At 42.3% G+C, this 72,089-nt stretch overlaps 2 protein-coding genes across 8 annotated transcripts; one reads left to right on the forward strand and one right to left on the reverse strand.

The window, feature by feature from the left end:
* The first annotated feature begins 3,037 nt into the window (after nucleotides 1-3,037).
* Nucleotides 3,038-12,657, forward strand: trib3 (tribbles pseudokinase 3). 2 transcript variants are annotated; one of them, XM_060910791.1, is made up of 4 exons: nucleotides 3,038-3,871; nucleotides 4,672-5,011; nucleotides 5,236-5,528; nucleotides 5,707-12,657. In XM_060910791.1, the coding sequence occupies exons 2-4, from the start codon at nucleotides 4,739-4,741 to the stop codon at nucleotides 6,170-6,172; spliced, it is 1,032 nt and encodes a 343-aa protein (XP_060766774.1). In that variant the 5' UTR covers nucleotides 3,038-3,871; nucleotides 4,672-4,738; the 3' UTR covers nucleotides 6,173-12,657. The 2 variants fall into 2 exon arrangements, with proteins under 2 accessions (XP_060766774.1, XP_060766773.1); XM_060910790.1 differs by having other exon boundaries at nucleotides 4,739-5,011.
* Nucleotides 12,658-16,697: 4,040 nt separating this feature from the next.
* Nucleotides 16,698-53,581, reverse strand: maf1a (MAF1 homolog, negative regulator of RNA polymerase III a). Of its 6 annotated transcripts, none has more exons than XM_060910348.1 (8): nucleotides 53,316-53,581; nucleotides 51,835-51,963; nucleotides 42,176-42,344; nucleotides 41,896-42,017; nucleotides 39,671-39,790; nucleotides 34,986-35,084; nucleotides 34,801-34,899; nucleotides 16,698-17,651 (listed from the first exon to the last, which is right to left on the reverse strand). In XM_060910348.1, the coding sequence occupies exons 2-8, from the start codon at nucleotides 51,939-51,941 to the stop codon at nucleotides 17,627-17,629; spliced, it is 741 nt and encodes a 246-aa protein (XP_060766331.1). In that variant the 5' UTR covers nucleotides 51,942-51,963; nucleotides 53,316-53,581; the 3' UTR covers nucleotides 16,698-17,626. The 6 variants fall into 6 exon arrangements, with proteins under 6 accessions (XP_060766331.1, XP_060766328.1, XP_060766330.1 ...); XM_060910345.1 differs by having other exon boundaries at nucleotides 52,909-53,581; XM_060910347.1 differs by lacking the exon at nucleotides 34,986-35,084 and having other exon boundaries at nucleotides 52,909-53,581.
* Nucleotides 53,582-72,089: the final 18,508 nt, after the last annotated feature.

The following is a 72,089-nucleotide window of genomic DNA, read 5'->3' on the forward strand; positions in this document are numbered from 1 at the left end:
GTAATGTTGCTAACAGACAAACCAACAAACAAACAAACCAACGCTACCGAAAACATAACCTCCTTGGTGGAGGTAATAAACCATATTTAAGACAGATTAAGCCTTGCTTTACAGGAAAGACGGTGTCTGTTTGTCCTCCAGGTGAAATTATCACGTGATGTGTGATGTTATGCACAAGGGGCCTAGCAAGCTGGTGGTGGATCAAGATTAGATGCAGGGAGCCTCATAAGACACAACTGATAGGCCAATTGGCCTACAGATGTCAGGGTGAGTGAGTGAGTGAGTGAGTGATCTATTGTACAGCCAAGTCCATAAGTATTTGGACAGTGACACAATTTTGACAACATAATCTTGCCTCTGTACCCTACTACAATGGATTTGGAAATGAAGCAATCAAGATAGGGTGGCATGGTGGTGTAGTGGTTAGCACTGTTGCCTCACAGCAAGAAGGTCCTGGGTTTGAGCCCAGTGGCCGACGGGGGCCTTTCTGTGTGGAGTTTGCATGTTCTCCCCATGTCTGTGTGGGTTTCCTCTGGGTGCTCTGGCTTCCCCCACAGTCCAAAGTCATGTAGGTTCGGTTAACTGGTGGCTCTAAATTGACCATGAGTGTGAATTGTTGTTTGTCTCTATGTGTCTGCCCTGCAATTATTTGGCGACTTATCCAGGGTGTACCCCGCCTCTTGCCCATAGTCAGCTGAGACAGAACCCTGCACAGGATAAGCGGTTATGGATGATGGATGGATGGCAATCAAGATATGATTCAAGTGTAAACTTTTAGCTTTAATTAAAGGGGTTTAACAAAAATATTGCATGAACCATTTTGGAAATACAGCCATTTTTTTTTTACATAGTCCCGCCATTTCCTCAGGCCCAAAAGTAATTGGACAAACCAACATCATTATAAATATAAGCATCATTTTTATTACTTGGAGGCACATCCTTTACTGTCAATGACCGCCTGAATTCTGGAACCCGTGGACATCACCAAATGCTGAGTTCCCTTCCTTGAGATGGTTTGCCAGGCCTTTACTGCAACAGCCTTTAGTTACTGATTATTTGCGGGGAAAAGCATGCTCAGTTGGGTTGACCAACTCAGCCATTTAAAAACATTCCATTTCTTTGCTCTTGGGTTGCTTTCACAGTATGTTTTCGGTCATTATCCTTCACTTGCATCAACACTTCTCATCTCATCTCATTATCTGTAGCCGCTTTATCCTGTTCTACAGGGTCGCAGGCAAGCTGGAGCCTATCCCAGCTGACTATGGGCGAAAGGCGGGGTACACCCTGGACAAGTCGCCAGGTCATCACAGGGCTGACACATAGACACAGACAACCATTCACGCTCATGGTCAATTTAGAGTCACCAGTTAACCTAACCTGCATGTCTTTGGAAACCCATGCGGACACGGGGAGAACATGCAAACTCCGCACAGAAAGGCCCTCGCCGGCCATGGGGCTCGAACCCGGACCTTCTTGCTGTGAGGCGACAGCGCTAACCACTACACCACCATGCCACCCTCAACACTTCTCTTGGCAGCATATTGAGAGTTCCCATGAACAGTTGCCAAATGCAAATTAAACACTTGGAATCAACCCCAGACCTTTCATTTCCTTAATTTGTCATGAAATCATGAGGAAACCGTCCACAAATGCTTATCAGTCAACTGTTCAATTACTTTTGAACCTGCGAAAACGGAGGGACAATGTACAAAAAAATGCCTGTAATTCCTAAATGGTTAATGTGATGTTTGTTAAATATATTGAATTTAAGCTGGAATTCCACACTTCAGTCACATTTTGATTGCTTCTTTTCAAATCAATTGTGATGGTGTGCAGAAACAAAATAACGGAAATTGTGTTGCTGTCCAGGTACGGTGGTGTAGTGGTTAGCACTGTTGCCTCACAGCAAGAAGGTCCTGGGTTCAAGCCCAGCGGCTGACAAGGGCCTTTCTGTGTGGAGTTTGCATGCTCTCCCCATGTCTGTGTGGGTTTCCTCCGGGTGCTCCAGTTTCCTCCAAAGGCATGCAGGTTAGGCTAATTGGTGACTCTAAATTGACCGTAGGTGTGAATCGGTGTCTGTGTCTATGTGTTAGCCCTGTGATGACTTGTCCAGGGTGTACCCTGCCTCTCGCCCATAGTCAGCTGGGATAGGCTCCAGCTTGCCTGTAGGACAGGATAAGCGGCTACAGATGATGGGTGTCGCTGTCCAAATACTTATGGACCCGACTTATATACTTTATTTTTACTTTAGGTCCTCCATTTTTGAAGAGCTAATTTATATTTACTGAGATTCACTATGTTGTGTTTTAAATGGCCCTACTATTGCCAGCCGACTTATGTGTGCAAATAAATAAAAACAAGCATAATTAAAAACAATAGTTATGAAATTCGGAATACGCGGATGCATTGTTTTCTTTTTTCTTTTCTTCCAAGACCTGACCATTTTCATACAAATATGCACAATAATATTTTATACAGCAGCAGTTTTTCCTCATCTTTAAAATTGCATATTTTAAAACCTTTGTAGGATAAGCATAATTTTCATCAGGATCACTTACTGCAGACTCGATGTCATGCAATTTACGTCTACTATAGTAAACACTACAAACATGGTGCAACACCTGCATTCGTATTGACTCAGAAAAAGGGGGCGTGGTATATTATTGCATCACTAGTCGGCCTATATACTATTATATAATACACTCTGCATGTAGATCAGTTTTTTTTAAGAATAATTTGCAAACTGGCAATGTTGTGTGAGTGGTTTGAGTAGTCCTTCATCTAACAAATTGCTTCCCCTGTCGCATGCGCTTTGGTCATTGCTTTCAAAAGCGCACAGAGCTACACACGTTTATATTTCGAGAATAACCCACTAGGTCGATTTCCGCTCTTTAAGCTGAGTATTTTGTTCAAATTCAGAAATAGTTGCTTTCATGGCGCATCTAATATTTACTTCTCGTGTCGCTATTTGTTTGCGCCCCCATTTGCCATTGCGGCAAAGCGCTACGGATGTCGTCAGACGCGAGAGGTGGAGCTCGAGATGTTGCAATCGTGCGAAGTACAGCATCATCGAGGCGAAGCTGGTGTCACGCAGAAAAGCATAATAGGAGTCACCGACCAAATAGAGAGCTTACAAGGCGGACGGTCAGGTGAAAGGGACGCGTCTGATTTCAGGAAGGAATCTTAAACCCCGATTGACAACAACAGCTTAAAGGCCTCTGGTGCTGGGACACGTTTCCTCTCATGCCTGCTAACTTTCTGCACAACTTTTTTTTTCTTCTTCTAACGGTTCGTTAGACACGTACAAGTAACTCGTACGCCAAACTTCTTATTTGGTGTATTCGTCGAATGGTTTTGCTTTATTTGGCGATTAAGCACTGTGGTACACAGGAAGATCGACGTTGTTCCTGTGATTATCAAATTTCATTCAGCGGAAGTAAGGAACAAAGACTTTAGTATTAACAAGAAGAAGCGCTGGATGGTTTTTCCACTTAAAGACTTGTCGTTATTTACCTAACAACTTACCAAAAGGAAAGTACAGACCTCCAAGTCCGAAGAGAATCCTGCGGCCCATTGATTCTCCTCTTATACCGTCTTGGATACTTTGTGGAATTGTAACACAGCCAACTACAGTTCAGGAACAGGCACCTCGTTCAGACAATAATTCGCCTGGAAGAGTTTTTACGTTAACTTCCATACTTGTTGTTATAAACCCATTACTTTAGTTTTCAGGGGTTTTTTTCCCCTCAAATTGGGGGATTAAAAAAAAAACGTATGGCGACAAATAGCTGAGTTGGCTACAACTGGCGCTTGGAGTTCCTAATTGCTATTGTTCTGCTGTTGAAGAGCGAGTCCTTTGTTCAGCAACAAGGTGAGTGGTATTCGTTTCGTTTTGCCTACATCTCCCTACTAAAGAAAACATTGTTGCCACGTATGTCCACCTTCAGTTAGGTGCGCTTTCTTTGCAACAGATAATTGTGAAATAGTCTGGGTTAAACTTTAGATGGAAAAGGCGATGGTGCAACTGTTTCGCAAACCAGCCCTCAGCCACGACAGGGTGTGTTTGATTTTTTCAAAGCAATTACATTTTCAGGCGTCTTTCTTAGATTTTCTGGTATTTAGATTTTTATATCTGTAAACAACTTTTATTTACAAATATATGAGTAGCCTACGTTATGTATAAACTATCACCTTGGGTCGTGGAAAAACGAGACTGTGCTGCGTCACATCATGACGCGCACATGATGTGTAATAGGTCGGTGTGTGACTCACTGGCAGCGCCTATATGTTTCGACAGAAACTTGAGTACAAGCCGGGTTGCATCAAGTAGCTGTGCTCATCGAGCATACATTCAAACATTTTAGTCAGTCTGATGGAACAGCGGATGTGATTCAGCGTTTCCTACTCCCGGATAGTTTTGCCACTTTCCCTCACTTATTTCTAATCGAGCCGACTCAGAGTTTATTATTCATGTAACTGTATGAGCCTAAAGTAACCTATTTACTTAACTTAACTGGTATGTGTGCGAGCACATTGTACAACTGTACTAATAGGCAGAAAATGCATAACACTTGGTTGTGCTGTCACTATGTATTGTCTATGTAGATCATAAGCCAACCATGTTCTATCAAAGGCCTTTGATCAAACTGATCATTTTTGTTTTGTCCTCAGATGACCCCTTGACTGACTTCTGCTAGATGTCTCTATTCATTCACAATTCTCCCTTCACCTTTTATAGATGAGTGTGAACCTTTCAGCACCTGCTCTCCCACTGCGAGTGAAGCGAGTAGACTGTGAAGACCCTCACAACACCCATGCTCTGAAATGCAAGCGCCGTAGGTTGAGCCAGCCCCCCTCCCCTGGTCTAGCCTCTTGCATTCGGCCTCAAACTCGCAGCCCAGAGAAGTTTTGTGTGTCTTCCATTGGGTCCTATTTTCTGCTGGAAGCCACAGAGGGCACGCAGACTTATCGTGCTGTCCATCGCATCACTGAGCAGGAGCATACTTGTAAGGTAAGTTCAATGTCCTTCACTGTGATCCTGTTTTCATAATGGATTGTTTGTCCTTGGTTACTAAAAGTGACTGGACAACTCTAAGTAACAAATGTGTCCTTGTATGGACTCTTAAATCTGGAACATGATGTGGTAGTTTGTTTCTGTTCTTTGTATGACTTGTAGATAAAGAAATGGTCCAGTTCTTTGTATTGGTTTATAATCAAATTTGTCCATTTTGCTAGGTGTTTTCGATGAGGAAGTACCATGAGCTTATTGCGCCGTACACGCGTCTGCTGCCCCATGATAACATCTGTAAGATATCGGAGGTAATCATGGGGGAGCAGAACGTGTATGTTTTCTTTGAGCGCAACTACGGTGACATGCACTCATATGTGCGCACCTGTAAAAGGCTCCAGGAGGATGAAGCTGTGTCTCTCTTCAGGCAGATGGCATTGGCAGTCATGCACTGTCATGAAAATGGTGTTGTACTGAGAGACCTCAAGTTGCGCAAGTTTGTCTTTACTGATGCACAAAGGTCAGTTATTATGAACCGTTTCCTATCAGAAAATAAATAAAACCAAGCTCATAGTAATAACTATATGAAGTATGTGATGTAAAGACATAATTGAGTTTGGATTCCTGCTTAGTAACTCAGGGACCAAATGTAGTGGTGGAAAGAGTGATTTTAAAATAACTTTCCTCTTTGCCCACAGAACAAAGCTGGTTTTGCAGAACCTAGAGGACTCCTGTCTCCTGAATGGAGATGATGACTCTCTCACAGACAAACATGGCTGCCCGGCCTATGTGGGACCAGAGATCTTGAACTCACGGCATTCATACTCTGGAAAGGCGGCAGACATTTGGAGCCTGGGAGTTGTGCTCTACACCATGCTGGTGGGTCGCTACCCCTTTCAAGATGTAGAGCCTGCTGCACTGTTCAGCAAAATTCGCAGGGGTGCCTTCACAATCCCAGAGGCTCTGTCACCCAGAGCCAAGTCTCTAGTATGCTGTATGCTCAGAAAGTCACCCTTGGAGAGGCTGGAGGCCCCAGATATTTTGTTGCACCCATGGCTACACTGTAGTACCAATGGCTTTGTCAGCTTGCACCCGAACTCTAGGCACTCAACTGACCAAGTGGTCCCAGGCTTTGAAAAATGTGATGAAAGAGACAGTTACTGAAATTGGTGAAGCACTGGAGTGAGTATTCATCTGCTTGCACGATCAAGGATTTCTGACTGTTTGCAGTGGTAGCATAATGGGGAAGGCTGAGCAGAATCAAGATTCCAACACAAAGTGAACTGGATTGCTGTTTGTATTTCTGGCTTCTCACCTTTTGTGGTCTGTGCAGATAGACCCAAGGACACTGGTTTGATTTGGTTCATTTTAAAGCCTGCCGAATACCTGTGGTGATGCATGCTGTTTAAGAGAAAAATAAAAAAGGGCTATAAAAGGATGAAGGGCTTGTGCTTTGGTGGCTTTAAAAGGATTTCTGGAGCAGATTTGCTATTCGAAGCACAGCTGGACCTATAGCCCATCACTCCTGAAGTCAGTTCAGCAGTGGTGTGTGTGTGTCCTTCATACAGTGTATATTAAGTTGTTGAAAGACTGAATCGCCTGATACCTCTGACTTTAATCCTGGAATACTTGATGCACAGTATGTGCCTTTTTAGTATATATTGTTTACATAATTTTCAGTGGGAAACAGTTAAGTAAATTGAAAGTGCCTTTTCCCAATGAAAATGAGTAAGTAGTGTGTTTTGTTTGTTTGTTTGTTTTATAAAGTAGCCTACCAAAGATTTAGTTTCATCACCAAACCTCATTTATTGTATGAATCTCTAAGTTTGCTTTCTTGTATATGAAGGGTTCTAAAAATAGTTTAGTGTTTCACAACACTTGGAGATGTGTCAGATATAGTCTTGTGACTCACCTTTGTCTTGATTCACTCAAATACAGGGTAGAACAGGGAGGATGAATGCAGTGCCATGTTCAGCTGTAGACAAGGAGTTGTATCCTGTCCTGCTACAATTTTGTATTTTCCTTCAGGATCAAGATTCCTCAGTGCCAGGTTTTTAAAAATGTTCTGAGGAACCTCCATCAGTGCTCACATGGTGTCTTCATTCATAGATAAAAACATGACCTAAGGCTTGAGTACTGGCTGATGTGTATGTGCTGTGAGGTGGACAGAGATCCTGAAGAACAGTGTGTTTGTTCACTTGCACCACATGTTTCCATGTGGAGTGTGAGTTGAGAAAAAGAAAAGCATTACAATTGTCAGTAATGATGTCTGCATAGAATGCTTTGACTGTCATTTGTTTGTCTATTTTGTGAATTTGTAAATGTTTTTGTAACCATGGCAAAAAAGGACACTACATTCTGTTCTCAAAAGAAGGGGTTATACTTGTTTTGTAAGTATTTGTTGCCCATACAAATAAACAAATGCACAAAGTTTTCATGAATATGAAATAATGCAATACTACTTTATTTTTAGTGGGCTTTGACTAGTTTCAAGCCATGGAGCCCAACAGAAGGTTATTTTTCCACATGAAATAATCCATTTATGAAATTAAAAACAAAACCCTTTTAAATCTCCCAAAATAATACTGGTTAAACATAGCATTTCAGAGCCCAACACGTATAAGGTCAGCAAAGTTGTTGGCCATCTTGTTTGGGTCATGCACATAAAGCGATCAATAGGCTTCATAACAAAAGAAGCACTCCTTTTAAAACACAGGTGTATAAATTCAATTACATCTTTGTTTCACATAGTTCTTTTCTGTGGGGTTGTTGTCTGCTTTCTGAATATCCTGCATATATAAATACTGGGGTGGCACGGTGGTGTAGTGGTTAGCGCTGTCGCCTCACAGCAAGAAGGTCTGGGTTTGAGCCTTGTGGCTGGTGAGGGCCTTTCTGTGTGGAGTTTGCATGTTCTCCCCGTGTCTGCATGGGTTTCCTCCACAGTCCAAAGACATACAGGTTAGGTTAACTGTGACTCTAAATTGACCGTAGGTGTGAATGGTTGTCTGTATCAGCCCTGTGATGACCTGGCGACTTGTCCAGGGTGTACCCCGCTTTTCACCCGTAGTCAGCCGGGATAGGCTCCAGCTTGCCTGTGACCCTGTAGAACAGGATAAAGTGGCTCGAGATAATGAGATGAGATATAAATACTGAGTGACATGCATTTTAAAACATTTAAAATCCAATAATGTGCCTGTATGCTGCATTTTGGAATGAATAAGCTATCACAAACTAGTGCTGTTCACTACCGAAGAAAAAGGGTCACAGTCCCCCCCCCAAAAAATGTTTATATATATATATATATATATATATATATATATATATAAATAAAAACACACATGGCAGAGACAAAAACCCTGCATATTCCCCATACATGTGGAATCAAAACACCAATAATTCATAATGTCTGTATGTATTCTAGACACCATATGCTACTCAGGGACTTTTTAATAGCTGCCATCACACAGAAAATTGAGCCAATTACTACTTATTGTTTTCAAGGGGACATTGGCAATATGACAAAAGGTTAACTGAATCTGAACTGAATCTCAGTATGGATTAGGCTAATAATGTTCAGCTAAGGAAATTCATGAAAGGGCGCAGCATATTCAGCCTCTGTTATTTAAACTGGTATGGGGGGGTGATTTAACGGTAAACAATTATGAACAGTTGAATATTCAACGGGTATTCTACTCAAGCAATCAATCACAGGCCAACATTAGCCTTGTTTTCTGGATGTGTATAAAGTGAGCTTTAGCCACAAATAATTCGAAACACGTTTAAATGTCATTTACCCATGACATTACATATAAACATCAGGAAAGTGTATCTTTAAGTTAATAGTTTGCAATAGAGTTATATGTTGGCTAGCCATACTTCAGATTTAAGTGCTCTTCCTTCAATGTGACTGTGCTCTTGCTGTACTTAAGGGCACAAGGTAAAATCCATTTCTCAAATCCACTAAGCCAGCATGATTATACTGAAAAGAAGAAACTCACTGGCCACCCTGGCATACCCCAAGAAAAAATTTCATGACAGTAGAAAACATTCAAACGCATGTAAACATCAAACACATCCTTTAATATAACAGCAAACTAGAGTGATCACTAGATGTATCAGAGACCATTCTTAAAGATTAAGGGGAACACACCACACACACATCTTTTGACATCAGTGACAAGAACATGGCAGAACACACCACCTAGTGGCAAAAGACCGTATTTTTGAAAATTGTACAAAGGCAGCATATTCCACACTTTATTCAAATGCTAATAAAATGTTAATTCAAAGATGTATTTGCAGTTGGATTTCCTGTGTGTGGGGGCATAATTTAAGGCATAATTAAAATCTATAACTGCATTTTCATGAACAACAATCCACAAATAGCTGCCAAAATTTAAAAAAGCAACTGTAAAGGCCATTTGACATTTCAGTGTCTAAGCTAGTATGATTCTGTCACGTTGAAAGCTACAACACACCTTACATTTGCAAATGCATTTCCTCATGCTCCAACCTGGCCAAAAATAAAGCACAAGTGTTAACAGATGTTACAAGGCTAAACTGACTTTGTAATTTCCTCCAAAACACCAAAAGGTTCCATCCACAGAATCTGACAGACATGTACCTTGTTTACAATGAAAATGCAAACACAAACAGGACTGCATACATGTTTTATTTTTGGCCGAGCTGGAGTGTGAGGATGAGAGAAAGTGTAACTACACGTATGAGGATTGGTGTAGCTCTTTCAATATGGCAGAATCATAACAGTACAGCAGTATAACCATTTAATTTTGGCACCCACTGTGCATTGTTTATGAAAATGCTATATACAACACAGACACATGAAAAAATAAGTACATCCCATGGAAATGTAGACTTTTCTCAACATAAACAAGCCAACATTTCACCTTTTTGATAGTGCCCACAGATAAAGGTGATGAAGAAAACAACAAGGAAAATGAGCCCTTTCAATAATTTATCCAACAAAAATATCAATAGATGTAATATTCTTCTGTGAAGAAAGTAAGTACACCCTTGGCTTCAAAAGCTAGTATTCTCCCCTTGAACATAACTTCTTGTATGCATTTTGCGCAATTGTCCACCAGTCCCTGACATCAGCTTGCTGAAATTTTTGACCACTTTTCCATACAAAATTCCTTCAGTTGCAAGATGTTTGAGGGTTTTCTTGCATGCACAGCCCTTTTCAAATCTCCCCACAACATTTCAATAGGGTTCAAATCTGGGCTTTGATTAGGCTATTCCATAACCCTTTATTTCTTCTTTTTGAGCCATTCCTTGGTGGATTTGCGAGTGTGCTTAGAATCGTGTTGAAAGGTTCACCTCTGGTTTAACTTCAACTTTTGAACAAATGGCTTCGTGCTATCTTCAAGCACATTTTAAATGATTCAGAATTCATAGTTGATTCAATGAATGCAAGCTTCCCAGTCCCTGAGGGAGTGAAGCGATCCCAAACCATAACGTTTCCACCACCATGCTTCACAGTTGGTATGAGATTCTTCTCCTGAAAAGCCATCTTTGGTCTGCGCCATACGTGTACTCTTACTGTGGCCAAACTACTCTACCTCTGATTTGTCTGTCCAGAGCACATTATTCCAAAAGGCCTGGTCTTTGCCTATATGTTCATTGGCAAACTGTAGTCTTGCTTTGGGCAGTGGTGAGCACTGTTGCCTCATAGCAAGAAGGTCCTGGGTTCGACAGCCAACAAGGGGTCTTTCTGTGTGGAGTTTGAATGTTCACGCTCTCTGCGTGGGTTTCCTCTGGGTGCTCCGGTTTCCCCCACAGTCCAAAGACATGCAGTTAGGCTAACTGGCAACTCTTAAATTGTCCATTGATCAAGCTTGGAGAGGGATGGGCTCTGCCAAGTTTAAAATGTCCTAGACACTTTAACAGTCCATCAGTGGTGCCTCTACGGCTCTTGCTGGCTATGAGAAGTCGTCTTGTTTTAACATTCCTTTTGAACAGCAAAGGATTTTTCCTGGCACACCTCCCATGCAAGTCAAATTTGTCCAGTCTCTTTCTGATTGTAGATGTATGCACTTTCACACCAACAGTTGCAAGAGTTACACATTTTGTGATGAAATTTTAGGGTTCTTAAAGATTTTTTTTTTTTTTGGCATCAAATGGTCTGCTCTTGGGCTAAATTTGCTGGGATGGCCAGTCTTGGAAAAATTGGCAGTTGTTTGAAATATATGCCACTTGCAGATGATTTTCCTTACAGTGGAATGATTTATTCTGAATAATTTAGAGATGTTTTTAAATCCCTTCCCAGATTCATAGGCATTCACAACCTTTTTCCTGAAGTCCTCAGAGAGCTATTTTGATCTTGCCATGATAATACCACACACTTCAATAATAAAGAGAACAGCAAACAGTAGATGTCAGGTTTAAATAAGGCAGAGTCCACCTGCACCTTAAAGGGCATATCACGGGTAAATTCAGGAGCAAGATCAATGTAATTCTTCTATTTTATATTAAACTTTGGTCAAATATCTGTAACATTCTGTATTCTCTGCAATTTTTTTTTACCTTGCGCAATACCAGAAAAATTCAGTTGAAATCAAGCCATTTGAGGCGAATTCGTCCGCCTCTGAAAAAACTTTGCATTTGAATTTCCCGGGAAACATTTAATTTTGTGACATCTGAATCAGCGCTGGTTTGTTTATGAGAAAACGACCTGGTGGTTTTCTGCAAATTTCTTCAACGTTATCACATAATTATTAAAACGGTTAACAGATGTATCGTAGGAGGGTGTAGCAACACCAATCTTGATGGGATTAGTACTCATCGTTTCCCAAAAGACCAGACAATGAGAGAGAAATGGGAGCGCTTGGTCTACACAGGCTGTGCACTGAAACTGCGCAAGCTCGTGCAGCCTGCTGGCGCTTCCGCAGATAACGTCACGATTCTGGCTCCAGACTCCCTTGGGATTTTTCCAGATGCATTTTGTTATTTTTTTCTGCTGTAGACAGATGGCCTTGTGCAAAATTACCCTTCTGGATGAGTGTGTAAAGGGACATACTTTCATATAGAAAAAAAACGAAATTGGTCCAGAATATGCCCTTTTACCTGCAGGAGGTTCTAATCAGTGGCACTCAATATGGAACACCTGATTCTAATTTTATGGACTTGAAAATGTGATAAATGTAAGGGTGTACTTATGTTTTCTGACTGATTTTTTTAAAATTTAAATTATGAAAATGACTACAAAATGTCAATTTTATGTGTCATTTGTTGGAGTATATCACCTTTATTTGTAGGCATTGTATCAAAGAGGGTGAAATGTTTGCTTGCTTAAATATGTTGAGAAAAGTTTACAGTTTCCATGGGATGTACTTATTGTTTCACGACTGTGCGTCTGTCCCTCTCTGTGTTTATTTATATTAATCAAATATACCATGCACTGAGAGGCTCCAGGTTGAAATTATGGATTCTCTGAGGTGACTGGCATAGTACTGTTTTGTGAGGGGCACAGCAAAAATCAGAAAGTTGTTAAAACTATTGATTTGTGTGGTTCTTTTAATGTGTTCAATTGAAAGTCCCCCTGGCTGAAATGTTAGTTTTTATTTAAATTGTATTAATTACTTCTATTTTTGTCTGTCTTTACTGTAATAAATAAATAAACAAACAAACTATTTGAGTCGGCTGTATAGCTTGAAATTGTGATAGTCAGTTCATGGTATATCCAGGACATACCATGACTAACGCACACCATATCCACCAACCATCACGAGATACGTTCCTTAATCAATAGTGGAACTATTTTGTCATGTGAGCCATCCTTGGTCAATCCCTGCACAGGAACTTTTTGATGATTTTATATTCATTTTTAATTTGATGTCAACAACACATTTCAGAAAAGTTGGGACGAGGCAACAAAAGACTGAAAAAGTTGTGTAATGCTTAAAAAAAATCTAATTTGGTGAATTGGCAACAGGTCAGTAACATGATCGGGTGTAAAAAGAGCATCCCAGAGAGGCTTTTGAGTCTCTCAAAAGTAAAGATAGGGAGGGTTTCACCACTCTGTGAAAGACTGTGGGCAAATGGTGCAATAGGGTGGTCCCAAAATTTTTTTTTTAGGATTTTGTTACGACCACCTTACCTTTTTTTTACATTGCCTAAAAGAAGTTATTGTGCGAAATTTGGTTAAGATTGAACAATGTTTAGAGGTGCCACAAAGCCATTAAAGTTTTCACTCAAGACACAATATAAAATAATGTGGCTTATTAACTGTTTCATATTAATACAAACAATACAGTAATATAACTTCCTGTGTTCAAAGTAACAATAGCTATTACTTGTCTTTGATTTTCTAAACCCTTCGGTATTATGGTATCTTGTGGAGATAAAAGAACACACTAAGGACTTCCCTAGCAGAAGGAAGCTTTCTCCCAGACAGTTCCTTGGAAGTGGGACCAATTAACCAAACATAATTGTCCTTTCTGGTGTTGTGCTTTGCATCACCGGTACTACTTGTATTACTGTTGCTAGCCATCTGAAAAACATAGAAAGAAAAACATTCACAACTTCATCAGCATATTACGATCAGTGCTCATTGTTTAAGAACCCCTTAGTGCATGAAAGTTAACCTTCTATCAGTCTATAAACTCTTCCTGCCTCTTCTTTTTCATAGAAGTGGCATATTCCCTCTAGAACTGTGACTTTTTGGGGGTTTGAGATCTTCTCTGCAACAGTCTACGCACCAACTAATGTTAATGGCTTAACCCGATTTGCAACCTCGTGTGGCACCTCTAAATATTAACCAATTTTTCTGAAATTTTGCTTATTGCCTTCTTTTAGCCTATGTAAAAAAAATGGTAGGGTGGTCGGAATGTTTTGGTAAAAAAATATTTTTCCCATACATTTCGGGACCACCCTAATGGTACAACAATTTAAGAATAACGTTCCTCAACGTAAAGCTGCAAAGAATTTGGGGATCACATCATCTATGGTACAAAATATCATTAAAAGATTCACAGCATCTGGAAAAATCTCTGTATGCAAGAGACAAGGCTGCAAACTGACATTGTATGCCTGTGACCTTCAGGCCCTCAGGCGACACTGCATTAAAAGCAGACACGTGTCTGTAATGGAAATCACTGTATGGGCTCAGGAACACTTCAGAAAACCATCATCAGTGAAAACCATTAATTAGTGCATCCACAAATGCAGGTTAAAACCATATGTGGCACGGTGGTGTAAGTGGTTAGCACTGTCGCCTCACAGCCAGAAGGTTCTGGGCTTGAGCTCAGCGGCTGATGGGGGCCTTTCTGTGTGGAATTTGCATGTTCTCCCTGTGTCTGCATAGGTGTGCTCCAATTTCCCCCACAGTCCAAAGACATGCATTTGGGTTAACGTGGGACGGCCTTGGACTGAAGTACCCAGGAGTGGCGGCACGCATGTATGCAGCGGCTTTGTTCTCCTATGATGAACTAAATTTTGTTGTACATTTGTGCAGTGACAAAGACATTCAATATATATAAACAATATATAAACAATATCCAGAAACACCGTCACCTTCTCTGGGCCTGAGCTCTTTTACGATGGACTGAGGCGAAGTGGAAAATTGTCCCAAGGTCTGACAAATCAAAAGTACAAATTCTTTTTAGAAATCATGGACACCATCCATGTCCTCCAGGCTAAAGAGTAGAGGGACCATCCGGCATGTTGCCAGTGCACAGTTCAAAAGCCAGCATCTGTGAAGGGATGAGGGTGCATTAGTGCACATGACGTGGGTAGCTTGTACATCTGGGAAAGCATCATTAATGCTGAATAATATATACACGTTTCAGAGCAATGTGCTGCCATCCAGACAAAATCTTTTTCAGGGAAAGCCTTCCTCCTTTCAGCAAGATAATGCCAAACCGCTTTCTGCACATATTAAAACTGCATGGCACCGTAGTAAAAGAGTCTGGGTGCTAAACTGGCCTGCCTGCAGTCCAGACCCATTTTCCATTGAAAACATTTGGTGCCTTATGAAGCACAAAATACGACAAAGGAGACCCCAAACTGCTGAACAACTGAACTTGTATATCAGGCAAAAATGGGACATTTCTCTTTCAAAACTACAGCAATTGTTGTCCTCAGTTCCCAAACATTTACAGAGTGTTGTAAAAAGTAGAGGTGATGCAACATAGTGTAAACATCCACCATCCCAACTTTTTTGAAACATGTTGCTGACATCAAATTAAAAAATATGAGCATATATTTTTCAAAACCAATAAAAATGTTCAGTTTCAACATTTGATATGTTGTCTTTGTACTATTTTCAATGAACTATAGGGTTTCCATGATTTGCAAATTGTTGCATTCTATTTTTATTTACAGTTTACAGTGTCCAAACATTTTTGGAATTGGGGTTATATTAAATGAGCACAGTGATGGTAATGAGTAACGTAAAAGCAAATGATCTGACAGTACAGATAATTAGTTTGATGATGGTCTGTTAGAATTATGTTTTGTTAAATTATTTGCTCACTAGCACGATCCTCGTAGCTAATGTTTTCAGCTGTGTTCCTAATACTTAACTATTACCATAGTTTTACATTTAAATGAAGCACTTCCAGTAAATCCCTGCTCCTGAATTGTTTCCATGTTTTGCAAATTATCGCATTCTGTTTATTTACAGTTCACATGGTGACCCAACTTTTTTGGAATTGGGGTTGTGTGTTTTATATATATATATATATATCCCCTTCTATAATTGCAGATACATTTCAAGTGTTGACACTGTTGTCAACTCTTATCATTAAACTGGGCAATTTTCTACCATTTTGTGTCTTAACTCCACATGCTAACTTCAAACTAGCTACCACATGGCATGTATAAAAAAAAAGATGGATTTTAATCACATTATTGTTTTTATACAAGAGTGATTCACTCCAATATCACAATAACAGTTTTGATGAATAAATCAATCTACTGTTGGTGTATCCGCAACATTTTGTTCAAATTAATGAGATAAACATGACATACCTCACTGCCTTTCTGAAGTTTCCCACCAGAGGAAGTGAAATCTCTCGGTGCAGGTGCCATGCAATATTATTTTTTGTGGATCTTATGCGGTTTTATAAGTGAACAGAGTTGACAAGAACATTGGGATGGATGATTTTTTTTTATTACTAAAATTTCACATAATACAGAAAATAGACATTCAATGCAATTGATTTTATAACAGTTAATAGAATAAGTCCCCAAAAACAGACTGATTGAATCACTTCATGTTTATTCAAGTTGAATGTTTATTCAAGTTGAAGACAGCCAATAATGTGGGGGGTGGGAGCCATTTAGTTAATGTTTTATGGATAATTTGGATATAAAATGTAGGTCAAGCATTGCTATTGGTGAAACTTTGTTATAATTTGCATTACTGTTCAAAACTGATTCAGTAAAGATTTCGTTTGTGGAAAATAACTAAAGGTTTATCTTGAAGATGTGAAATGTACCCTGAATTCTAGAATGACCCATATATATTACACACACACACACACACACACAGAGGGATATTATACAGTAACACAAATATATCAAGTTTATCTTCGAGTGGTGAACATTTGCTCACTTGTGAAATATTTTTCAACTCAGGGAGATAAGCTTCATATTTTTGTACCACTGTGTAATATTCTTTTTATTATATTGACACATCCACCAAAAAAGAAAAAAAATACACAGGTTAATTAAAAGAATTTTAATTTTGAACCAGTTTGCCATTTTGATAATGCGCATCAAGTCAGTGGGAAAAACATTGAAAGTGACACAATTGGCGTGAAGCTGTTGGAAAATATGTGACTCAGGTGTGGGATGCATTTGATATGAAAATGAAGAGTGTTTTTCCAACATGAGAAGATAAACTTCATATCTTCAAGCCAATGTATAATTTTATTATATAAAAACACATTTAAAAACTATGCAAGTTATACAAAACAATTAATCGATATTCTCATGAGTGAAGATATTGGAAAACATGTTAATCAATGTCCTGGCTGTAGTTTGTATGAAATACACAAGTGGCGTATTTCCCAGCAAAACACTCGTATCTATATAATAAATATATTTATGTTTTATACTTGAATTACGTCTCAAATTACGTAGACAGGAAATGTAATTGCAAAAAAAAAAAAACCCCACAAATTATTTTTTTTAATTAGCATGTAAATATGAATCATGTCTGGAAAATGCCATCACAAAGGGCTAGAAGGTATGAACAGTAAAGTGCTTCTTCTGTGATGTCTAAAATACAATTATGAAATTTATATAATGTAAATAGCAATATTTTATTAAATTCAAAGTCAACAGGAATTTTGACACTAGGAAAATCATGTCATCCTATGTCAGTGTGCAGAACTGACTTAAAAGGAAAATAAGTACATTAGGTCCCAGTCAAATACTGAGAAAAACACAAACACATGAGATTTTATATATAAGAACACACAAACAAACCCCACGTGCCTCGTGTTCCTGTTACTAAACACATTTATCCTATCATAGTTACAGCCAGAACAACCACTTGAAATAAAATAGAAAAATACATTAGTCTCCAACAGACACACAAATGTTTTTTTCAGAGGCATTCAGGAGCAAGGCAGCAGATTTAGGACATCTTCACTGGGCACATAATGGTCGAAACCTGCAATGGATATGACTGTTATAGAACACGGTCAGCTTGTGCTGGTACAAGTTAGTGTAAAAATTGATTCAAAATGTTTAATATCCAATGTTTGTCTCTCATTGAACCATGCATTTCCTAAAATGGTTTTCCAAAATGTTTAAATCACTTGATGTAAGGTGTTTCGTGTAACAGTATTTTAATAAATGTTAAATATTTTGAGATTGAGTTTTTATGTTCTTACTGCCCCCTTTGTGTATTGCTTTTTTGTTGTTGTTGTTGTTCTTATTGCACTTTGTCCTGTCAGCATGTGTGTGTAAGCATTATATCATGCATGTTCACTGCCCAGCCCAAAAAAAAAAAAGGTCGTTCAAGCTAGTATTTCATTGGACAGCTTTTAGCTTTGATGAAATTGTGCATTCATTGTGGCATTGTTTCAATAACTGTATGCAATGTCACAATATTTACTTCCATTCAGAGTTACATTTTTCGCAGAGAATTTGTCTTGACAAGAAAGTCGAACCATTCCATAAACTTTTCTTCAGCACATCCAAAAGACTTTCAATGGGGTGAAGGTCAGTGGTGGCCAATTCAAGTGTGAAAACGATTCCTCATGCTTCCTGAACCACTCTTTTACAATTTGAGCCCCAATTTTATGCCCATGCTATCAGGGTACAAAGAAATCCATTGACGGGAGATCCTGATCACTCAGTTCATTCAGGTAGTCAGCTGACATAATTTTATTGCCACATGATGCTGCTGAGCCTCAACCTGATCAACTGAAGAAACCCCAGATCATAACACTGCTTGCAGAGGCTTGCACAGTGGCCACTATGCATAATGAGCACATAGCTTCATGCACTTCCCTTCTTACCCTCACATGCCCATCACTCTGAAATAGGGTAAATGTGGACTCATCAGATCACATAACCTTTTACCATTGCTCCCGAGTTCAATCTTTATGCTCCCCATTAGAGTGAAGCCTTTTCTTCCAACTAGCCTCACTAACAAGTGGCTTTCTTATAGCCACACAACCGTTTAGGCCCAATCCTCTGAGTCCGCGTCACATTGTGAATGTGGAAATGCTCTTACCTTCACTATTAAAACATAGCCACGAGTGCTCCTGTCTTTTATTTTAAAAAAAAAAATTCAATATCACCAAGCATTTAAGTGCTCTCCAATCATGGTCAGTCAAGATTTTTTCTGACCACATTTCTTCTGCAAAGTTAAAACCAAACAAACAAAACCCAAAAATAAACTCCTTTATACTGACAGATAATATCCATCCATGTTTGAGTGTTCACTTGTTCATATTTCTCCCTGTACACCATGTACAGACGTTATTTTAAAAAAAAAACCAATGCCCCTGGGTGCTGACGTTTTACTCTCACTGAGGTTCAAATATTGCTCGCCAAGTACAAATTACGTGAAAAAATCCGAGATTGTGACGTCAGTTATTCACCACATGACTTACCAAGGTTGAGACCTAGTGGATACATTGCTTCTAAAATTGTTGTAAACAACCCTGAAGATACCCAAATATCAAGCATTTGGCTGTAAAAATAAGCCCGATCACTGAAGCAGTGAACATGCACACACTTTTATTTAAAAAAGTTTTTATTTAAAAGTAGATAAAGAGAACCCAGTTAAACAAAAGAGACAAAAATATTATAGCTGGTCATTTATTTATTGAGGAAAATGATCCAATGTTACATATCTATGAGTGGCAAAAGTATGTGAACCTCTAGGATTAGCAGTTAATTTGAAGGTGAAATTAGTCAGGTGTTTGTCATCCCATTGATGGAAATCAGGTGTGAGTGGGCACCCTGTTTTATTTAAAGAACAGGGATCTATCAAAGGGGGTGGCACGGTGGTGTAGTGGTTAGCACTGTCGCCTCACAGCAAGAAGGTCCTGGGTTCGAGCCCAGTGGCCGACGAGGGTAGCCTGGTAAGCCAGACTAAATGTGAATATTTAGTCTGGTCTCGGTTGTAGACATTTCCAAAGGGTGTAGGTAGGAACAACCTGTTGTCTTTCAAACTGTCTCTGTGCGTATAGGCCAACGCTCTGACCAATCAGCGCAACAGTGACTGTGACGTAGTCAGAGCGACAGAAAGCTGTGGGGGAGACTTTTGCCATAGCCGGTTGGCAAAACAGCGAAAACGTCCTTCTTGAAAAGGAATGAGCGGAGAGCCTCTTCCTGCTCATGTTTCAATGAAAACTCCAAGTCTAATCCTTCTAAAACTGATTCCAAAGCGGAGTCAAACGAGCGCTGTTCAATAGCCGTAGCCATCTTTCCTGTTGTGCTTTCTCCAGCATCGCGCAGCCTTGTCGTCACTGCTGCAAAAGCCCGCCCAAAGAATCCAAACAAAAACCTTGCGTTGTGATTGGTGGGCATGATTTGATGCCCGGGGTGTGTTGTTGATATGGCCCGAGGCTAGACCCACTCGTAGGCAAAAATATTTTTGGCCGCTAGGTGGGTGGGTCTAGTTTACTAGGCTACGATGAGGGCCTTTCTGTGTGGAGTTTGCATGTTCTCCCCGTGTCTGCGTGGGTTTCCTCCGGGTGCTCCAGTTTCCCCCCACAGTCCAAAGACATGCAGGTTAGGCTAATTGGTGGCTCTAAATTGACCGTAGGTATGAATGGTTGTTTGTCTCTGTGTCAGCCCTGCGATGACCTGGCGACTTGTCCAAGGTGTACCCCGCCTCTCGCCCATAGTCAGTTGGGATAGGCTCCAGCTTGCTCGCGACGCTGTACAGGATAAGCAGCTACAGATAATGTATGGATCTATCCAAGTCTGATCTTCACAACACATTCGTGGAAGCGTATCATGGCATGAACAAAGGAGAATTCTGAGGATCTCAGAAAAAGTGTTGTTGATGCTCATCAGGCTGGAAAAGGTTACAAAACCATCTCTAAAGAGCTTGGACTCCACCAAACCACAGTCAGACAGATTGTGTACAAATGGAGGAAATTCAAGACCATTGTTACCCTCCCCAGGTATGGTCGACCAACAAAGAATCACTCCAAGAGCAAGGCGTGTAATAATCGGTGAGGTCACAAAGGACCCCAGGGTAACTTGTAAGCAACTGAAGGCCTCTCTCACATTGGGTAAATGTTAAGGTCCCTGAGTCCACCATCAGGAGAACACGGAACAACAATGGTGTGCATGGCAGGATTGCAGGGAGAATGCCACTGCTCTCCAAAAAGAACATTGCTGCTCATCTACAGTTTGCTAAAGATCACGTGGGCAAGCCAGAATGCTATTGGAAAAATGTTTTGTGGACGGATGAGACCAAAATAGAATTTTTTAGTTTGAATGAGAAGCATTATGTTTGGAGAAAGGAAAACACTGCATTCCAGCATAAGAACCTTATCCCGTCTGTGAAACATGGTGGTGGTAGTAGCATCATGGTTTGGGCCTGTTTTGCTGCATCTGAGCCAGGACAGCTTGCCATCATTGATGGAACAATGAATTCTGAATTATACCAGCAAATTCTAAAGGAAAATGTCAGGACATCTGCCCATGAACTGAATCTCAAGAGAACCTAAGCACACAAGTAGTTCTACCAAAGAATGGTTAAAGAAGAATAAAGTTAATGCTTTGGAATGGCCAAGTCAAAGTCCTGACCTTAATCCAATCGAAATGTTGTGGAAGGACCTGAAGTGAGCAGTTCATGTGAGGAAACCCACCAACATCCCAGAGTTGAAGCTGTTCTGCATGGAGGAATGGGCTAAAATTCCTCCAAGCTGGTGTGCAAGACTGATCAACAGTTACCGGAAATGTTTAGTTGCAGTTATTGCTGCACAAGGGGGTCACACCAGATTCTGGAAGCAAAGGTTCAAATACTTTTGCCACTCACAGATATGTAATATTGGATCATTTTCCTCAATAAATAAACTACCAAGTATAATATTTTATATTATACTTGGTAGTATAAACACCATTTGCTGATCACAGGTGCCCTGATGGCCGGCGGGGGGCCATCAGGGCACCTGTGATCAGCAAATGGTGTTTATTTTGGGGTTTTGGGTGGCATACACAGTTCATCACTATTCTTCCAGGTTTTAATAATGTGATGCACAGTTCTGAACCCAAATTCCAGCAAATCTCCTCAGTTATTTTCTTTACTTGATGCAGGTCAATAACACAGCAACATCTTTTCAATGACCATGGGATATGTCTTCTGACATTGTTGTTTCAGATATGAGAACCTACTCACTGCATCAGTTGGAATTAAAAGAACTGGTGCCAATAGAAACATAGTTGATGCAGTAATTGTCCAATGAAATGGTTTTAAGTATTTGCTCATATAAATTCAAAAACGGGGATTTTTTTGGCCAGGTACGCGATGTTACACTGCGGATCCAAATGAAACGTCATCTCACTGTATACTGTACATCGCATACAGTTGAGCTGGAAAGGGCTGTGAATAAACTTTTTAAAAGGCATAGAATACTTAAAAGATCAGCTTCTGGAGCAATGGATAAAGGTCATGTAGTTTGAGGAGTTCAGATTTCCAGAGCGGTGGGCATCAAGGTAAGAAGAGAAGTGCATGAAGTGATGCACCCATCATGCATAATGGTCACTGTACAAGCCACTGGAGGCAGTGTTATCTGGGATTGCTTCAATTGTCCAGGTTCAGCAATATTATGTGGCAATAAAATGACAACCTTAAAATGTACTGAATGACCAGGTTATGCCATCAAAGAACGTTTTTCTTCCCAGATGACACAGGCATATTCCAGAAGCATTACCACAGGCATGTGTACACAGCATTGGATATACGATAGGTATCGCAAATAGCAGTAGAGAGAAAATAAAAGTGTTTTTGACCGGCATCTCGATGAGGCAATCAAGCAGTCTATCACATATTTAATATCAAAACAAATTACATTTATTTAGCTGCCCATTGGTATATTTGTGTACACATCAATTAAATGGTACATGTGTTACGGTAAGTCGAAATTCAAAAATTTATCGTCAGCAGAGACCTTGCAGTGCTACACTGCATGAATGAGCCATTGTCGCAGTGCTGCACTGCATGAATGAGCCATTGTCTACACAGTTCACTACTTAGACCTTGGCTTTCCAAGCATTACATGAGACACCTGGTATGATTAGGTGTAATGCTGAAAAAGCAGCCAACAGAGGAAATCATAAGGAAAGAATTTCACTGTGCTGTAATGTACATGTGAAATCCTGCGGAAATCAGAGGAAATCCTGAGTCCAATAATTACTTTATTGTTGGCAATCAGAGTGATGTACAACCCCAATTCCAAAAAAGTTGGGACACTGTGTAAACTGTTTAAAAAATAAAATAAAATGTGTGATCATTTGCAAATCATGGAAACCCTATATTTACTGAAAAAGGGGCATGTTTACCACTGTACTGCATCACCTATACTTTTAACAACACTCTGTAAACATTTGGGAACTGAGAAGACCAATTGCTGTAGTTTTGTAAGAGAAATGGTGTCCCGTTCTTGCCCGATATACAATTTCAGTTGCTCAACAGTTCGGGGTTTCCTTTATTGTATATTGTGCTTCATAATACACCAAACATTTTCAATGGGAAACAGGTCTGGACTGCAGGCAGGCCAGTTTTGCACCTGGACTCTTACTACGGAGCCATGCAGTTTTAATATGTGCAGAAAGCGGTTTGGCATTGTCTTGCTGAAAGAAAGAAAACCTTCCCTAAAAAAGATTTTATCGGGATGGCAGCACATTGCTCTGAAATGTGTATATATTATTCAGGATCAATGATGCCTTCCCAGACGTACAAGCTACCCATGTCATGTGCACTAACGTACCCTCATCCCATCGCAGATGCCGGTTTTTGAACTGTGCACTGATAAGCCGGATGGTCCCTCTCATCGTTAGCCTGGAGGATGTGGTATCCATGATTTCTAAAAAGAATTTGTACTTTTGATTTGTCAGACCTTGGGACAATTTCTCACTTAGCCTCAGTCCATCATAAAAGAGCTTGGGCCCAGAGAAGGTAGCAGTGTTTCTGGATAATGTTTATATACGGTTTTAACTTGCATTTGTGGATGCAGTAATGAACAGTTTTCACAGACACTGGTTTTCTGAAGTGTTCCTGAGCCCACATAGTGATTTCCACTACAGATACATGTCTGCTTTTAATGCAGTGTCACCTAAGGGCCTGAAGATCACGGGCATCCAGTGTCAGTTTTCTACCTCGTCTCTTGTATACAGAGATTTTTCCAGATTCTCTGAATCTTTTAATATGTGATATGTCCCATAGATAATGTGATCCCCAAATTCTTTGCAATTTTACATTGAGAAACTTTATTCTTAAATTGTTGCACCATTTGCCCACAGTCTTTCACAGAGCAGTGAACCCCTCCCCAGCTTCACTTCTGAAAGACTCAGTTTCTCTGGGATGCTCTTTTTATATCCAAATCATGTTACTGACCTGTTGCCAATTAAGCAAATTAGTTTTTTTTTTAAGCATTACACAACTTTTTCAGTCTTTTCGGTCCCAACTTTTCTGAAACGTAGTGCTGACATCAAATTCAAAACGAGCATATATTTCTCAAAAAACAAAATTTCACAGTTTCAACATTTAATGTTGTCTTTGTACAATTTTTAATTAAATATAGAGATTCTATGATTTGCAACTTATCACATTCTGTTTCTATTTACAGTTTACACAGCATCCCAGTTTTTTTGGAACTGGGGTTGTAATTCCCCAGTAAAGCCTCGGTCACAACCAGCCGTACGTGCTCCTACGGCCGGTCTACGTGCAAAAAACGCAAGAAACGCACGGAGGGCGCGCATGTGACGTGCTGATTTTCAAGCCATAGACTGGCCGCAGACCGACCGCAGAAGTTCTTTGTCATGTCAAACAAACTCTATGGGCGCTTACGTTTTTTTCAGGTTGCAAGACAAACTTACGGCCAACGTGCGTCTTTCTCCACGAACAAAAAAAAACGCAGCGATTTGGGAAACGCCAAAAATCGCACAGCCAAAAAATCGTACGTCCGGTTGTGACCTAGGCTTATGTTGAAGTTTATCCTCTTCAGCATTAAGGTAATATTTGTTATTACCTTACACTGTACAAGTTTTCGTAAGAGTTATAATATATTCTATAACTTTTCCTGATGCCAAGGATATATTACACATGAAAATCCATAAAAAATTTAACATCTGCAGAAACACGTTTTATACCTGTTTGTAGACTTGTGTGATATGGTAAACAAACAAGTGAGCGATAAATGGTGCAAATAAGGCTCTACTACACATCGCTCATTCATGCAGCACATTAATGCAGTCATAAATTTGAGCTCCATATGAAAATGCCTGATATCCAGGCTGGTTACGAATGTACAGGCAGGACAGGATCACAGTATGAAGTATGAGCTGGAATTTCTCCACCCCGCAAGTACACAGGGCACATTCCGAGTACCTTCACCTGTAGATATTGCCACAGTGGACACTATTTATCTTCACTGTCCTTAAAAGTCCACCAGTGTGTGGTGGCCGCTTATTCAAACTGGAAAATGTTAAACAATTGATGATAAATATCAGGCCTTCAGACATGATCAACAGTGGAAGTAATAGTGACCTTGCAATTCAGACCGCCCAAGTGACCTGCATCTGGTGGGTCAGACCCACAAAACGATATTCAAACCAGCTGACCCTCCAAGCCATGAAAAAAAGAACAAAAAAAAAAAAACTGGGATTGGATGGAGAGATGAACACAACCTGGATCCAAGAAATCATTCAGATCCTGCTGAATATAATGAAAGAAGAATTTAAAATCAGCAGTAAATACTCTAAATTGCAATGTTATGCATTTTAAAAACACCACAACCTGAAATGTCCATATGATTAATGCTAATTCCAGGACAGCAATGCCAGGATTCATTGGGCTCAAATTGTGAAAGAGTGGTTCAGGGAGCATGAGGAACCATTTTCACACAGGAATTGGCCACGAGAGTAACGTTAACTTCACTGAAAGTCTTTGGGATGTGCTGGAGAAGTGGTGCAAGTCTCCTGTCTTCAATTCAATATCTTGGCCAAAAAAAAAAAAAAAATCAATGCTTTTCTGGACAGATACAAACGTTGTGACATTGCATAAGGTTGTCAAAACAATGCCACAGCGAAGGCACACCATAATCAAAGCTAAAGGTGGTCTTAAAAAAAAAAAGGCGCGCCTGTGCATTTTTTTTTTTGTGTGTGTGTGGCCAGGCAGTGTATATAAAACAAAGTTTGTCGGGTTTTTTCCCCCCCTTTTATATTGTGGCAGTGGGGGCATGGTTGAATGCCAGTTTGTGAATAGAGGGCGAGGCCGGGGAAAGTGAGTGGCAAAACAATCACGCCTGTGTCAAATTAATGGTGCATATGTATGCGTGCATGCGCATGCACATATCTTGCAGTTACAGCTGGAAGCTTGTATCTTCCCTGTGCACCGTGTTCGTGCACATGCACGAGAACATATAAATAAAAGCTACACCAAAGTAACTACTCGACTGTCCTAGTCCTTCACCATTCCAACTCTCCTGACCGAGTGCTACACTGCTGCTGAAACCCAGGACTCTGAAGCAAACTGCTGACATGGAGTCCTCTCCTTTTAAAAAGAGCTCATCCATGCCCTCGCCACCACCCAAAAGAGCCAGCACCAGGCGCCGATCACACTGCACAACGAGCAGGAGCAGCACTTCGGAGTGCTGCTGCAGGCTCAACAAGAAGAGCACCAGGCGTTCCGTAACCTGCTCACTGCAGCTGGAGTATCCACCGACGTGGGCTTCCCCACATCACACTGATGAAGATGGGGCCCCAAAACAACCTGGAGGCCTTCTTCACCCTCTTCAAGCAAACCACAGAGTTGTGGGGGTGGCCAGTCACACAGCAAGCAGCGCAACTACTGCCATTCCTGACCAATGAAGCACAGCTCACTGCGTAGCAACTACCTCGGACAGCAGGCTGGAGTATCCAGCCCTGAAGCAAGCCATACTACAGCACATTTGCTGCACCCCTGATCAGCATAGTCAGTGCTTCCATTTACAGACTGGAGGAGCTCCGGGACATCTGCCGGCAGTGGCTGAGAATAAAGGATTGTGAAGCAGAGGACATCCCACTGGAGCAATTCATTGCTCAACTGTCAAGAGGAACAGCGGAGTTGGTCCAGTGCCATCGCCAGGCATCCTGCCTCTTTTCACACCCTCTCTTTCCTCCCCTTTCCCTGTACCATGGAAGCAGGGGTCGGGGCCCCCCCCCCAAGCCAGCTCACTGAGCCCGTGGTCCCTCCCCTTCCGGTTCTGTGTCTCCTCCCCCACAGGTGAGTGATCCCTATGCCACTAGTGCAGAAGTAAGGCCCGGACCGGTGTGCTGGCGCTGCAGGGAGCCTAGGCACTTCCAGGATCAGTGCCATGCGATGGGGGTGGGGGTTGGAGGGGTGCAGTAATGTGTCATGGTGGGATGCTATTGTAGCATTAGCTGGGAAGACTATCCCAGAGCCATCAACATCAGCTCAGAGTCATAGTGACATGGAGAGCGGGGAGCACTCTGGCTTTCCTGTCTTCCTCTCCCTCTCTCAGGGCTTCAAGAGGATTTCCCTCTTTGAGCAGGGGTTTGATGAGATCCCATCAGGTAATGGGAAATGTATGCACCATATGCACCATAATGGGGAACTGGCGACTTTTTGTTTATTGTTCCAGTCAAAGTTTGAGTTTTATTAAAAAATTATAACTCATTAAAAACAATCATAACTATACCTGCTTTGTGATAAACTTTGTTAACCACTTTCCTTTCACTGAACTAGTAAATACCTAGTCATAAAAAAAAAAAAAAAAGGTTATGGCCAGGACAAGTGAAAAATCTTGCTGCTTGTCTGACTGGACAAGTGGATTAAAAAGTTAAATGTTGAGCCCTGGGCGGCACGGTGGTGTAGTGGTTAGCGCTGTCGCCTCACAGCAAGAAGGTCCGGGTTCGAGCCCCATGGCCAGCGAGGGCCTTTCTGTGCGGAGTTTGCATGTTCTCCCCGTGTCCGCGTGGGTTTCCTCCGGGTGCTCCGGTTTCCCCCACAGTTCAAAGACATGCAGGTTAGGTTAACTGATGACTCTAAATTGACCGTAGGTGTGAATGTGAGTGTGAATGGTTGTCTGTGTCTATGTGTCAGCCCTGTGATGACCTGGCGACTTGTCCAGGGTGTACCCCGCCTTTCGCCCGTAGTCAGCTGGGATAGGCTCCAGCTTGCCTGTGACCCTGTAGAACAGGATAAAGCGGCTAGAGATAATGAGATGAGATGAGATGTTGAGCCCTGACATGATGTCTTATTTCATTTTGAGGTCTTTCAGTGGAGGTGATAGCATACATTTCCTCAACAACTTTCTCTCACTCTAAAGTTGAACCTGAAAGCCTATAAGTTGAAACTGAATTTAAAAAGATTGCTCAGCTTTTGTTTTTATGAATTTCAAAACTCAAACTGTATCATTGGTACATAGCAACTTTTTCCTCTCTATTACAAAAAAAAAAAAAAAAACACCCAGAAAAAAAATGGAATTGGCAAATTTTCGGAAACAGTAAGTCATCCTCCCTACAGCTGGTGAATCTAGCAGCCACCCCAAAAGCACCATTGCAACCTCTTCCCCTAATTGAGACCCCTTTAAACAAATTGGAATGGATCTCATTGGGCCATTAGCTCAGTCTGCACTTTTAGTCCTAGTGAATTATGCAACGCTATACCCAGAAGCAGTACCACTGCATAGCATTTCCACATGCAATGTCGCAGAGGCACGATTTAAAATTATCTCCTGAGTTGGGATTCCAAAAGAAATCTTGACTGGCCAGGTCACTACATGTGTCACGCACCCTTTGCAAACTCTACAAGTTACTGGGGTTTAAATCAGTCCACGTGTTGATCATCCACAGACAGACAGCTTACTCGAGTGATTTAACCGAACGCTTAAAAACCTAATTTGCAAGTTTGTGAGCGAAGACGCACATAACTGGGAGAAATGGCTTGAGCCCCTGTTATTCACAGTACGAGAGGTTCCACAAGTCTCCATGGGGTTTTCCCTGTTTGAATTATTCTATGGGCGTAAGCCACGTGATGTCTTAGACATCATACATGAAAATTGGGAGCAGGGACCCAATAGTAAAATTCAATATGTTCTCAACCTGCGTGCAAAACTCCACACACTCAGGTCACCTAACCCAGGAGAATTTGCAGCAGTCGCAAGAACGTCAACCCCAGCTGTACAACAGGGGTGCGTGCCTGCAGGAGTTCACACCGGGAGATAAAAGTACTCTTGTTATTACCCACACCAAGCACTAAATTACTCACCAAGTGGCAAGGGCACTTTGAGGTCACACAGCGAGTTGGGGACGTCGACTATGAGGTGAAGTGAATGGATAGGAGCAGGGCAGATATACCACCTCAAGCTGCTTAAACTATGGATTGAGGGGGCCTCCATAGCATTGGCAAAGGTAGTTCCGGAAAGGGAAGAGCTGGGGCTGGAGGTAAAAGAAATGTAGCCGCTCAAGCCACCTCAGTCCTCTGTGGATACCACCTCTCACCATCCCAACTCACGGAAGTAGCCAAGTTGCAAGCGGAGTTTTCTGACATGTTCTCACCCCTTCTCGGTTGCACCCACCTCACAGAACACCACATTGAGATGCCCCCAGGGATGGTGGGGCGGAGCTGCCCATACCACTTACCTGAACACAAGAAAACTGTAGTTTGGGACAAACTCAAGGCCATGCTCGAAATGGGAATAAGTCAAGGAGTCGCACAGCAATTGGAGCAGCCCAGTGGTCTTGGGTCCCCAACGCAGACAGGTCAGGCCAGTTCTACATGGTGTAGGGGGGGCTGCCATGCTGTAGCCATGGTACCCACAATTCCCTGCTTCACTTTATGGCCCATCTTCTCTCCTTCCACTGTTACAGCATTGAACAAAACAATCCCTGTACTCGATGCCATGTTCTATCTCTGCCCATTCTTCTGACTCCCTGTAATGGTATTGGATACAGAGACGATACCAGATACCAAATACAGTGACGTCACGACTGTGCTTTAAAACCCGCAGCGAAATCGAAATTCTCCCTCTCTGGCGGTGGATCCCCACACGTGAAAGAGACGTCGTTGCATCTGTGCTACAGAACAACAAAGGACAAAGAATGAGCTATTGATACTGGACCTTTAGCCAAAGTTCAATGTATTTGATCTTCGCATAGTTGCAACAGTAACTGAACCAGTTAGCTACTGCAGCCCACGCAGTATTTTAAAGAGAAAAGGCGACTGGATCCCTTTTCCCTTTCGCAACGTCGACGAACTACAAAACAAGATTCCTTCCAGATCATCGGATGACCGACGGGACACCGAAGATCTTCAGCTGACAAACTGTAAAAGCAAAAGGAACAGAACTGTTTTCTCCCTGGACCTGCACTCCGCGCTGTCTTCAGATAACAGATGGCGCACTTTCAGTTGCCAAGCAAGAGCGATCTCAAGTAAGGGTGGCATCTGGGCAATTGTTATTCTTAGTTTTGGCTAGTTAATGCGAAGTGTTGTTTATTTGAATTTATTCATGGTTTAAATGTACGCATTTTGATTCACATGAAAGCCGGTCTTAGACTGCGTGTTGTTTGATTTGCTTGTTTACTATTCATATTAGTTAGACTGTGCATGCTCTCTTTTTAACTTCCTCTGTTGCACTACACCCCTCAACATTGGGATTTCAGGAGTAGTTAAGGGTTGAGTAGAAGTTTGGGTTTAAGGCCTAGCTGGGACTAGTTTTTAAGCTACAGATCCTGTCTCTCTCCCTCGTGCGCTCTCCTTGTTGCCCATCCCCTTTTAGGCAGAGCCTAGTACAAAAGCTCGTGCACTACACCCACATACCACACCTATCTCACCCACGCACGCACACAGCCTCATTCCCTCGCTCCCCTCCTCCTTGTCGTGCACCTGCACACACTCTCTCCCTAGCTCCTCATCTCGTTAGTGCGCAGCTGCACACACACACGCATACACGCTCACATACAAACGTGATTTCCCGCTCTCATTTTAACATTCACTCACCCCTACACAGTAACACTTGCGTATAGTCCATTACTTCTGATCACCATTAGTGCCTTAGTTATCATCATATTCACTGCTGATTTCTCACTCTGTTTACTGCTGGTTATTATCCTACTTACTATTGCTTTATACACTACTGATTATTACTTGTATACACTGTATCACCATTTATATTGAATTATTCCTTGGCTGCTATTGTTGCTATATCTGCTCAGTATTAGTTTGCTAATTCATGTCAGCTATTTCAATACATGGTACCTTTGGAGTAAACTGTGTCCTGTCTATTGCTACAACATTCACTGAGTGCCAACCTCTGCCAAACAAGTATTCTAATTGCCTTCGCCCATTTGGTTGTTATATAAAATGTAATAGATCTAGAGTAAACATATTACATTAGAGCTACATTACTCACTAAAACTAAAGCAGCATCACCACCAAGTTATTCCATTGATTTGAATAGTTTAGCTATAAAACTATTAGACACTTGAATTAATGATTAATTAATTTGACACTGATCCCTTTTTACATGACACTGATTTGATAAGCCTGTTGCACCTACAGTGGACTACAGAAAGGTCAAGCCAATGTCCAAATTCAATGTGTACCCAATGCCTCACATGGAGTTGCTCGATCGGTTAGGCGCAGCTCATTTTTATTTAACACTGGATTTAACAAAGGGATATTGGCAGAGCCCCTTAACTCCCCTATCCCGTGGGAAAAAAAAAAAAGACCAAAAAAAACAAAAAAAACAATGGCCTTTTCCACCCTGTTCAGTTTACACCAGTCTGTCACCTTTCTGTTCGGATTATTTGGGGCCCCGACGATGTTCCAGCATCTCATGGATAGTCCCCTTTGCCCACATGCTGCCTATACTGCAGTCTCGATGACATCGTTAAATATAGTCAAGATTGGCCACAGCACGTAAAACATCTTAGGGCTGTTCTGGAGTCGTTGAGGTGCGCGAGGCTCATGGCTAAAGAAGTTTGCAATTGGATGGGTGCAAGTACAGTATCTGGGCTTCCACTTGGGTCACAGGCAGGTGTGTCCCCAAATTGACAAGACTACAGCCATTGTGACCTGTCTGAGGCCAAAGACCAAAAATGGGGTGAGACAGTTCCTGGGGCTAGCTGGCTATTATCACAGGTTTGTGCCTAACTCATTGGATAGCACCAGCCCACTGACTGATCTCACTGAAAAGGGGCACCAGATCCAGGTCTAGTGGATGGAGCCATGCCAACGGGCTTTCACCCAGGTCAAGGCTGCACTGTGTGGTGGGCCACTATTACACACCTCTGACTCCCCTCTCCCCTTTATTTTGCAGACACCAGATGGTGGAGAGACAGGAGCATGTGGTGCATCCCACAAGCAAAAGCTTGTGTCCCACCTCTCCTGACTGACATTAGCTGCAAACTCTCAGGGCGAGAGACTACGTATAGCACAATCGAGAAGGAGTGTCTGGCTAATCAAGGGGTGGTCCTCACCCTCCAGTACTACCTGATGAGGCACTCTTTCACCCTCTGTTCAGACCACACCCCATTCCAATGGCTCCACCGCATGAAGGATGCCAAAGTGTGGATCAGCCATTGGCATCTAGCTCAGCAACCCTTCAAGTTCAAGGTGGTCCACAGGCCAGGGGTGCAGGTGGCGGATTCCCTCTCTTGCTTGGGGGGGGGGGGGGGGGGGGGGGGGGGGCTGCAGGCTGGTTGGCTCCCTGCCCTTTGTCAGGCAGTGGCGATATGTGGCAGCAGGGGCATGGTCAAGCACCAGTTTGTGAATGGAGAGCAAGGCCAGGGAAGGGAGGGGCAAAACGACCACACCTGTGTCAAATTAACAGTGCATGCGTGTGTCTTGGAGTGACAGCTGGGGGCTTATGTGGAGAGAGGAAGTGCAGTGTGTGTGTGTGTGACTCAGTGCGTTTACATGCACATAGAGAGAATCGAATTTCTGCCGTTGCTCGACTGAAATCGAAGTTCAAAATGCCATGTATACACCTTAATTCAGCTGAAATTGAACCGAACTTGATTTCTCGGAATCAAGCTACACGACCTAGATTATGCGATTTCTGCCGAGCTACTTAGTGCATGTATACCCTATTGAGCTACGTATTCGAGCTACTTACTTCAGCACTGCCCCTTCCGGAAGTGACGAGTGACGAGACCACAAGCGGGAAACACAACAGCCTCGGTCGGCATGACAACAGCATGAATCTTTTCTTTTTGTGGCATTGTTTGCACTGTTAAAATTTAGCTCACTTACTGTATCACCAAATACATCTGTACAGCTGTTGCATAGCTGTGAATTGTGTACATAAACAAGTCATTGTATTTGTGTGTGTGTGTGTGTGTGTATATATATATATATATATATATATATATATATATATATATATATATATATATGAATGAGTGATTCCACGCTTATGGGTACTGAAATGGGGACATGAACTTATTTTTAAAAATTCACCTAAAACCATTTCTTTTTTTTACCATCCGGTCACAAAACATGTAATCTTTAATGAATGATATGTTAAAAGATAACTTTAATTTTCTGAGATGTAATAAAAACATATTTATATGCCAAAGTCAGAACGTAACAGAAGTGTTGTGGACATATATATTCTCAATTTTAACAATGCAGAATTACTTTTTGAAACATAGGAAGGTGATGTTTTAGCAAATATAATTAATAAACATCTCATCTCATCTCATTATCTCTAGCCGCTTTATCCTTCTACAGGGTCGCAGGCAAGCTGGAGCCTATCCCAGCTGACTACGGGCGAAAGGCGGGGTACACCCTGGACAAGTCGCCAGATCATCACAGGGCTGACACATAGACACAGACAACCATTCACACTCACATTCACACCTACGGTCAATTTAGAGTCACCAGTTAACCTAACCTGCATGTCTTTGGACTGTGGGGGAAACCGGAGCACCCGGAGGAAACCCACGCGGACACGGGGAGAACATGCAAACTCCACACAGAAAGGCCCTCGCCGGCCCCGGGGCTCGAACCCAGGACCTTCTTGCTGTGAGGCGACAGCGCTAACCACTACACCACCGTGCCGCCATTAATAAACATGTGTAGTAGAATAAACATACACATTCTTTCAATAAGATTAACATGGTATATAGCTAGATTGTAATTAATTTGTAACAGACGCGAGATGGACAATCGTAACAGAAGTAATGTAACGGACATCATTTTGGAACTCATAGGCTTGACTTTGGCATATAAATGTTTTTATTACATCTCAGAAAATTAAAGTTATCTTTTAACATATCATTCATTAAAGATTACATGTTTTGTGACCTGATGGTAAAAAAAGAAATGGCTTTAGGTGAATAAGTTCATGTCCCCATTTCAGTACCCATAAGCGTGGAATCACTCGTATATATGTCCAACATCTGAAGAATGTCAATAAAAACAAAACAATTGAACTTTTTTGTGTGTTTATTAAGACATAAGTTAAATTGTAAGCAAAAAAAAAATTTTTTGTAAGCAAAAAATGGACTTTAGAAAAATATACAATTGTGCAAAATAAGTTGTCTTACAAAACAGTGGCCTGCGCAGGACAGTTTGTAGCCATACAGTCTGTTAGAGCAAGCCTAACAGCTTGAGCACGGAACTTGTGAACACGGAATTGCCAGTGTTGCCAGATTGGGCGGTTTTAAGTGCATTTTGGCAGATTTGAACATGTTTTGGGCTGGAAAACGTCAGCAGTATCTGGCAACACTGCTGATAACTTTGTTTATACTCTTGAATAGCTCTTCTTCATGACGACAACCGGAAGTGTACCGACACGATGGGGCGTGTAGCGCCACCTGTGGCTCGGGTGCACAATGTACCTCACACAGCTCGATTTCCTTGTGTGCATGTAGGATTGGATTTCTCTGGCACCCCTGCTGGGACCCTTAGCTCGATTACCGACAGTATCTCGATTTGGATGTGCATGTAAACGTACTGAGTGAGAGAGAGAGAGAGAGACAGAAAACACGTGCGCACGAGAACAATACATTTTTAAGCTGAAAAAAAAAAGTTTCCCTAAAGCTTGTGTCCCACCTCTCCTGACTGAGTGCTACAGATATTTGATCTATTATCTTACTTTCTTCGAGTATGTTCTCACCTCTCCTCATCCATGTTCTCCTCCTCCACAAAGCTGCCTTCATCCAGATCCAAGTTCAGCTCTGTTCCAATGCCTGAGTTTCGTAGAGTCATAAAAAGACTAAAACCCAATATAAACAAGTATTATACAACTACAAACACAATTTAAGCCTATGTGAAATTTTTAAGGTTACAAGCTCATGGTACCTTTTAATCATGTACCAAATTGAGGTGTGATGTAGGGATGATGATTTTACGCAATCACGGAAAAAAGCGGAATCACTTGTCCGAAACAGAACAGCCATTCTGAAACGGAAAACGGGTTTTTGTCGGCATCCAGTTTCAAAACCAGAGACATTCAATTCATGCAGCTATGCAGCAAGGGGTTTTTGAGGGGTTTTTTTGGCAAAAAGAAAACGAATCTCTGTGTAAACCAGGTTGTTAATTTCCCCATGTCCCACTATGTTGTAAATGGTGTGAGGACTTCTGATCAGTGTACACGCTGACTGGATTTAAAAACAACCCCTTCCAAGGATTATAAGTGGGAACACCTCTCCCCGGAAAATACAAAACAGCTCACAATGCTGAGGCTTGGTTTGGGTGAATCCTGTTGAAGCAGTCTTCCGTCTATTTCTTCATCAGTTTTCAGTTCATGGGTGGGTTTCCTGATAACGTTGCACTTTAGGGCTAAAGAGCAAGTTTAAAGACACTCTTAACCCTCTGGGGTCTGAGGGTATTTTCTGGCACTCTAATGATTTTGGTATATTCTGATTTTGTCATCAATTTCAACAAATCTAAGCAGTATTTTCAAAGTCATATGACTTTGTATTCAACACAAGTTCAGCTACAATAATATCTATGTAGTATGTATGTCATGACTGTACTTTTAAAAAAATAGATAAATGACGTTGTAAAAAGCAGTTTTAGAACTCTTGGAATGTGTGTGAGGTAGAAGAAAAGAAAAAAAAAGTTACCTTCCCCATTGTGATGAACCGTTTTGATCATTTGAGGCGATTCTGTTCAGTCTTAAGGCCAATTTATGCTGACAACCCAGTCCTCGCAGACGGCGCCGCAGATAGCGTCTGCGTAGCCCCCCACCTTCGCAGACGCTCTGCGCGCACCTCCCAAAAATTGTGACCACCGCAGAAGCCTTGCAGACAGCGTCGCAGACAAGAGGGCTCTGATTGGTCCACTCTACATCCGCTGTACACGCACTTCCGCTTCCCTACTTTCCTGGTTTGGTTTGTTTTCACGACCGCCATTTTTAAAAACACGAGCGAAGATGGAGCAGCACGAAGAGCGGTTGATCGAGGAAGTGAGGAAGTACGGACATCTATACGACTCCAGTTCTAGTCATTATAAGTAACCGGAGGATAAACACTCCACTAACCACACCCACCAACTACTCCTAGCGATTTCGCGACTTCGCGCCCCCTTGCGTTGTGGCGGTGAATAACATCGCGCACGCCTATTACTCCCCGCTCAACGATAAATTACAACTGTCTGCGAAAAGCTATCTGCGAAAGCCTTGTCGCAAGAGCATGCAGAGGCCTTTAGGAATGCATCAAGCACAAAATCTTAAAGCTGCTCCATTGATTTGGACAATTAACTGGCCATCAAACAATTTATGTCCTATTGTTTTGGGATAAAGGATTGGCAGTGGGAGGGGTATTAAATGAGAAGGGTAAAAATTTCCATTCCATTCAATGAGAAGAATGAAAACCCCTCCCACTGCCAACTCTTAATCCCATCAGGTCAAGTTACAATGGGCAAGGTAATGTTTCTTCACACATTCCAACACAGTTCTAAAACTGCTTTTTACAACAGCTTCATTTATCTGGTATTTGAATCTTCAGTGTGTCTTGAAATTAACTCTTGTACTATTTTACTCAGTTCAGAGCCACAACCAACTCTGTTACACAATTACTCTAATTTTGCTCCCACTCCAAATTTTACTCTCTAAACACAAAGTAGAGCAAAATTAACTATTTTTGAGGAAAATACTTTTAACTCTGGAAAAATTGCTGTCATTTTTCCTGTGAGTGCACTACAGCACACAGCTATCAACCGATCTGCTCATAATAAATAGAAGAAATATTTACACTTACTCGAGTTGATCTTTGGCTGGACCGAGCTGAAGTTTTTTAAAATAAAAATAAATAAATAAAAAGCCGCTCATCATCAGTGTTGCAGTCCTCAAGATTGAATTGAATCGCTATCCTGAATCATCCAAAGCACATAAAATCCGCGTGCCATCTCACAAGATTTATCTCCAAATAGCCTAAACTATGGCCCTGTCCAGACGGCAACAGATTCAGGTGAATCTGATAAAATTGTTTATCGTTTCGGCCTGGCGTCCACACGGCACCGGCGTTTTGGGTGCCCCAAAACGAAATCTTTTGAGAATGAGTTCCAGAGTGGAAAAATCTGGCAACAGCACCACTGCGAAGTCGTCTGGATGAGTAGAACGGATTTGTTTACGATGACATCACAACCATATGACTGTCAGTGCTTCACACCGGGTAGAAGTGTAACGAACTCGATGCGAGTTGTCAACAAATCCTATAACTTGGTTCATGAAACGCGCTTACAAAATATTTTCACTGTGAATATTTATTGTGTAATGGTGCAAAGTGAGAGAGAGAGAGAGAGAGAGAGAGAGAGAGAGAGAGAGAGAGAGAGAATAGCCCTTAGGGCAGAGTCTTTAGTCCAAACACTGCGGAAGCAGTACCAAACCGCGCATCGCCCATGCGCTTTCCAAACCAAAAACAATCCCGCCAGCAAAAATAGGAAAAAAAAAAAAAAAAGGAGCGATCTCACCTCTTCAGATGTTGGTTTAAGTCCGACAATACATTCCTCAAAAAGGGCGTAGAAGAACAAAGTAATCCATCAACGTGTAGCATTCAATTTATTCCGGACCATTAAAGGATTCTGGAGGATATCAGAATGTTGGCGTACCGGCTTCCATCTACCTCCATTCATTCCTCTTTCCGCGTCTTTCGTTTTACGCTACTGATTAATAATCAAAACTTTATGTGGCTGATGCTACAGAAGAAGGGGTTTATGCGCATGCGTCTACTTCTTCTATTGTTCTGGTGTCTCTGATGGGACCGTCTTACAGCGCACGTAGAGGTGTGGCATGTGTATTGCATCGTTTTCAGCAAGCGTTGCCATGTGTACCTGGTATTTTACTGATCCGTTGCCCATGTGGACACGATATTTAAAAAAAAAAAAAAATCTCGTTGCCGTGTGGATGTAGCCCATGTCTGACAGATTTTATCCTGTTTTCGGTGGGTGTCCCCACCACAAAAGAGAAACCAATCGAAACTCAAAGACTGAAAGTGATCATCATGGCGTTACCATGTGAATAGTCTTGCGTAAGTGGGCTCTTAGCGCTCCAACTCCGGTGTGACTAAGCCCATGCTTACATTAGACCGTATCAGCGGATCATCAGATTAACGTTTTTAAAACGATTAGTGTGCACACAGCAACACCAATACACGATTTGCGTGCACACAGCAATACCAATTCACGGATACGCTCGGCTCCGCAGGCATCCTGTGCTCCAAATCACTCCGCCCTGAACAGCGAGTGCCCTCTGGAGGGTGCGCACTCCGGCCTTGCGCAGATCACACAGCACGCGAGTGAAGTGAACAAGCTGTGATTCGGGACTGAGCCGCTGTGTGTGTGATCCCAGCGCATATCACTTACCACTTGCAAGTGGAAGGATGGCAAGCTTAAAGACAATCATAACTACACAATGGGCAGTATTTGCATCAATATTTGCAGTATTTTCATACTTTTATACTCTTTAATGAAAGGTGATACAAGGCGGAAGTCCGCGCCGTTTTTCAGCAGTTGCGTCACATGACCAACGCCAGCGAATCAGGAAGGTGGATGTCACAGTGACGTTGTCCAATGATGACGCCAGCTAGAGCTCAGCACAGCGTATTCGTGCATTCTGAATGTTTACACAGCACCGGAGCTGACACGATCTGGATTGAATACGTGGACGCTGGCGGATTCCCGTTTCCCAGTGTTTCCAGGCGGTTTAATGTAAACGGACAGTGCATCCGCAAAGAAAACGAGACAGATACGGTCTAATGTAAACGTAGCCTGAGTAAGGTGACAAGTTTTATGTTTCATCTAGTTTAGGTAATTTAAAAACTATAATATTATTTGGCAGTGGGCACATAAGAAAGTGTAAAGTTTGTCAATATGTTAAATCATGCTTGCATGACAAAAAACTCAAAAATATTTATCCAAACACATGACCTACTCATTCTAAACCTGTTGAACTTTGCCAGCAAAGCTCTTGACCCCAGAGGGTTAAGCAACGAACGTTGTCTCTGGTTTTCCCGAATTCACTCGTAAGAAGGTCTCTTAAGAGCAACTTTGTTAAGAGTGTCTTTGCAGTGTGCATCCTCAATATCGGATTTAGTAGATGCTCAAGGCATTAGTAGTTGCTAAATCCAGTTGATGAAGTCATATGGCGTTCATTTGTCACCAAAAAAAACAACGAAATATAAAAGTGCTTAAAATTTTAATATATTGTATTGCCATTAAGCAGTACATATACGTGCTAATTAATAATTTAAACTATTTTACATTTTTGAACAATAATTATTCCAAGCTTATTATTTACACAAAAGAGTGAGCAAATAAGCTAAATAATTAAGTAAACGTTTGCCCCATGCCTGCGGATTTGTTTGTTACCCAAATCATGCAGTCATGATTATTTCAACTGTTGTCCACAATGCCAACTTGGCACTGTTCTCCCTTTTTTTTTTAAATTTTATACATATGTGTAAAAAACAAAGATAAAAAAAAAAATTGGCAATTTTCTGAAATGGAAAATAATCATCCATAGTGATGTAGCTAACAAACTCTACCTCACAGAGCGACAGGTGAAGAACACAATTCTTTTCAGCCTCTTATTGTAGAAGAAGTAGTTGAAGGACCACAGGTTGCCTTCTTCTCCAAATGGGTCAGAATCAAGGTCTGGATTATAGCTGGAATTAGGACCGAAAATAGTCTTTTAGTACATAATTGACCTAATCATAAAACACAGAGTAAAATCAAGTGGTATAGGATCAGTGTTTCTCAACCACTGGGTCGATTTTTTTTTCCACGTTGAAGCTAATTTTTACTTGTAGTAGGGTACGATTGCTGGGTTGCATCTGATGTCACATCCACATCATTAAGCTATGGTCACACTACAGCTTGCAATGCTTTGCGATGGGTTATCGACGAAAATTAGGCATTTTGGTGGCGATGCGTGGCAACATACAGGCAACCTAAAAGTTGTGACCGTGCAGGCGAACATTTGACTGTTACACCTTTGTGCGCTTGAGTCTGGCGCAGCTCAAGCAGCCGCACGCGCTCATGGAATGCGTTATACACATGCTGGGGACACAGTCATTATAGGAAACACCTGATGTTGATTTAAGCTGTTTTCACAGAGACTTTGTGAAGTATTATCATTATCACGGTCACATTTGTTTCTTGCCATGTTTATGACTGGTTAAATACTCTCCTTTATGATTCTGCTTTCGTTTGTGTTTTGTTCCTCTGACCTTGCCTCACGTTTTGTTTTGTAAATATCACACCTGCTAATAAAACACACTTGCATCTGTCTATCGCTGCATACCTGACAGAATATTTCACAAAGTCTCTGTGAAAACAGTGCTCAAATCAGCATCAGATGTTTTCTATAACGACTGGGTCCCAAGTGTACGCACAATGCGCTCCGAAGAAGAGAAGAGCAGGGAAAATTGAGAGGCTGTGGTTCGTTTACCCCGATACTAAAACTTGTAATGTCTTCACAATCATCGCAAAGATGTGTACAAAAAGCTGCAAATTCCCACTTCCCCGGGAATAAACAATACAGGATTTATCTTGTGTCTCGATCCCCAGATCTTTAACCCAGCCCCATAAAAAGTTGTATGTCTCCATGCTCTTCCAGGTTTTCATCCGTGTCCCCCTGTAGAACGATGTCTGCAGCACCAAATAGTTTGAGATGTTGGCAAAATTAACAGATGGATAATTTTCCAACTCATAGGAAAAATACTTTTGTTAGCATGTAAGGATCTATCCCATTGAGTGGTTTCTATATCCACTTCTTGGTTTTAATAACTTGCCTGTTTGCTGTACACAAACATGGCAATAAGTTCTTGCGTTAATTGACCAGACTCCACTTTTGGACCATTAATCCCTTTTGACTGAATACCCTGCATGCATGGTTTTATGTTGGCTTCTGGCACATCCCTACAGTTTTAAATACAATACCTACAGTTAAAAACAGTTTGTTTTATTGCATTTATTTAATTCCTGGGCTTCCATCTGTAACAGGGAGTGATGTTGCATCCCATTAATACACTTTACAATAGAGTATTGGATTCTAATAGAATAGATGAGCCAAAATAATTGGGGATCTTTTGTTAATGGGCCTCAATTCATTACAAGTATGAATAGGTGGGCCTTAGGGCCTCTGCATGCTCTTGCGACAAGGCTTTCGCAGATAGCTTTTCGCAGACAGTTGTAATTTATCGTTGAGCGGGGAGTAATAGGCGTGCACGATGTTATTCACCGCCACAACGCAAGGGGGCGCGAAGTCGCTAGGAGTAGTTGGTGGGTGTGGTTAGTGGAGTGTTTATCCTCCGGTTACTTATAATGACTAGAACTGGAGTCGTATAGATGTCCGTACTTCCTCACTTCCTCGATCAACCGCTCTTCGTGCTGCTCCATCTTCGCTCGTGTTTTTAAAAATGGCGGTTGTGAAAACAAACCAAACCGGGAAAGTAGGGAAGCGGAAGTGCGTGTACAGCAGATGTAGAGTGGACCAATCAGAGCCCTCTTGTCTGCGACGCTGTCTGCGAGGCTTCTGCGGTGGTCACAATTTTTGGGAGGTGCGCGCAGAGCGTCTGCGAAGGTGGGGGGGCTACGCAGACGCTATCTGCGACGCCATCTGCGACGCCATCTGCGAGGACTGCGTTGTCAGCATAAATTGGCCTTTAAAAGTAGAAAAGGTTGAGAACTCCTAGTCTAGATCAATCATGACCCCTGAACATGAGTTTCAAAATGTTGCCTTCATGCTTTGGATTAAAAGGAGTCGTACCTGTAAATGTCACACTCAGCCAGACTGATCTCATTGTCAATTGCCTCCCACAGCTGAGGCTGCAAGTGACTGTATACCTCCCCAGCAGCAGCAGACAAGCTACCATTCACAGCATTAAACACCTGAAAGGACATTGTGAAATGGTTCATTTTTAGTTTTGCTAAATTTGCACTCCCTGACAGCAGTCACATTTTCTATTAATGGTCCTCGTAAATATAATCAAAACAGCTCTTCGGCATGCAACAGAGTTTTAACAAGATGTGTGTTAAAATTTCCCTACCCAGTTGACACTGGGTTCTCTACTGAAGTCGTGTCCTCGGGTACGGCTGAAGTCATAGTCTGGCCTGAAGGACTCGTTGAGAGTAGCAATCAAGTAGAACAGAGTTTTCCTGCTGCACTTATCAGAAAGTGGACCCTCCCCTTCATCGCCACTTTGACTGTGGCTCAGCCTGAAAGTGCATGCACGCACGCGCACACACACACGAAAAAGCTGGGACAGTATGTTGAAATTCAAATTAAAACTGAAAATGATTTGTAAATAATCTTTGACCTGTATTGCACTCAAAACAATGCAACAGGACATTTTTTTATATTTTACCTCATTAACTTTTTCAAAAATAAACACTTCAATTTTGATTTGTGCAACACATTTATAAAAAAAAAAAGTGGGAAGGTAAAGCATTTACCAATTTGTAATTTTGCAATTCCTTCTCACACCACTAAAAAGATGCTTAGGGACTGAAGACACCAAGTGATAAGCATTTCAGGATTATTTTGTCCCATTCTTCCTGCAAACAGATCTTAAGGTGTGCAACAGTACAGAATCACCATCATATTTTTGTTTCAAAATTCACCACACATTCTCTATTGGGGACAGGCACACTCTCCTTCCGCAGATATGCCTTTCTAACATGTGCAGAATGTGGTTTTGCACCATGTTATTGACATATCTCTATAAAACATGGCAGAATATGTTGCTCCAAATTCTCAATGTACTTTTCTGCATTAATGCTGCCACCATAGATGTGCAAGTTACCTTTGCCAAGGGCATGGACACCACCCCATACCATGACAAACCCTAGCTTTTGGACTTGTTGCTGGCAACAATCTGGATGTTCCTTTTTGCCTTTGGTCTGGAACACATGGTGACCATTTCTTTCTTTCTTTCTTTATCTATCTATCTACACCTGGAATATGGAGTCATCTGACCACAATACAGGTTTCCACTGTGTGATGGCCCGTCCCAGATGCCGCCAAACCCAGAGAAGTTGAAAGCACTTCTGGACACAGTCAGCATAAAACTTCCTTTTTGCACAGTAAAATTTTACCTGGCATATGTGGATGCAACTCCTTATTGTAGAGCTTTGTAAATGGTTGCCAAAGTGAATCCCAAGCCCATGTGGTTATATCAGCTATAGATGAATGACAATTCTTGATGCAGTGCCACCAGAAGGACTGGAGATGACGGGTAGATTAGATTTAGATTTGCACCCTTGCCCTTCACACACCGAAATTCCTCCAGATTCCTTGAGTTTAATGATGATATGCACTACAGAGGGTGAAATATCCAAATCCCTTCCTATCTTTCTTTGAAACATTTCAATAATTTTCCTCATGCACTTCTTGACCAGCTGGAGAGCCTTGGGCCATCTTTGCTCCTCAAAGACTAGGCCTTTACTGAATACTGCTTTTTGTACCAAATCATAATTACAATAACCTGTTGACATCACCTGCAGTGTTTCCCTTAAGTTTACTGGCTGGGGTGTGTGTGTGTGTGTGTGTGTGTGTGTGTGTGTGTTGCTGGATGAGGATGGTCACCTGCAGGACCCCTCCCTGTGGCTCAGAGCATTTGGACCTGAACAAACAGTTAAAGGAGTCATATTTATGTCTCCAGATTTATTTTAGAACAATTTTTACAAAATAACCCTTTTTTTATCCAAGTTGGATCAAAGCCACTGATCCTGTGGTGAGTCCTGTACTGAGGGGATGCAGTTTCAGCAGGAGAGCTGCTAGTGTTCTATTTGGGCAGGGGCGGAATTTTGATTTCAAAGATGGTAGGGGAAAAAGTACAGGCACAAATCCTCAAAAGGGCTTAAGTTTTTCAGATACCCCTACCCGAGGTCTATCTGCTGTACTCAGGTCTCTTGCAAAAGAAATGTTGATCTCAGTTAAATTCCCTCATTAAATAAAGGGTGTACATAAACAAGGGAATATCTTGGAGGAAAGGTCATCCCTCCAATACAGTTCCACAGACTTGGCAAGGCACACCGAAGATATTCTGGAGACTCATGGTGGCCTCACGATTAAGATACTTCATTTTGATTTTGTCACCCATCTGTACCACAGTCTCTCATACCTTATTGCTTGATTCTGTAATTTGCTCACCTCTCCACTTTCTATATATTGTTCCTGCACCCTGCCTATCACCTGTGGCAGCTGTCCCTGCTGAGTAACAGACAAGAAATTATTTCCAAAGAAAAATACTTTCATGAAAGAAAAAAGTGTTATACTGTAGCGATTTAGAGATTAAAATGGAATATGAGCCATTTATAGTTAGTTAATTTATAACTCTCATTAGAAAGTCAGATAGCTTACTTCTTTCTGTAATTTGTTTTCACTCACCTCTCCACTGCCTATCACTACTTTGATTTGTGTGAGTGAAGTAGTACAGTAGTAGACTGACTGTGCTCATTTAAAATAACATGTACGTAGTAAATAAGTCCTTTTCTGTGGCTAGCTAACTTGATGTTTACAAAGTGATATCATGTTGGGATATGATCTCACTATGAATATCCATAACATAACGTTAGCTAACTTAATATAGAGAGTGTCTGAAGACATCACTCTCACTCTTTTTGATCGTACCGGTATGTCCTCCATCTTTTGCCACATAGGGGTTTCTGACATTGCTAACTATTACTTGATTGAATCTTTTAATCATTTTTGAGCACACGAGAGGTTTGTTTGTTTAAACATTACACAACTTTTCCAGTCTTTTGTTGCCTCGTCCTAACTTTTTTGAAACTTGTTGCAGACACCAAATTCAAAATGAGCAGATATATTTCTAAAACTAAAAATTTCTGTTAGAACATTTGATATGTTGTCCTTGTACCATTTTCAACGAAATATAGGGTTTCCATGATTTGCAAATCATAACATTGTTTTTATTTACTTATTTTACACAGCGCTGAAACTTATATGCATGCACATGCAATAGGGGTGTAATGGTACACATTCATACTGGACTGTTTCGGTACAGGACTTTCGGTATGGTGCAGCTGTGTACCAAATGCAATCTAACAGCAGGCGTTTTTGCGTACTGTACATACTTCAAATCAGAGTTCCCACACGAACATATTAAGTGGCGGACCATACATTTGTTACGTCTCCGCCTCACACTTCAAGTGCACTACAAACATAGCCAAGCTATGAACGTCATGGCTAATGTAAATGAGAAGTCAGGGCTTGAAAACCTGCCCTTATCATTAAGGTCTCCTTTTTGGGAACATTTCGGTTTCCAACTGAAATACAATGACAGACAGAGACAAGTGGATAAGACAAAAGCAATGTGCCAACATCGCTCAGTAGTAATCTGGTATGCCTCTGGCAACACCTCAAACTTGATCGCTCATTTGAAATGGCACCACGCGAATGTGACTGACCTCTGTCCCAATACCGTAATTGCCAGCAGATCTGCCCTTTCAGATGACAATGTGAACAAGGTATCTATCTATCTATTTATTTATTTGGGGGGGGGGGTTGAATGAAACTGAACAGGGTTACAAGCTGGAACTGTTAATGGTGCACTTTAGATAATATGGAAAAGTTCATTTCCTTAAAATAAAATGAGCAGGCTTATAAGCTGGAACTGTTGATTGATGCTGCACTTCAGTCATGGAAATTCATTTCATTTTAATTTGAGAAACTTATTTATTGGAGAAGTCATCAGGCAGATTCTACTGTAACTGGATCCATTAACCACTTGCCCACAAAATAAGAAATTTTTCTTGTCCTTTTTTCAATGAGGTAATATTTAAAAGATTGAAAATATGGTATTTGGTCTTCTAAAACAGCATGTCATTTAAAAATATACTGAGTATATCAATAAAAGATTTTTAAAGAATAAAGTTCTATTTCTTTGACATATCTGACAGACATAACTCCCATTTTAAAAATCACTTTCATTATCCCTGTTGCTATCGTCAGTGAATTTCTGTCAGATGACCTGACGATAGACTCAGCCATTATGGATCTTTGGTAGTTATCGTGTGGAAGCAGGCTTTATAATTTTTGGGTGTCAACAGATAGAGTTGAAATAGATTAACAGCGAAAAAACTATTTCATTCACGAGAGAAGCCCACAGTTATTTTTAAAAAATGCTATCGTCAGTCTGTCAGTCAAATGCACCTGACGATAGCAAAATTCAAGCCCTCACCACACACATGCTGACTGACGCAAAGAGGAAATTCTACTGCGCATGATTTTTGTGACAGCAGACATTTACTTCCGGGCAAGACTTGGAGTTCTGACAGCTAGATTTCATCAAATAAATCAAGGTAAGATTTTCAGTCAGCTATTCTGACGATATAAATTTTTGATGATAGAAACATTGAGAATATATTTGTGCATTCATATTTAAATTTTTCTGGAGGAAAACTATCGTAAGTTGAGATAAATCAGAGCCACTTGCGACCCTTTCAACCGACAGGCCATTTCAATGTGTTATTTCCCCACGAAAGTGACACAGTCGTGTCTATCATCACTGTTCTGACAATTATTGTTGATATTTCAATTTTGAAAATAAATTTTATCTTTATTTCAATATTTTATTATTTGGTTCTAGTGATGAGGTATTTAATATTATTACTAAATTTGTCAGATTAATAATGTAAGAAACAGTTTTGTTGCTATTGTCATCTAGAGTGTCTGTCAGAATATGATGGTAGACGTTAGTTTTTCTGTCAGATTTTGATGATAGAAACCAATGTGTTTCTATTGTCATTTAGCATGTCTGTCATGTCAGGCTTTTATTAATTAGTTACCAGGACTACTGTCCTAAAATTTACTGTGAATGTCCAAGACCCCAAATGCTACTAGAAAAACTTAATAGAATGATCAAAATAATCAATTCAGCAATTTAAGGAGATGGGACTTAACTGGCCTCTGTTATGGTAGAATCTGCCATCAGTGCTTTGCAGCATTATTATATTTTTATTCTTTTTAAGTCTAGGTCATTTAAAAATTACTAAAAAGTTATACTGTTGATGTTTACAAAAGTTCACAGGGTTTCTGCAGAAATCAGCAAATCTAATTTAATGCTTTTTAATGCCCTTTTTAACACCAACAACCCATGAAAATGCACAGATATATATGTATAGCAAAGAAAAAATAAACCTCTGGAAACTTAAATTTATTGTAAAGTGCCTTGAGATAAATGTATTTTATGATATGGCACGAAACATAAAATTAAATTGAAAAATTTTAAGTCTGAAAGGTAGTGTATGCAAAATCAAGTGCTACAGAAATTACACAGAATGTTGCATGCTATAGCAATTACTCTCGGATTTTGTTGCGTCCGCCATCTTTGTGGTAGAGCATCCATGGCAACCGAGGACAGTACATTGGCAAACTGTAATTTTTCGCAAATATATCAAGAATTGGGTAGTGACAAGGTCAGATACAGGGAAAAGATAAAAGAATGCTGTACGGATCCACCCCTGAACAACGTCGTAAAGTATGAAGACAATGTACGGATGTGGCAGAGTGTGAATTACACAGACATCGTGAATTACCTGGTGTTAACTACTAGCTTCATCACTGGGAAGTAGGGATGTCCCGATCCGATCACGTGATCGGAAATCGGGCCCGATCACATGGTTTCAGACTCGATCGGAATCGGGCATTGCCTCCCGATCAGGTATCGGATATATATCTATATAATATATTCTCATTTTTAACACATCAATAGCTATGCGTTGGCACAGAGTGAGACCAGACCTCTTGTCTCAACACAGCAACATCAACGCGTGCGGCATGACATCACTTTGTAGCGGAGACGCTATTGGTTATTGGCTGCCTGTTGCCGGCAAAGTTGAACACGGAAGCAGTTCGAAGCGGAAAGCAAAGCATGAGATCATTTTTTTTTCGTTGGATGACAAAAGAAACGGGCTCAAACCTGAAAGGGTAGAAATGCTTGTTTTCATCAAGAAAAACGTTCATTTCCTTAATTGAAATTACTGTACACCACTGTGAGATGTGTTCTTAAAAGCAAATTACCGGCACTGTGGCACTTTATTTTTTTTTTATTTGTTTACATTCCTGCCAGGTATTTTAAGGTTTTTTTTTTAATTTGTTATTTATTGTTCAAACTGCCTCATGTAAGTGCTCTGTTTGCTAACGGAGTTGTTGGATGTTAAAATAAGGTGTTAAATAAAAAATGAGGAACATCCTGGATCCGTTTCTTTCCTCGTCTTTATTTTTTATGGATTATAAGAAGTATCGGATCGGGACTCGGTATCGGCAGATACTCAAAATCAAATGATCGGTATCGGATCGGAGGGCAAAAAAACCTGATCGGGACATCCCTACTGGGAAGCAGATGAAAGCGTACAAAAGTCTTTCGACCTACAAATTTTTTTTGTCTCAGGCTGGGTACGCAACATCACACCAACAGATAATAACCGGAAAATTTTTCTGGCCAGGGTAAGTGCACTGTAGTGTCGTCTGTGAAGAACGTAGTCACCAAAGTCAGCTAATAAAGGTAGGTCGATTATTTATACTATATGTTTCTGGTGATATTTGCAACACATTTATAAAAGGTTAAAGAGTAATTTTATTTAATGGATGGTTAATGTAACACGTTAAGTCAAATAAAGGGTGCTGGTTGTAGTTAGCTTAGCTAGCTAACCGGAGTAACTAGCATACAGTACAATTGAATAGACTGACTTTTCTTCTCTCTCTCAGGGTTCCTACACATTTTCAAATTTAAAATTCCAGACTTTTTCCATACTCAAATTCTCAGGTTTGGAGACTTCAGCGAACAAACAACTACTCATATATTTAAAAGAATTACTTGAAAATCAAACAGGTACTCACATTATGACATACCACCAAAATGCATACCATATTTAGCTTGGCCAGTGCCCTGTTTTTGTCATAAATATATATACACATTACACAAAATACAGGATGCCACTCTGACGCACACGTATCTGATGCACACTTCAAGACATTAAAAGGAATACGCCACCCCCAAGTGAAATTGAGTCAGTCCCTGCAGTCCCTAGAGTTGGATGAGTGAGCCAAAGCGTTTTGTAGCCGACCCAGCCATTGTCCTGATCTGGAAACGTCCCGGTTAGCTTTAGCTTAGCGTAGTCGCTGTAATCTGGCGTGTCCAGCTAGCATTGTCATTGCAAAAGTGAATCAAATAACTCACGATTTTTTATAATTATTTCTCATGACCTGTACATTCACATCGAATACACATATCAATCCAAATTAACACGAAGGGATTTACTAGACCAATTTATATCTGGAACTATTTTCGGCCACAGCACAGGCAAAGCACCGCTGCAGGCGCAAAGACACCACGCAGCACCACAACTTCCGTCAATACACCAGTGTTACCAGGGAAACCAGGGTTTTCAGGTGCTGCGTGGTGTCTTTGCGCCTGCAGCGGTGCTTTGCCTGTGCTGTGGCCGAAAATAGTTCCAGATATAAATTGGTCTAGTAAATCCCTTCGTGTTAATTTGGATTGATATGTGTATTCGATGTGAATGTACAGGTCATGAGAAATAATTATAAAAAATCGTGAGTTATTTGATTCACTTTTGCAACGACAATGCTAGCTGGACACGCCAGATTACAGCGACTACACTAAGCTAAAGCTAACCGGGACGTTTCCAGATCAGGACAATGGCTGGGTCGGCTACAAAATGCTTTGGCTCACTCATCCAACTCTAGGGACTGCAGGGACTGACTCAATTTCACCTGGGGGTGGCGTATTCCTTTAAAACACAGTTGTGTGAAGATGTCAAGCACATACAGGATGTCCCGAAAAAAAATGTATACACACTTTTAATCACTGTAAAGTACTGTATGTGTTTATTAAAATCCATATAATTTTCAAAGAGTAATAGAATTTACAGACATTTTATTATTTAGTCATCGCCTGTTCTCAAACTGACATCCATTCTGGTCCAGTCACTGCTGACAATGCAAATCACATTCAGTTCTCTTGATATTTTTGGACATTCACTTTCAGTGACTGTTGCAGGTCTCAGCGTAGACTATAAACATCAGTTAGAGTCAGTGATTAAACAATAAAGTGATGTCTGTAAATTCTATTACACCTTGAAAATGAAATGAATTTTAATAAACACCTACTTCACAATGATTCAAAGTGTGTATACATTTTTTCGGGACACCCTGTATGTTGTGCACACATTACTGAAGCTTCTAATTTGAAAACAGTCATTATGGCATTTTTTGTATTTACTATTGTTTTTATGAATGCCCTGTGTTAGTTCCACTGTAGATCACATTTTGTCCACATACCAAGAGATGGCAGACGTGGCCGAGACGTGGCCACCCTAACCAGTATGTAATGGCTGCAGTGCCCTTGAGCAAGGCATTTAACCCCACATTGCTCCAGGTTGTAACCATATTGTACCCTGTAATAACTGTAAGTGGCTTTGGATAAAAGCGACAACTAAATGTAATTATAATAATGTAATAACAGCATTGTTCAGTTTATATGTAGGTTTGCGTACACAGCCTTCATATTTTTGTTGGCAGTTTTTTTTTTGTCTTGGGTCGCTTGTTTTCAGGGTCCATGTGCCTTATTTTTCTAGCAAATTCTGGCAACACTGCCAAGTAAGCCATAAGCATTTTTACACTGACTGGAGCTATGATGTGTGTTCACGCGTGTTCAAGAGGCGTTTTGTAGCAGGGGGTTTTCCTGCGTCTTGTCCAAAGTCTTGCAAGAAGCAAGTAGGTTCAGGGGGTGTGGCGGAGCGCATGCCAGTACAACAGAACACCCGTTTCCCTCCCTCTGCATTTCAACACATTTCTTTGGCAAAATTCAACTGAATGTCGGAATGTTGAGCTTCATTTTACTATGTAGCGGCAAAGGTCTGGAAACACAAATATTTATCCATACCCTAATTTCCATTTTCCATACTTTTCCAGACCTGGAAAATACTAAAATCAAATTCCATACTTTTCCATACTGCGTAGGAACCCTGCTCTCTCTACCTGCTTAATTTGGGTTTGCAGTTGCTTTTCTGAGGGTGCAGTACATATGATGTAGGCAAATGTTACACAAAGCAAAAAAAAAAAAAAAAAGCCCTTATTATTGATGTCTTCTAAGGCAATATTTTACCGAGTTCAACTACCTACATTTTTACTGGGGCTTTGTGCTATGCATTTGTAACTGCAATATAAATTGGAGTAGCGCTTACATGTATATCACTTACAGTATGTCACATCTTTATATACATTTTGTCTATGGTTCACATAAACGGTAGAAATATAAAACTTACCCTTTACAAAATGATCTGCACATACTCATACATATTTGTAGCTGGTCTCTTTTATATCAGACCTGTTCAGATTTGCAAGCAACTGTCTCTGTTGTCTACGGGTTAGATTTTCCATTTGGGGCCCTTCTCGCATTTTAACAGTAGGTAAACTAAAACAATCTGACTCCAGTCTTAGCAGAATTGTTTGAGCAGCCAATAACTGCACAACTTTGTGGCATTTCGTATGAAGGTGCTCACTGCTATGCATGTGTTATTCCACAAAGATGGCAGACACAGCTAAATCAGAGAGGGTAATGGGACATGTGACATCATGTGCAATCAATCTATTAAGAATGACCTGTGTCTCTGTGGTCACAAAGCAGAACCCAAATATGACCTAGCATTTTCACATATTTACTTGTTAGGGCTGATTCCAGAGGACTGAGGAGGGGAGAGGGCTTCCAGTACATGAGGCAGTCCCTCCTGACAGAATTGCTTAAACAACTGCTTGTCCTCACCTGCCATTTTGCAGGAGTAACTTTCAATCCTAAAAGGAAAAACAGCATCACAAAAAACAGTCAGCAACATGTGTATACATGATGTGGACCATGTATACACATTAAGTGCATACTATGATATGCACATAAAAAAACAGGCACACTCATTCTCTCTCTCCCTCATGTTTATTTTCTACATTCTACTGTCTTATCAGTCATGAACCACTAATAAACATGTTAATTGTATACCAGGCACTACTATTACTAGCTACAGTATATTTCCACACTTTGCTGTCCATTCTATTGACATGACAAAGACATATACACATTAGGGTGCATCAGTTGCCCGTTAAAAATGAAAAGTTCCTCCGATCATGATGCATTTTTGTTTTTATGTTCCTTTTGGTAAGAAAACACACTGGGTGAAATATTTTGACAAAATTCAAAAGTTTAATGGTGGCACCAGGAGCTCAAAGTTATGGAAAAAGCTGCTATTTTATGACTTTTATGACAAAATTTCGATCACTTTTCATAAAACATTATGGCACCTTATAGAGTATACCAAATATCTTAGATACACATTTTTAGTACATGTTCTAAATATATTATCAAGCACAGTTTGAGTTTTAGCTGTTCATTGAATCATTGTTCAACTACTTTTAAACAGTACAAATGTATTATGAATCACATTAATGCTTCTCAATCCCTTGCAAAGGTTCTTAACATGATCTCTGGGTCACAAGAAATCAATAAATGGAGTCCAACATTGTGATTCAAACCTTACGCGAAAACATAAAATAAGCGTTTTTTGGCAAAAAATGAACCTCATGGTGCCACCATTAGACCTTTGAATATGATCAAAAATTTTTACAGGATGTCTTTATTGGTGAAAAGGAACACACAAACAAAAATGCATCAGATTTTATGAAAGTGAGGGCAACTGATGCACCCTAATACACACATTATGTATATAAAATATATTCCCAAAAACTTACCGTCCAATTATCTTACAGTCTCCAGTCTCTATGGTGAGCTGAGTATTAATGGCCTCAAAACTCGAATTTTCCAAAAGCTTCATTGTTTATTAAAATTTGTCAAGCTCACGATAACGAGGGCCCTCAGCCTCACTAACAGTAACCTATCAACACTTTACTACATAAACAATTTGTAGCTAAATGTACACATACCATATGTTTAACGTTTCGAACATAACACTTGTAGTTATACTTTATTGTAGCATTACAGCTAAAATATACGCAAACGCAGAAACTCGAGCCGTAATAGCGTTAGCTTCTTAGCTAGTTAAATTCCATTGAAACAGTATTTTGCAAATCGTATGACTCGAGGCGACAACAAAACAGGTCAGCGCGGTTTATATATCACTGCAAACGTACACACACACCTAGAAGTCTTTGTCGAAGGCTTGTTGCACTTTGATGTCTGATAAATATATCTTCCTTCTTACTGTGAAATTTCCAATACCTCCCATTAATGGTAAAATTACGAGGAAAATTAGGCATCCCAACTACTGAAGCACAGGCGTAAGGCTTATGAAAATCCTTTCTCGGTTCTTCTTCTTTTTTTTTTTAAATAGAAACACGACTTTGTTTATATTTCTGTATACGATATTAGCTACACAGACCACAATATCATCAGTCTTCTTCGGGATTTTACAGAAGCTGGCATCCACGGATTGTATTACTGCCATCTATTGGACTTAATTTATAACCGAGGCCCCCAAATTCTTCTCATCATATCACCTCATCCATTGCACTACTGGCCCCCTTTTCTACAGGGTCGCAGGCAAGCTGGAGCCTATCCCAGCTGACTACGGGCGAAAGGCGGGGTACACCCTGGACAAGTCGCCAGGTCATCACAGGGCTGACACATAGACACAGACAACCATTCACACCTACGGTCAATTTAGAGTCACCAGTTAACCTAACCTGCATGTCTTTGGACTGTGGGGGAAACCGGAGCACCCGGAGGAAACCCACGCGGACACGGGGAGAACATGCAAACTCCGCACAGAAAGGCCCTTGCCGGCCACGGGGCTCAAACCCGGACCTTCTTGCTCTGAGGCGACAGCGCTAACCACTACACCACCATGCCGCCCCTCTCATCATATCAGTTCTCACTAAAAACTCAAAAATGAGCCGTCGACCTTGACCCCTTTCAAGACAGATCAGTATATTTTCCAAACTAGTTCCTGATAGCCCCACTCTCTACATCACTAATATCGTGTCCTATCTTTCTGCTTCATAGTGATGGGACAGTGAAGCTTTTACGAAGAAGACCTAGAAGATCTAGGGCGGTACGGTGGTGTAGTGGTTAACGCTGTCGCCTCACAGCAAGAAGGTCCGGGTTCGAGCCCCGTGGCCGGCGAGGGCCTTTCTGTGCGGAGTTTGCATGTTCTCCCCGTGTCCGCGTGGGTTTCCTCTGGGTGCTCCGGTTTCCCCCACAGTCCAAAGACATGCAGGTTAGGTTAACTGGTGACTCTAAATTGACCGTAGGTGTGAATGTGAGTGTGAATGGTTGTCTGTGTCTATGTGTCAGCCCTGTGATGACCTGGCGACTTGTCCAGGATGTACCCCGCCTCTCGCCCGTAGTCAGCTGGGATAGGCTCCAGCTTGCCTGCGACCCTGTAGAACAGGATAAAGCGGTTAGAGATAATGAGATGAGATGAGACTGATGATATTGTGGTCTGTGTAGCTAATATCGTATACAGAAATATAAACAAAGTTATGTTTCTATAAAAAAAAAGAAGAACCGAGGAAGGATTTTCATAAGCCTTACGCCTCTGCTTCAGTAGTTGGGATGCCTAATTTTCCTCGTAATTTTACCATTAATGGGAGGTATTGGAAATTTCACAGTAAGAAGGAAGACATTTATCAGACATCAAAGTGCAACAAGCCTTCGACAAAGACTTCTAGGTGTGTGTGTACGTTTGCAGTGATATATAAACCGCGCTGACCTGTTTTGTTGTCGCCTCGAGTCATACAATTTGCAAAATACTGTTTCAATGGAATTTAACTAGGTAAGAAGCTAACACTATTATGGCTACACAGGAGAGCCAGTTCCTCAGGCCGGGACTCTGCTGTCTACCGTCATCTTAACAACAAAGGACACTCATTTCAGGATTGCAACGTACACATTTTAGCCAGAGAGGATCGTTGGTATGAGCAAGGAGTTAAAGAAGCCATTTTTGTCAACCTGGAATGGCCATCACTGAACAGAGGAGACATCATTTATCAGCCACCTACAATGCAGTCCTTGGCACACTTCCCAGACAACTGAATGCACACCAAAACCCAGCTGTTTTCAGTGACTCAGGCCCTGTCCACACGGCAACGGATTCAGGTGAATCTGATAAAATTGTTTATCGTTTCGGCCTGGCGTCCACACGGCACCGGCGTTTTGGGTGCCCCAAAACGAAATCTTTTGAGAACGGGTTCCAGAGTGGAAAAATCTGGCAATGGCGCCGTTGCGAAGTCGTCTGGATGAGTAGAACGGATTTGTTTACGATGACATCACAACCACATGACTGTCAGTGCTTCACGCCGGGTAGAAGTGTAACGAACTCGATGCGAGTTGTCAACAAATCCTATAACTTGGTTCATGAAACGCGCTTACAAAATATTTTCACTGCTTTCCAAAAACAAAAACAATCCCACCAGCAAAAATAGGGGAAAAAAAGGAGTGATCTCACCTCTTCAGCTGTTGGTTTAAGTCCGACAATACATTCCTCAAAAAGGGCGTAGAAGAACAAAGTAATCCATCAATGTGTAGCATTCAATTTATTCTGGACCATTAAAGAATTCTGGAGGATATCAGAATGTTGGCATACCGGCTTCCATCTACCCCATTCATTCCTCTTTTTGCGTCTTTCGTTTTACGCTACTGATTAATAATCAAAACTTTATGTGGCTGATGCTACAGAAGAAGGGGTTTATGCGCATGCATCTACTTCTATTGTTCTGGTGTCTCCGATGGGACCGTCTTACAGCGCACGTAGAGGTGTGGCATGTGTATTGCATCGTTTTCAGCAAGCGTTGCGTTGCCAGATGTACCTGATATTTTACTGATCCGTTGCCCATGTGGACGCGATATTTAAAAAAAAAATCTCGTTGCCGTTGTCGTGTGGATGTAGCCTCAGAGGAGGATAGAGAGAATCAGCATTCCATTGATCACCTTAACAGGCAATCCATTGATCACCCTAACGACTCTCGAGACCGTTCACATCCAGCCCCCAGTGACCCACACCAACAGGATGACTCAGTGACACCTTAGGTGGGGTTTACATTAGACCGTATCAGCGGATCATCAGATTAACATTTTTAAAAATGATTAGCGTGCACACAGCAACGCCAATACACGATTCGCGTGCACACAGCAACGCCAGTACACGGATACGCTAATCACATGACTAATTCGGCACGTAAGTTGAAATGTGTCAGTGCGGCTCATCGCTTCCTCCTCAGCGGCTGCGCTCCAAATCACTCCGCCCTGAACAGCGAGTGCCCTCTGGAGGGTGCGCACTCCGGCCCTGCGCAGCTCACAGAGCGCGCGAGTGAAGTGCACGAGCAGTGATTCGGGACTGAGCCGCTGTGCGCAAGTCACTTACTACTTGCAAGTGGAAGGATGGCAAGCCTAAAGACAATCATAACTACACAATGGGCAGTATTTGCATCAGTATTTGCAGTATTTTCATACTTTTATACTCTTTAATGAAAGGTGATATAAGGCGGAAGTCCGCGCCGTTTTTCAGCAGTCGCGTCACATGACCAACGCCAGCGAATCAGGAAGGTGGATGTCACAGTGACGTTGTCCAATGACGACGCCAGCTAGAGCTCAGCACAGCGTATCCGCGTATTCTCAATGTTTACACAGCACCAGACCAGACACGATCTGGATTGAATACGTGGACCCTGGCGGATTCCCGTTTCCTGGCGTTTCCAGGTGTTTTAATGTAAATGGACAGTGCATCCGCGAAGAAAACGAGACAGATACAGTCTAATGTATACTTGGCCTTAGATGAGCTTTTCATCCATGAGAGGATAAATACATGATACTCCCTATTAGTCAGACAGAACTGAAGAAGCCTTTCGGATGAGAGGTGAAACGTCTTCAAGAATCTTCAAGCAAGCTCTCTTTTACCACCCACAGTTACTATGACCTGGATGACTGAGAATCTTCACAGACAGTGAAGCTTCGAATCCAAATGAGTCGAGGAAAGAAAAAAAAGGTTAATTACTTGCAGCTTTAACACAGTGCACACTAGCGGTCCCTAATGATTAAAAACTTGCAGAGGCCAATAAATTTTTTTACTGTTCGCATAAAATGTAAAAACAATATATTTCGCTTGTGTAACTGATGGGTAAACATGCTTAGGTGACAGTAGGAGATGTGTAGTTTAAAGGGTATACGCAGAGCCATGGCCTAACTTTCGTTTATAAATGCCTTGAGACCTCAAGAATGGCACAGGAATCTAATATAGTAATTTTTTACGATTAAAGTGATTTACATAGGTAGCGGTCTGAGTGAAGGACCTTGACGTCCGTAACATCACAGTAAGAAGTCTATCGGTCTCATCGCCATTTCCGCTGTACTAAAACACAGAGCTAACTGCAACTCCGAGCCTCCATTTTGAGCTAATTTATTGCCATGCCACGTAGATGTCGTTTTGGCTGGTGTAGCAACACGACAGAAGGTGAATTTATGTTGCATTCATGGCCCAAGAATGTTCAAACTGCAAAGATTTGGACACGTTTTGCGAGAAGTTCATGGGCACATTGGGCGCCTATGAAGTGGTCTCTCCTCTACTCTGCACATTTTACTGAGGACTTGTACGAAACCTCTTATCTGTTGAGGGGCATTGGCTATAAGCCTGTATTGAAAGAGGATGCAGTCCCAACAATTAAAGCAAAATAAAACAAGAAAAGGAAAGTCTCATCTCATTATCTCTAACCGCTTTATCCTGTTCTACAGGGTCGCAGGCAAGCTGGAGCCTATCCCAGCTGACTACGGGCGAGAGGCGGGGTACATCCTGGACAAGTCACCAGGTCATCACAGGGCTGACACATAGACACAGACAACCATTCACACTCACATTCACACCTACGGTCAATTTAGAGTCACCAGTTAACCTAACCTGCATGTCTTTGGACTGTGGGGGAAACCGGAGCACCCGGAGGAAACCCATGCGAACACGTGGAGAACGTGCAAACTCCGCACAGAAAGGCCCTTGCCAGCCACGGGGCTCAAACCCAGACCTTCTTGCTGTGAGGTGACAGTGCTAACCACTACACCACCGTGTCGCCGAAAAGGAAAGTATATTTATTTTATTTTATTTTTTTAAAGTGAGTTCATGCACCAGTCCTCCTGGAGTGGGAGCCGAGGGTTGTTGCTAAAACCCGGGACGGGACGGGGCATATCGCTCGGGCAGTGACCTCCCTGCAGTTGTTGCTAAAACCGGTGACATCCCGTTCTGTCCCGGGTTTTAGTAATTGCCTGAGCCTAGCCGTAATGGTGGAATACACAGTATGAAGAGAAAGAGTGGAGCAGCCATCTTTATTTCTAAACTGGATATTGCTGCCATCTCGCCCTTACATGGAAGAAGTGAATGAATGGAGAACTGAACGAACAACTGAAAGTCAGATTGTTTCAAAACAATCGGCCACAAGATCGGCCTTCAAGAAGCGAGAACACAGACGGGTAAGCTCCAACTCTCATTTGGATAAAAAAAACAACAACACGTTGTTTACCTGCATTTAGATTAATACATGTAACTTGCATTGTGTGTTTAAGTTACTGGTATAAGATTATTTAATTTGCTTCAGAATGTGACTGTCTCAGTTCATCTGATTATTTAATTAGCCTTTTACAATTTATCAGTGAAAATGCATGCATTTATAACTCTCAAGTTATAACTTATGCAACATGTACGGTATGTTGCATAAGTAATAACACCTATCCTGTTTTAATGACAGTCAACCCACAATCAATGAAGTCAAATCAGTCTTAGTTGAGCAAGTCAGTAACGGTATTTCTTACTTTCACCATACATTTTTATTGCTATGACTTTGGTCTATAGCTGTAAAAGGCCTCGGCCTTAAAAACAGTTCCCGCAGTGATGTCACGTACTCAGGCATGGCTAGCTCAGCGGGGCAGCTCAAATACCAACTTTGCGGTTGATTTTTAACTCTCAAAAATATATTTTTTAAATTCCCATTTATGCAGCATACAAGAGTCAAGGATGGAGATACTATCCACTCAAATTTATTTAAAAATAAAGGTTGTGCGTATCTCCTTTAAAGACATATCTAAGAAAAGTATTTATTCAACAGTCTTGGGGCTCAATCTTGGGGCTAAATGACTTTGGCACTTCAATATAAGCTTTGAATCACTGCTTTTGGAAGCACTGCTTCATAGTTTTCAAAACAAGCTTCAGGTTCTCTGTTACATCACTACTGCTTCATATTTTCCTTCATGTGAAAAGAACATGTTCTATGGATTCTGATAGTTGGTAAAAACCACACAGACCAGATGGATGTTTTCCTAAAATGTGTAAAACACTGTTCAAACTGCTGTGACCCATCCTTAATCTAGCTATTATGACCTCCTCTCTCCTATTGGATTCCTCTACATTTTATTTCACCTACTGTATCTCACTCTGAATTGAACATGTCTACCTTTAGTCTGTTGACTCCAGTGACATTGCCACTCTCGATTAATTTTATTCCACACAATTTCCTTCCCCTCTGATTTGGACAGATTGACATCAGTATCGATTCTTTCTTTTTTTTAGTTGCTTGCTTTGCCAGCTTATCCACTTTCTTATTGCCTGCCATGCCTACATGTTCTGGGATCCACATTGAAGTGACTTCAGTACCTTGCCTTACTACCTGTGAATGCTCTATTATTAATTCATAAACCAGATGTTGATAGTTATAGTGGATGTACTTGATTTGATACTATAAATCAGAAATAGAATCACTACAAATTAACACTTTGGCTCTTTGGTTTTGCCCCGCCCACTCTAGCACCATTAAAATTGCATATAACTCAGCTGTTAATACAACCCCGATTCCAAAAAAGTTGGGACAAAGTACAAATTGTAAATAAAAAGGGAATGCAATAATTTACAAATCTCAAAAACTGATATTGTATTCACAATAGAACATAGACAACATATCAAATGTCGAAAGTGAGACATTTTGAAATTTCATGCCAAATATTGGCTCATTTGAAATTTCATGACAGCAACACATCTCAAAAAAGTTGGGACAGGGGCAATAAGAGGCTGGAAAAGTTAAAGGTACAAAAAAGGAACAGCTGGAGGACCAAATTGCAACTCATTAGGTCAATTGGCAATAGGTCATTAACATGACTGGGTATAAAAAGAGCATCTTGGAGTGGCAGCAGCTCTCAGAAGTAAAGATGGGAAGAGGATCACCAATCCCCCTAATTCTGCGCTGACAAATAGTGGAGCAATATCAGAAAGGAGTTTGACAGTGTAAAATTGCAAAGAGTTTGAACATATCATCATCTACAGTGCATAATATCATCAAAAGATTCAGAGAATCTGGAAGAATCTCTGTGCGTAAGGGTCAAGGCCGGAAAACCATACTGGGTGCCCGTGATCTTCGGGCCCTTAGACGGCACTGCATCACATACAGGCATGCTTCTGTATTGGAAATCACAAAATGAGCTCAGGAATATTTCCAGAGAACATTATCTGTGAACACAATTCACCGTGCCATCCGCCGTTGCCAGCTAAAACTCTATAGTTCAAAGAAGAAGCCGTATCTAAACATGATCCAGAAGCGCAAACGTCTTCTCTGGGCCAAGTCTCATTTAAAATGGACTGTGGCAAAGTGGAAAACTGTTCCGTGGTCAGACGAATCACAATTTGAAGTTCTTTATGGAAATCAGGGATGCCGTGTCATTCGGCATCCCATGACCGACTCAGCAGAGGCTGCTTCAACTGTCTACCCAGCCAACCTTCAGGGAATTATGGCAGCTTTGACACGCTTCGGAGCGACCATGGACGCTCATGGACAAACGCTCACCAGCCAACGTGAGGCCCTTGCTCGCCACGAGGAACTGCTTCAGCAAATTGGGAAAACCCTGGCACAGCTGACACCTCTGCCTGCATCTCCTCATCCTGATCCAGCTCCAGCTCCCGCTCCTGCTCCAGTGCCTCCTGCCATGCTGCCTTCTTCACCTCGCGAACCCAGCCTTCCTGCACCACAGAGGTATGACGGCAAGCACAGTGAGTGCCGAGAGTTCCTTACCCAGTGGCAACTCACCTTTGAGCTTCAGCCTACCACCTACACTACGGATCGCCGCAAGATTGCCTTTGTGATAACCTTATTAGCTGGTAAGGCGCGAGCCTGGGCTACTGCTATCTGGCAGAGACAGGGACCTGAGTGCTTTGATTTCCAGCTGTTTTCTGAAGAGATGCTTCGGGTCTTCAATCAGGCGGACATCAGTACCGACGCAGCCAGAAAGCTCATGTCCATCCAGCAAGGAGGAAGCGTCGCAGATTACGCCATCTCGTTCCGGACGCTCGCAGCAGTAAGTGGATGGAACAAGACTGCCCTGGTGTCAGCCTTCCACCATGGTCTGTCTGACCCCATCAAGGACGGTCTGGCCTCTATTGGATGCCCAAGTGACCTCGAAACTCTCATCTCACATGCTATTCATCTGGACAACAGGATTAGAGAACGCCGCCAAGTCCTGAGCCCCCCCCCCAGCCTCCCTACCTCTACCTGGAGCCCATCTACCTCCTTCAGTGACTGTCCAGAACCCATGCAAGTGGGTCATACTCGCCTCTCCGCATCTGAGAGGGAGCGCAGAAAGAGGGACAAGTGCTGCATCTACTGTGGCAAGCCTGGTCACTTCCGAGCATCATGTCCTGAACTCTCGGGAAAAGGACCGCCCCGTCCAGCTGAGGGAGGGTTGTGACGGGGCCTACCCTCTCTCCCGGACTCCCTGGCCAAGGAATCTACATCCCGGTCTCCATCTCCTGGGGTGAGTCTGTCCACTCTTGTCAAGCTTTGTTAGACTCAGGGGCGGCTGGGAACTTTATGGATATTCACTTCGCCCAAAGTATCAATGTTCCGACTGCACCTCTTGAAGTCCCACTGTCTGTGTCTGCCCTCGATGGCCAAGCGTTAGGTGATGAAAGAGTCACCCAAGTTACTTCTCCAGTCTTCCTCCAGTCTCAAGGTCACAAGGAAGAAATATCCCTGCGCCTGATTCCTTCATCTGAGTTCCCAGTTATTCTAGGCCTTCCTTGGCTTACTCGCCACAACCCTCGCATAGACTGGGTAACAAGCCAGGTTGTGGAATGGGGCCCTGCATGCCATGCCTCTTGTCTGCTCTCTAGCTCTCCTGTGTCTCCTGCCGAACCCCCTGATCTCACCGAGTTATCTCAAGTTCCCACAGAGTACTGGGATCTCAAAGAGGTCTTCAGCAAGAGCAGGGCCGCCGTTCTTCCTCCGCACCGGGCCTACGACTGTGCCATCAACTTGCTCCCTGGGACTACCCCTCCTCGTGGCAGACTGTTTTCCCTCTCTCAGCCAGAACGCAAGGCCATGGAGGAATACCTCAAAGACGCCCTGGTCTCTGGGTTCATTCGACCCTCCACCTCACCTGCTGGTGCCGGCTTCTTCTTTGTCGGCAAGAAGGATGGGGGGCTCCGACCATGTATTGACTACAGGGGCCTGAACAAGATCACTGTGCGCAACCGATATCCCCTTCCACTGATGTCCACAGCTTTCGACCTGCTCCAAGGCGCCACCGTCTTCACCAAGTTGGACCTACGGAACGCATACCACCTCATCCGTATCCGACAGGGAGACGAGTGGAAGACTGCCTTTAACACCTCGTCTGGGCACTACGAATACCAGGTGATGCCCTTCGGACTCACCAACACACCAGCTGTTTTTCAGGCCCTAATCAACGACGTCTTAAGGGATATGATTAACCTGTACGTTTTTGTCTACCTCGACGACATCCTTATCTTTTCCAAGACCGTGCAGGAGCACCGCCACCATGTCCGCCAGGTTCTCCAGAGGCTGCTACAGAACAATCTGTTCGCCAAGGCCCAGAAATGCGAATTTCATCTTCCCGAGGTCTCCTTTCTGGGATTTATTGTACGGACAGGCCAACTCCAAATGGACCCAGCCAAGACCCTGGCCGTCCGGGACTGGCCTACTCCCAAGTCTGTTAAGGAGGTTCAGCGGTTCTTAGGATTCGCTAACTTCTACCGCAAGTTCATCAGGAACTTCAGTTCTGTAGCAGCAGCCATGTCAGACCTCACCAAAGGGACAGGTGGATCTTATGTCTGGTCTCCTCAGGTGGAAAAGGCGTTCAAAGACCTCAAGGACCGCTTCTGCATGGCACCCATTCTGGTCCTCCCGGACACCTCCCAACCATTCATCGTGGAGGTGGACGCCTCGGACAGTGGTGTCGGCGCGGTGCTCTCTCAACGTTCGGAAGGAAAGCTGCACCCCTGCGCTTACTTCTCCCACCGCCTGAGTCCTGCGGAGTCCCGGTACGATGTGGGGGATCGAGAACTGCTAGCGGTCAAACTGGCCCTTGAGGAGTGGAGGCACTGGCTGGAGGGAGCGCAACATCCATTCCTGGTTTGGACTGACCACAAGAACTTGGAGTACCTCCAGCAAGCCAAGAGACTGAACCCACGACAGGCTAGGTGGGCCCTGTTTTTCAGTCGGTTTGACTTCACCCTCTCGTACCACCCCGGCTCCAAGAACACCAAACCTGACGCACTGTCTAGGCTGTTCTCTGCCACTAACAGGGAGAGTGAAGTCGGGCCTATTATCCCTGTGTCCCGGATTGTGGCCCCTGTCCGCTGGGGTATTGAGGAGGCTGTCCGACGAGCCCAACGCCAGGACCCCGGTCCTGGGACGGGGCCACCAGGCCTCTTGTATGTCCCACATCAAGCCCGGGCCAAGGTTCTCCAGTGGGGTCACTCCTCCCCTCTCACCACCCACCCGGGAGCTCGGAGGACCCTGGACTTCCTGAAAAGACGCTTCTGGTGGCCTAACATGGAGAAGGAAGTAAGGTCATTTGTCCTGTCCTGTGAGGTTTGCACCAGAACCAAGAACCCACGACAGCGTCCCCAGGGTCTCCTGCATCCTCTGACCATTCCCCGGTGTCCCTGGTCCCACGTGGCAGTCGACTTCATCACGGGTCTCCCTGAGTCACAAGGTAACACTGTCATTTTGGTCATAGTTGACAGATTCTCCAAGGCCTGCCACTTCATACCACTGTGCAAACTCCCCTCTGCTCTTGAAACAGCGAAACTTATGTTTAATCATGTCTTCTGAGTCTTTGGTCTCCCACAGGACATCGTCTCAGACCGAGGGCCCCAGTTCTCCTCCCGAGTGTGGCACGGGTTCTGCAAGGTCATCGGAGCCACTGCCAGCCTCTCCTCTGGGTTTCACCCACAGTCCAATGGTCAGACGGAGAGGCTCAACCAGGACCTGGAAACCACCCTGCGAGGCCTGGCTATGGATAACCCGACATCGTGGAGCACCTGGCTGCCATGGGCAGAGTATGCCCACAACACCCTGCAGTCATCGGCCACCAAGCTGTCGCCATTCCAGTGCCAATTCGGGTTCCAGCCACCTCTGTTCCCGGACCAGGAGGAGGATGCGGGGGTGCCCTTGGTCAACCAATATGTGAGACGGTGTCGCAAGACCTGGAGCAAGGTCAGGAAGACCCTCATACAGACCTCCAGAACCAACCAGACTCAGGCCAACTGCCATAGAAGACCTGCCCACGCTTTCCGCCCTGGGCAGCGGGTTTGGCTGTCCACTAAGGACCTTCCGCTGCGGGTGGAGAACCGCAAGCTTGCTCCTCGCTACATTGGCCCCTTCAAGGTGGTGCGCAGGGTGAACCCTGTCTCCTACCGGTTCCAGTTGCCCCAGACTCTGAGGATCAACCCCACTTTCCATGTTTCCCTGTTGCGGCCCGTACTGAAGTCTACGTATGCCCCTGCCCCTAGGAACCCCCCACCCCCCGCATCTTCCAGGGTCAGACTGTGTTCACTGTGCATCGCCTGCTTGACTCCCGCCGGGTCCGCGGCGGGCTGCAATATCTGGTGGACTGGGAGGGCTATGGTCCTGAGGAGCGTTGCTGGATTCCTGCTCGGGATGTCCTAGATAAAGAACTGTGTCGGGACTTCCATTCGGCCCATCCGGATCGCCCTGGGAACGTCAGGAGACGCTCCTAGAGGGGGGGTCCTGTTAGGACTGGGACTGTTTTGGCCTCTAGAGGCCGCTGTTATTTCCTTTTCGTGTCATGTTTGTTTTGGCCTCTAGAGGCCGCCACTGTTCCTGTGTTTTGTGTTTGTGTTGATTGCCTGTTTAGTCCTGATTATTTTCACCTGTGTTCAATTTAGTTTGTGTATTTATACCCCCTGATTTCAGTCCTCTTGTCTTTGTGCTGTTATGTTTATCTCCAGTTTCCTCTGTACCGTGTTCTTTGTTTTGCACTTTGCTTTTCTTTTGGACCTAGTAGTGACTGTGTTTTTGGATCTTCTGAGCTTTGGTATTTTTGCCTTTTCTTTTCTGGTTTTTTGGCTTTTGTTTTGTACTTTTGGATTTTTTATTTTTTCCTTTATATCTTCTGAGCGTTTTTGGATTATTACTTTTTGGATTTTTTGTGTATATAATGTAAATAAACCTTTTGATACTTTTTCTACTTCCGCCTCACGCCTCTGCATTTGAGTCATCCCCCTGGTGGCCTAGTGGGGGTTTGCTGGATTATCACACCAGCCAACCAGGTTCGAATCCCAGCAAAACCCTAACAGTGAGGTTCACATGACCATTTCAATTTTGTAGTCTGGGACCAGTACGGCTGAACCTGTAGTATTTGTTGCTGGATCCTTTCTATATTCTGATAAAAGTCACTAACTAGATCAACAATTTTATTTATTTCCTTTCTTTTAGCAGTAGTTCCAAATCAACACTTAGTGCTTCAAGGGTTAATAATGGGACTGGTAGCCTTGGTACGGTTGGGCTAACACACTTGTCATACACTGCAACTCCATTCCTGGTCCATCCAAAACTAGGCTTTTCTGATCTTTCCTTTTCTCAGTAGGACTTTAAAGGGTACCTGTACAGCATTTAAACATGGTCAATATCGAGAGTACAAGCCCTAATTATAATAATGCACACAAGTGCAGCCAACTGATTAGCTATCATAAGTAGCTTTAACTGCTTAAAAGTCCAAAAGCACGTTAAGCCTTATTGCACATGGGCAACCAATATGGTACCCAGGATGTGACGTCAAGTCGTTGATAACCAGGTACCAGAAGTTAAGTGTAGCCAGTGTAAACATACATGTTATTCTGGATTTAGTCAGATGAAAAAGAGTTATCTTCAAGTCAGTATGGACAGCAGAAAAACTGGATATCTGTATGAACCTCAGAAAAATGACTATCCACATCTGGTAACTGATTTGAGCAGCAAATCATCAGATGATTCTAATGATGAAATTGGTGGCGCTTTGCAAGTGCAACATCAACAAGGCAGGTCAGAGGGTTATCTGGTGCTGATGTAGAAAGTGTGTCAAGCAGAAAATGGACACTGAATGTCATCTCATCTCATTATCTCTAGCCACTTTATCCTGTTCTACAGGGTTGCAGGCAAGCTGGAGCCTATCCCAGCTGACTACGGGCGAAAGGCGGGGTACACCCTGGACAAGTCGCCAGGTCATCACAGGGCTGACACATAGACACAGACAACCATTCACACCTACGGTCAATTTAGAGTCACCAGTTAACCTAACCTGCATGTCTTTGGACTGTGGGGGAAACCGGAGCACCCAGAGGAAACCCACGCGGACACGGGGAGAACATGCAAACTCCGCACAGAAAGGCCCTCGCCGGCCACGGGGCTCGAACCCGGACCTTCTTGCTGTGAGGCGACAGTGCTAACCACTACACCACCGTGCCGCCGGACACTGAATGTGTTTCTCATAAAGAGCACAAACTTTTATGCGATACAATACAGACACAGTCATTGAATTGTTTCACAGATAAACACAGTGTGGAAATGTACGTCGTACACAAGCCTACACTGGAAATGGCCTATATACAGGCCATGATAGCCAGGCATGTGAGAGGCCCACCACTAGACGGAAAACTCAGAAATCAGTAAGCAGCCTATTATATATAGAAACTCATTGTGTGTGCATGTTTATGTATATGTATGTCCATAGTACTGTAGCTATAAAGCCTATTTATTTATTACGTGTGTGAATATGGGTAGAAGAAGCCAAGCCAAGGAGCCTTTATTTGTCACATGTACACTCAAGTACAGACTTAAGCACACAGTGAAATTTAACCCATCTGAAGCAGTGAATACACACATGCACACACAAGTGAGCAATGAACACACACACATACCCAGAGCAGTGGGCAGCTATGCTACAGCACCCGGGGAGGAGTTGTGGGTTAGGTGCCTTGCTCAAGGGCACTTCAGCCCAACCTCAGGCCATGGCTGCCCCATGTTAACCTAACCGCATGTCTTTGAACTGTGGGGGAAACCGGCGCACCCAGAGAAAACCCATGCAGACACTCCAAACTCCACACAGAAAGGCCCCTGTTGGCTGCTGGGCTTGAACCCAGAATTTTTACAGAAATCTGGAGAAGTACTACAAACATAACACAATCTCATAACCATACACCCAGACACACACCCTCACACAGTGAAACAGACAGACACACACACACACACACACCATATTAGTTGTGCAGCAGCATACAGAAAATGCGTCCTCCCCCAACTCCCCTTCTTAAAGGAGATACGCAGAACCTTTATTTTTAAATACATTTCTGAGTGCATAGTATCTCCATCCTTGAGTCTTGTATGCTGCATAAATGGGAATTAAAAAAAAAGATGTTTGAAAGTTAAAATCGACCACAAAGTTGGTATTTGAGCTGCCCTGCTGAGCCAGTCAGACCTGAGTGCGTGACGTCACAGCAGGAACCGGTTTTAAGACTGAGGCCTTTGACAGCTATAGACCAAAGTCATATAAATAAAAATTTATGGTGAAAGTAAGAAATACCGTTACCGACTTGCTCAACTAAGACTGATTTAACTTCACTGATTGTGGGTTGACTGTCATTAAAACAGGATAGGTGTTATAACTTATGCAACATGTACATGCATGCATTATCACTGATAAAGCATAAAAGACTAATTAAATGTCTCAGTTCATCTGATTAATCACACAATACAAGTTACATGTATTAATCTAAATGCAGGTAAACAATGAGTGTTGTTGTTTTTGTTGTTTTGTATCCAAATGAGAGTCGCAGCTTACTCATTTGTGTTCTCGCTTCTTGAAGGTTGATCTTGTGGCCGATTGTTTTGAAACAATCTGACTTTCAGTTGTTCGTTCAGTTCTCCATTCATTCGGTTCTTCCACGTAAGGGCAAGATATTGCTGCTGAGGCAAGCATATCCAGTGGAGAAATCAGATGGCTGGTCCACTCATTCTCCATACCAAGTACTCTGCCATTCCTAAAACCCAGGACAGGACAGGATGTCACCGGTTTTAGCAACAACCGTGGGGAGGTCACTGCTCGAGCGATAATATGTCATGTCCCGTCCTTTTCCATCCCGGGTTTTAGCAACAACCCTCAGCTCACACTCTGGGAGAACAGGTGCAACTGAACTTACTTTCCTTTTCTTGTAGTTTTCTTTTCCTTTAATTGTTGGTACCGCACCCTCTTTCAATACGGGCTTATAGCCAACACTACTCAACAGATCAGAGGTCTCATATGAGTCATCAGTAAAATGTGCAGAGCAGAGGAGACCACACTTCGTAGGCACTCAATGTGCCCGTGAAGTTCTCGTAAAACACGTCCAAATCTTCGCATTTTGAACTTTCTTGGGCCATGAATGCAACGTAAATCTTCTGTCATGTTGCTGCACCAGCCAGCAACACATCTACGTGACCTGGTGATAAATTAGCTCAAAATGGAAGCTCGAAGTTGCAGTCAGCTCTGTGTTTTAGTATAGTGGAAATAGCGATGAGACTAATAGACTTCCTGCGATGACGTCACAAATGTCAAGGTCATTCACTCAGACCGCTACCTATATGAATCATTTTAATCGTAAAAATTACTATTTTAGATTTATTGTTCACGCTTAAAACTATTCCTATGCCATTCTTGAGGTCTCAAGGCATTTATAAACAAAAAGTGAGGCCATGGTTCTGTGTATCTCCTTTAAGTAAAAGTATTTGTAAATTTCAACAGTCAAACATTCATTTTCGGAGACCAAATAGTGTTCTAGAAAAAGTAATTTTTATTAAAATACCAGATGGGCCTCCTATGGAAGTGACGTATGCGATGATGTGGCATAGTGGAAGCTTGGAGCAACTTGCCTGTTTATATCCTCTGCTTACATCGTGGTTTTGCGAGTAAAGTTCGAACGAATCACCTAATGAGATGTTTTCATCTCCTAACAAAGAACACTGGATAATCTTGTCTTCGAAGACAACTGTCTCTGTCTGGATTTCAACACTGACTGGTTCATCTGTTTGCCCAGCAATATCCCTCTTTCTGGTCAATTCACATTCCTAGCACATAAATGAAAATGAAACTTCCATGAAATAAAACTGAGAAAACTTCAAATGAGTGCGTTTCATGCAAAATGTTCTGAGTAATTCTCTTATCTGGAGTATAGTTGACCGTACCTGAAGCTCAACTGAATGCACCATCTCTTGATCCATTGGTGATTGTTCCTTAATGTCAGTGTTTTCTTTGTTACCCGTATTTTCTTCCAGTATATGCTGAAGAACCTACAACACATCAGCATACCGATTACAATTCACCAGGTAAGACTGGATTAAATATACCAGGGACGGATCCTGGCCAATGCACATGCATCGGTCAGAACTATATGTGCACCATTTGGCATCGGTCATGGGGCATTTGTTCACTTTACCGCTAGCCGGCTACATGGGCTATACCCACGCTCAACCAACACACCAATGGTTCAGGACCTGACTGCCTGTGGTAAGCGGTGTTGCTTACCTGATTTAATTACTTGTATTCTCATGATGCTTTGTATAGCTTCATGTATTTTATTTTATAAAATACTTTGTACTTTAAATCACCGCACATGCGAACGGCTGGAACCAGGGCTCATATTAAAGTTTTCGGCGAGTCACACTTGCACAGGGGTTTCGGAGTCGAATAACGGGCCAAGCCGTGGTTGTAGCAGGCCAAGCCTGGGCTGTTTCGAAAGGCCTTGGGGAGAGGGAGGTGCCTTTAAAGTTTGGCAGGGCTAAGACTTTCAGTGGCCAAGTTAAGAATTTTTAAATCCCTGCGTGCGTGTGCGGCTGGAGCTAGGGCTTGCGTGGGACTTCAGGGACAAATAGTGAGCTGAGCCACGGTCATAGCAGGCCGTGACTGCCCTCTTTGGAAAGGGCTCAGCGTGCTCTACACCCGTGAAAATCCACATTGATCTGGTAAAATTACTGAAAATATTTGTGCAAATGTGCATCTGTCACATTCTTGGGCTGGATCCATTCCTGTATACTACAAAGAATAAAGGTAGAACACAGTTGAAACTAACCTCCCGGTGTTGTTGTCTCTGTTGCTGCTCAACACTGCATCGGCAGACTTTTAGAGCCTGCCGATGTATGTATTGCATAAGTATGCAATGAGGCATACTTATTTAAAAACCTATAAATTTGGTAAAATACTTGTAAAACTAGCAAAACCACGATGTAAGCAGAGGCTATAAACAGCCGACTTGCTCCAAGTTGCCACTATGCCACATCATCACATACATCAGTTCCGTGGGAGGCCCATCTGGTATTGTAATAAAAATACATTTTTCTAGAACACCATTTGGTCTCCAAAAACGAATGTTTGACTGTTAAAATCTATGAATACTTTTCCTTGACATAAGTTTAAGAGTAAATCCGCTGGAGGATCCCTTTAAGCAGAGAGAACGTGTGAGCGAAGATAAATCTCAAGGATTTAACTAACTAAAACAAGTAGCCTTCAGGACAGCCTGCACCAGTTTCAAGCATACTAAACATGTATTTCTGTTACCCCCGAAGAACTGACAGTTCAAACTAAAACTACAGTTTTCTCATCGATTTCTGAGTCATTGCACTACACTGCCTATTTGCACACACATGCACAATGCTCATTTTGCACCTGTCTTTGTCTTGTCATTTGTCGCTTTTATTGTACTTAGATAGCAATATATTTAGATTGCTAAATGTCTACTAGATATTTGTGTGTGTGTGTGTGTGTGTGTGTCTTATACCATTTTTTAAATTTACTTTTTTTTCTTTTTTTCCTCTCTTGGAATTATTTTTTTCTTATTTATACTTCCTTATTTAGGGCCCAAGCACCGTTCGGTGCGAAGACCCTATTGTTTTTCGAAGGATTATTATTATTTTTTTATTTTATTTTTTTCTGTCGCGTTTGGCCTATTTTGAGGCATTTCCCATGCACGAAAACTCATGAAATTTGATACACACATCAGTCATTGTAACCGCTTCTCAGCCACAGATGTTTGGCCCCGGGCATCGCCCTGGGACTTCACAGTGCCCCCTAATTGAAACAAAACTCTTCAGAACTTATGGCTAGAATCTTACTCAGAACCCTTAGATCAGTACAAAAATGGCATGAATCATGATAGTTGTCCTAGTAACACACACACACACACACACACACACAATAATAGTGACCTGCCATCATTGTGCATTTTGTTGCAGACATGAAAACTCTGCATGTACACACACACACACACACACACACTGCAGACACAGGAAAGCTAAGCTGACTTAAGATTACAGCGTGAGATAGAGATAAGGAGGAAACACGTAGTTTTGTACATATATAAATGTACATTTTCACACCACGGAAACACACACACACACACAGTCTTTGTCTGTCTATCTCTCATCCGTCAAGCAGTCATGGCATTTGCAACATGCACATCACCTTTGAACATTTGATGAATATATGAAATGTGACTGTTTTGTTGGGTGGCGGAATGTCCTGGGTTGCGGAACCACACGTGCGAGGGCCCGTCAAGGCCGCTTCCCTGGTGAAAAATAAATGTGCTAAGTGTACTAAAATTTAGCATACTTTTGTGTACTTG

Source organism: Neoarius graeffei, chromosome 26 (genome assembly GCF_027579695.1).
Source record: "Neoarius graeffei isolate fNeoGra1 chromosome 26, fNeoGra1.pri, whole genome shotgun sequence".
Lineage (NCBI taxonomy): Eukaryota > Metazoa > Chordata > Actinopteri > Siluriformes > Ariidae > Neoarius > Neoarius graeffei.

Coding starts and splice junctions, on each gene's coding strand:
- trib3 (XM_060910791.1), top strand. CDS start 4,739: ATGAGTGTGAACCTTTCAGCACCTGCTCTCCCACTGCGAGTGAAGCGA. Junction 5,012..5,235: donor AGCAGGAGCATACTTGTAAG/GTAAGTTCAATG, acceptor CCATTTTGCTAG/GTGTTTTCGATGAGGAAGTA. Junction 5,529..5,706: donor GTCTTTACTGATGCACAAAG/GTCAGTTATTAT, acceptor CTTTGCCCACAG/AACAAAGCTGGTTTTGCAGA.
- maf1a (XM_060910344.1), bottom strand. CDS start 42,577: ATGCTTTACCTTCCCACTTTTTTTTTTTATAAATGTGTTGCACAAATC. Junction 35,085..39,670: donor TTCACCTGTCGCTCTGTGAG/GTAGAGTTTGTT, acceptor TTTCCGTTTCAG/AATGGCTGTTCTGTTTCGGA. Junction 34,900..34,985: donor ATTTGGTACATGATTAAAAG/GTACCATGAGCT, acceptor ATTGGGTTTTAG/TCTTTTTATGACTCTACGAA.